At 42.0% G+C, this 72089-nt stretch overlaps 4 protein-coding genes across 5 annotated transcripts; 1 reads left to right on the top strand and 3 right to left on the bottom strand.

Annotated features, from left to right (window-relative positions):
- Positions 1–4078: 4078 nt before the first annotated feature.
- Positions 4079–16410, bottom strand: LOC103186826 (carbohydrate sulfotransferase 12). Of its 2 annotated transcripts, none has more exons than XM_007906062.2 (2): positions 16380–16410; positions 4079–8814 (listed from the first exon to the last, which is right to left on the bottom strand). In XM_007906062.2, exon 2 carries the CDS (start codon positions 8775–8777, stop codon positions 7443–7445), a length of 1335 nt encoding a protein of 444 aa, XP_007904253.1. In that variant the 5' UTR covers positions 8778–8814; positions 16380–16410; the 3' UTR covers positions 4079–7442. The 2 variants fall into 2 exon arrangements, with proteins under 2 accessions (XP_007904253.1, XP_007904254.1); XM_007906063.2 differs by lacking the exon at positions 16380–16410 and adding an exon at positions 12314–12405.
- A 19137-nt stretch (positions 16411–35547) lies between these two features.
- Positions 35548–36505, top strand: med9 (mediator complex subunit 9). Its single transcript, XM_042341124.1, has 2 exons — positions 35548–35705; positions 36166–36505. Exons 1-2 carry the CDS (start codon positions 35557–35559, stop codon positions 36380–36382), a joined length of 366 nt encoding a protein of 121 aa, XP_042197058.1. The 5' UTR covers positions 35548–35556; the 3' UTR covers positions 36383–36505.
- Positions 36506–40695: 4190 nt separating this feature from the next.
- On the bottom strand, positions 40696–42437 carry rasd1 (RAS, dexamethasone-induced 1). Its single transcript, XM_042341104.1, has 2 exons — positions 42040–42437; positions 40696–41306 (listed from the first exon to the last, which is right to left on the bottom strand). Exons 1-2 carry the CDS (start codon positions 42308–42310, stop codon positions 40780–40782), a joined length of 798 nt encoding a protein of 265 aa, XP_042197038.1. The 5' UTR covers positions 42311–42437; the 3' UTR covers positions 40696–40779.
- Positions 42438–58026: 15589 nt separating this feature from the next.
- On the bottom strand, positions 58027–70071 carry pemt (phosphatidylethanolamine N-methyltransferase; the record flags this gene model as incomplete). Its single annotated transcript, XM_042341255.1, is given in 5 exon segments — positions 58027–59293; positions 59594–59668; positions 62286–62397; positions 65458–65603; positions 69956–70071. Coding segments are annotated over 5 exon segments (504 nt in total), but the record flags the coding sequence as incomplete, so codon positions are not given.
- Between the last annotated feature and the right edge of the window lie 2018 nt (positions 70072–72089).

Genomic DNA, 72089 nt, shown 5'->3' with positions numbered 1-72089 from the left:
AAGGCAACAATTTTCCAAATAATCAATCATGGGAGCAAGCAGAAACGAACTTCAGGCAAAATTCCACAGCGGCCGTGAATGAGAGTCGCAACCCACGACTTAAAGAGGTCGACAGACTGTAGGTGGAAAGAATGTGCTGCTTAGAAAGGATTAAATTCTTTTAGATACGTACTTATTTCTTAAATGATATTTCTTCATTGAAGCCAAGACTATGAAACCAAACAAAATCAGGAGTAAACCTCCATTCACAAACACGGACTGAGACTGTAAACTTGGAACAGTTAATAATAATAATAGTAACCCTTGCATTTGATATAGCGTCTCACCACGTCTCAACGCGCTTCACAGACTATACTATGAAGTGGAGTGACTGTATTTTGTGGTGGAAATCTGTTGTGGTGATACCTGATCCAAATCTAGTTTAGCCTTTAAATGTTCTTTACCAGGTTGCAGCTTATTGACCGGCTATTAGCTTCGGAGTGCCACAGAACCACTGATGATCCGAAACCTTTCAATCGTTTCACCGGCTTCCCTTGTGTTCGTGTCTTGTGCTCTCGTGGTGAGTTGAAGCACCATTTGTCAAGGAGCTGTGCCTGTGTTCTGCTTTTGCAAGGGAGAGAGAGAGAGAGAGAGGCCTTTTATTTCTTGAACAACTTTGGAAACTAGATTACTGAATGGCTGTACACTGTGCATTGGTCCCCATCTGGTGGTGCATTTGTGGAACAGACACTTTGAGCTCAAGAGGTCTTACAGTTTAGGTTCAGGAAAGGATGTGCCACACATTTTCACCAAATCCCTATAAAAAAAACATTGTGATCCCAGCCTGGCAAGTGCTCCATTTCGAAATGCATTAAAATATTGTTTTTCCAAAGTACTGATAACAATACAATAAGTAACAATAATAATCCTTATATTTGATACAGCACCTTATCACGTCTTCACAGTATGTATTGTAAGGTGGATTGACTGTGCATTTTGTAGGCGAAATGCAGCTGCTAATTGCGCACAGCAGTGTTCCACAAGCAGACATGGATTGACTGACCAAATTATTATTTATTTATTTATTTTGGAAGGGATTATTATCCCCGGAAAAGCGATCGACCAACCAACTAACAACCGGGTTCCTACTTACTGCTCGGTAAACAGAGGCGCGTGGAGTAAGGAAACTTGCCCAACATTTCGCCCTGCCCGGGAATGGAACCCAAGTCCTCTCGCTTGCGAGGCCAGTGCTCTTACCACATTGTTGCTGATGCTATTCAGCTGTAATCTAATACTGGAATCTATTTCCTATTCATTCAAGGAAACCACACCCTTCGTGCTGCAGCCACTTCCCGAGAAGCAGACACCAAACGGCTAGTCAATCCTTCCTGACGCCCACCAGTCACTAATTTCCTCTTCCAATTTCCCCCCACCCCTCCTTTTATCTACTGCCTGTTACTTCTTCTGTCAAGGTTCACGGAAAGGAAATAATTGACGCATACTTGGTCCAGAAAGAAAATGCTTTATGAAATTGTTTTTAAATAATTGTGCATTTCTGCTTTGTGGTTGTTAAATTTCAGAATGCCCAACAATCGAAGCAAACACGACTGTTAGGAGAGGAGCAAAAGCTATGACCGTGAAGGAAAGCAGGTGATGAGGAGGTACAAGTGGTTTGAGATTCTGCAAGAAATTTAACTTGCCAGTTTATGCCGGCAAGTCTCTACCCGTCTCTAAAATGTCAGAAGGAATAAATGCAGCTCTTAGGATAGATCACCTTTGAGCAGATTTCAATTTGTATATATAATAATCCTTGCATTTTGATACTTCCCTTCCATGTCCAAACATCCCAAAACATTCAGTTTTCTGTAAAGTGGACGGATGGCATTTGTGGGTGAATCTGGGAGCCAAACACCCCACAAAGCCATGAAGTTTAGCCAACAAAATACACTTTCACTCCACTTTACAATATATCCTGTGAAGCGCTCTGAGATGTCTCGACGAGATAAGGCACTATAGAGCAAACGCAAACTTATTAATGAAGTGACTGAACGATTCTCTTTTTAAGATTTATGGGATCGTGGACCAGAAGAATGGGAGAAACTCCCTCGTCCTTCCAAGTGACGTCAAGGAATCTTTAACATTTAATGTAGTCAGAATCAACTGTTAAATTAAGAAAACTGCAGATTTTATACGGATATAGATTTTATACGTATATATATATATATAAACAATTATGTTTTTGTAAACATCTTATCCTGAAACAATTGGTAGTTTAGCACCTTCATGTGGTTAGGATATGCACTACACTGAATGGCGTGTTCATGTACCACAGAACCGGTTGGCTGGAGGCGATTCAGTAAAATTATAATTGATGTGCAGTGGAGTTCAACTAATGATGGTTTCACACAACAGCATATTCAACCAGAGGCTTTTTTTGGCCATGTATGAAGAACTGGTACCAAGTCAATTAAATATCAAAATGTACAAGAACTTTATAAACGCAGGCTGGTGCAGTTACATATAATGCCCGTTTGAAAGTATATTACCTCAAGATACGACATTTAGGTTCTCGCGTTTCCTGCGACACGCGGAAGTGTAGCTGCTCTCTCTCTCTCTCTCTCTCTTTCTCGTGGTGTGTTCTAGCAGATGGCAGTGAATAGGCATTAGGAACGAGACCTCTGGCTAATTTTAGTTCTTACTTCGCCAAGGAAAGAACTACCAAAGCAGGTTTAGAAATAAAATTTCTAAATTTTAAAATTTAAATTTAAATTCCTAATTTGGAAGCTGTTTTCCTGGAGTTTTTTTTAAACAGAACCAGTTTCCAAATGAAGTCAAACAATGTAATGCTTCTTCACATCTTAAAATGGGAGACAAAATAGCCTTATTTGCTAAGACTAAATGCAATTTCGGGGAGGTAATCGGAACCAAAAAGATGAGACAAGTTTAGTGTTGCCCCTGCTCTTTCCTGCCACGACATGGAGCAGCAATATCTCCGTACACATGTTCAGAGCAGCAATGCTTTCTCAATTCTTCTTCTGTTGCTTCGAAGGACTCGAATCTTGGGCATTTTGTGCTGATATTTCACATTAGCAACTCAACCTGTTTTTCCTCTTTGGAACCAATTCCAGAGCACCCAATGACGCAGGAGGTAAATGAACCTCCACGCATTGTTGCAGACACATATAGAACATGTGTCCCACGAGGTACTGCATCTGGTTTCAGCTGGGACAGGAGATTTGGTTTCACTGTCTCTGGGTTGGGGGAAGTCAACCATTGTGACAGGAGTGGATTCAACAAAAACTTGGGATTTATATAGTGCCCTCCACGCCGGACGGCGTCTCAGAGCGCTTCACAATAACGGATCCCGGGGGAGGGGGGGGCGGAAGGCGACCAAAGACGCGGTCAAAAAGAAAGGTCTTCAGCCGAGACCTGAAAATAGAGAGGGCGAGGCGAAGGGAGTGAGGAAGGGAGTCCCAGAGCCTCGGGGCGTAGCGGCTGAAGGCACGGCCGCCGAGGGTGGAGTGGAGGACTCGGGGGACGAGGAGGAGGCCAGACCCGGTGGCGCGAAGGCAACGGGTACTGTTGTGAGGAGAGAGGAGGTCAGAGAGGTCGGGAGGTGCAGAGGAGTGGAGGGAATTGAAGACAAGAGCGAGGATCTTGAAGTGGATCCTCTCTGGGCCAGGCAGCAGTGCGGTCTGGCGAGGACTGGGGGGGATCGGGGAGCGGAGTTTGATACGGGGATTCAGGAAGTGAATTCAAGCTATTTTTAAGTCTCCAGTTTGTGGGCATATAGGTTTTGCAATAAATGTCATTAGTCTCCGTCTTTATTTAACCAACCAAATACTGGGAGGGGAAAGCACTAGGGGTCAAATATCCCTCGACTGCAGTAAAGATAATATATTCATATGCTCTAATGTATTTAATGGGTGAAAAATTGTTCCAAGTATGTGTGTGGATTTATACAGAACAATTTGCAAACTAAAGTGAAGTGAAGAATCTCTGGTTATCATAATGTTGCAAATTTTCCCATTACTTACACAAGACATCTTAACCGACTCACTCAATCAACCACATCCACCAAAATGAAGAGTTCATTTTATATCAATAAGCCTGAGAAGATTTATTGCACAATTCATTTGCTACAAAAAACATCAGCAAATCTGTTTTTTAAAAAAAACATTTGTATAAAACTGCTAAAGCAAAGCAAACTTCACCTTTTGTCAGCTTTTTTTTTAGTAAAGCAAAACTCTCAACAAAATATTTGTACCAGCAGTTTTGGTATTTTAAGTAAAAAGCTGAAGGAGATAATAAATTCCTAGTCTAAACTACCATACCTAGAAAACTTCTACCAGATCACAACTTAATGTAGCCTACACCCTTTGGTTCCAAAAGCTTATTTGAATTGCTGCTTAATCCTTTTCCAGACATTCACCCAGCTGTCGCTCTCAGTTTGGGGAATGGGATTAGGTCTGAATAAATATATGGGACCAGAATAAGCAGAGTTCCCTTACAGCATCCTGGTTTCTGACAAACAGCGCACATTAACAGTTGGCAGTCTTAAAAACATTCCCATGAAGTTTAAGTTTTAGAAATGTCAACAACTTTTTTTTTTTTTAGTTCTTAAGTAGAGGATCTGCTGCTTTCAAATCCAAATATTTTCAGTCAAACCTAGTTCCAAAAAGGATGACAAAAATCTTGCGAAAATGATTCAAAAGTGTCAGAAGATTCATACGAGAAGGCAAGTCGAATTAGAATTAAAAATCCAAGCACACAGAAATTATTCGGCTTTGTTCTCGAGTTTCACAAGCACACTTGACACTTACGTGGGGGCAGGGAGAGGAAAGCAGATTTGTTTTACAAAATAATGGCACTGCCAGGGGCCTGGGAGAAAATTGCCTGGCCATCTTTTAATTTGGAGAAGACGGACAAGGAGAGAAATCTTAAACCAAATAACCCGACTGATGCTCAGGTATCACCTCTAAAGAAGCTGTCAGACAATCACTACCCACAACACATTTGTGGAGCTGTTCATAAGCTCAATGCTCCCTCCCTTCTGAAGGAAGTGTGGATGTGGAAGATAGTTATAAAGCTGTGAATGATACTATCAAAACTATAATTATAAAACGGAAGGAAAGGGTGGAGGGAAAAGAAGAATTTTCTGTCCAACCAGCTTTCCTCTGCACCCTATTTTTTTTATATCCTATTTTTAATGGTTGTTTGCACATCTCTACCAGATGAATAACCCAGATAGTTTTGTTGGTTGAGCACAGACTTGGAAGCAAGTGGGGCCCATTCAGCTCTTTTGCAATTGATACAAGTACAATTTCTAAACAATATACTGGGGAATGTAAGTGGAAAATGCAGAAATATCTTGAGTCGTGAATCAAAGTCTTAAATGGTTACGACCATCCTATACTGTGGTGTGTTATTACACTGAATAGTCTACTAAATAACCCTGTTTTAAACAAACTAGTTTATGGGATGATGTATACTTTCTAGAATGCCTTCATTGATCTTAATTTGGTGCTATCCAGCCTCCAGGCCAGGCCAAAGTGCCTGCTCCAATTATGACCCAAGGTTTCCATGCCATAGGTTATTGGAGGTCAGAGAAGATAGCAAAGATCTAAAATGGTACAAGGGATGTAAATACATAAAAATGAGGATCGTTACTGGGTAGTTTCCTTTTTTAAAAAAAATGTATTTTTTAAAAACAAATGTTTACACTCTTATGTCTTAGTATAATACACAGTACATAATGGATTACAGTACATAATGCATGGAAGATACATATATTATGGGTTTAGCAGAGCTCTGTACAGTAGGCCATTTCGATCCACTGGAATGGCTGTGACCATTTCTTGGGTGATTGGCTATAATAGCAGAGTGTTTTGCCATGGGCGGGGAAGAGGAATAAAGGAAAAAGAATTTATTAATGATATAAATGAAATGACAAGTCTTTTCTTCTTTAACTATAGCCGCTTAAAGTAAACTCTATGAAACGCCCTCAGTCAAACCTAATTCCAAATAAAATCTATAAGTACAGTATCGTAATTGAACCCCCACTGAAATTCAGCACTGTCTGAATTCAGTAAGAACATAATTATTCCAGTGGGATGATATGAGGCACACAACTTTTCTTCCACCATTCATAGATACTATTTAAAGCAGAAAATAAATAAAACAAAAGCCACCATTTTCCGGTAATAATAGCTATCTATACAATTAAAATATTGCACGATTAGCAGTATGTTTAGAGAAATTTTCATTTGAGTACAAGATTTTTGTAGATGACTTGCATTGTCACCAGAGAGATTCTACCAGATTGTGCATCAATAATCACAAGATGGGCAGTATTCGGCTACTTATAAAATCAAAATCTGACGATTCACAAGTGTCAAAGCCAAGCCTTTCTGCTATTATCATCTCTGATGTGGATCCAAATAGCCTAGTACCATATTTAACAATCCGTTTTGAATTTTTAAAAATTAAAGAGGAAGGAAAAATATTATGGGATGCTCTGTGTTCAACATACTCCTCTAGTTATACAAGAAATTAATGCAATCATTCATTAATTTTTTTAGCATCACTGGTGAAATATCCTTGACTATTGAAAATCGGCACAACCTGCCTCACCCTTAGTGATGTCAATTGTAAGGAGAACCACAACCATTCCACCTACTTCACCTCGGGGTCTAGTACTTTGAAATGAGTATAAGTTAAGTTGGAGATGCTAAACTCAATACCAGATAATAATCAAGTCTCCAGTTTCTAAGGCATTTTCTTAAGATTAGTTCCTAGATGAAACCAAAGTAGCCTTTATTAACGTGAAGAGTGACATGGATGCCAGGCTTTTCATCCTCTAACAGTTCTTTAGGTACTAGTTGAACAAGAGGTGTATTTTGTCAATGTTTAATAGTCAATGATATTTTACCATAGGAAAAAAAATAGAACACAGTTTGAGGAGTACTTTGAACCAAAAATAATCCCTTGAATTTTTTTCCCCTTCAAGTAAAATTGTTCTACATTTTCACATATTGCAGCATGCTACTCAAATATTGTCAGCTCCCAGTATGGCACTCTGACAACAGCACACCGCTCAATTAAAGGAATTAAATGTCATAGCTTTGTTCTCACAACACAATATGGAATTATCAGCAGTTTCAACATGGAACAAAAAAAGGACATAACCATGCAGATTTCCAGATATATGTCAGTACATCCACTTAGAAAGTTGTATCCTGATAACGCTTCTGGCTGGCCAACTAATTATTGTGGTTTACTATCACTATGTAGGGGAAGGAGAGAACAGTGTTTTACACATTGTGACGTAATCAGTACATTATAATTCTGTGCCATCTCTACTTTTTAATGACAAGGTGAACAGAGTCCATCAAGTTCTTGTGCACAATGTATCCACTGCAGACCCATATTTCTTAAGGCTTGAAGCAAATTGTTTGTTCTGATCAGTCAAGTAATAAATTTGTTGGTTTGGGGTACCCAAACAGAGCAAAGTCAGGCTTATAGAGTTCAAACAGTTTCCTCCTCCAAATTTTTGGAATTTCTGAAAACCAGTTTCTTTCCCAGCTGCTAACTGTCCGGTTTCGGAAACTAGGTGGAAATTGAACAAGCTTCTCCACATTTAACAAACTAAGTAAATATTTGGCATCCTGCTCCAAACTCTCTAATTTCCCAATAAAATCATAATTTATTTGACAAGGGTGACAGAGTCTATATACTTGTCGCCAGTGTTCATTGAAAGGCATAATCATCTCAGTCCGCAAGTCCAACAAATATTGAATGAAATTAGAAAAGGTAGGTTTGATTCCTGCAGAGAAAGCTTTACTAACAGAAGGTGGAGGCTGAGAGCAATTAGCGTACAATTGAAGCATCGGAATAGCAAAGCGCTTGTAAAAGTCTTCATTCTGAATTTCAAACTTGCTGCGAAATGCAGAAATCAGTCTTACAAAAGGATCACGCACAAAGAGAAACTTGGTGTACTTTTTTAGCTTGACCTTCATGAGGTGTTTGGAGAATTTCCCATAGCGCTTCCAAAACTTGTTGAAGGTGACATGACTGCTGGAGTTGTGCACAAGGTCCCTGGGGATCTCCAGTGGATCATGGTATGGAGTGCCTTGATTCACAAGACTTTCACTCAACAAGATCATGATTCGTTTCCAGTTAGTGCAAGCCACTTTGGGAACGTAGCAGTAGATTATACCATGCCGATCATCCACAATCAGGTGGTCCAATTCTTTATTTGGAATATCCTCAAAAGCTCGATTTTTCCCTGAGAACGTGAAGCTGGAGTCTGCACAAAGATCACGGATGGTTTGTTTCCTCTTTAACTGTTCTAATTTAATGTTAGGTTCCTCAGTATTGGTTCCCCAGTCAACGTCCTGCAGATGCTCTTTAGAATTAGCTACAGGTTTGCTGTCCACATTTTCCCCCTCAACAACAGAGGCCCCTTCCCCTTGATGTCCCGTTTCTCCATGTGTCAGTTCAAGATTAATAAAGGAAGTAGCCGTTTCCGAACTGAGCATTTTCTTTTCAGTTCCCTTTGCATGTTCGTGTGCTACAGACACGCTTGTAGGAAGATGCGTGGATTGGATTTTTGTGAAGGCGGTGTGCAGGTAGAAATGAGCTGTTCCTACATCATCCCAATAAAATATTATCAGTAAAATCATAAAAATAGAGAGCATGATGCCACACATCTGGAAGATTCGAGATTTACTCATTTTGCGAAGGTGCATTCCTGCCCCTGCCTCAGGCGTCATGTCAGGGCTCTTTTGGGTGCTCATCTACGTAGAATCATATTGAAACAAGTGTTGAAGGATCCTGAAACAAAGAGCAGAAAACTATTCTTAATGAGTTAAGTATTAAATCTATTTATTAAAGAGACTTAAGAGTTCGCATAAATTAGATTTTTTCCCTCTAAAATTAAAACAAATTATTGTCACCAATTCCAGTTTAAGCACCAAATTAAATTTCAGGAAACCTACCTAAACCCTGATGTCATGAATCTCCAATAACTTTTTTGCTGGTCTCCATAGTGCATTGTTATGTTATAAAGGTCCTATGGAAATAGATTTGGGCAATGCCAACTTTATTTCAATTAGGGGGTTTCAATTCTATAAACAAGAATCTGCCCAAACTTGCAACCTAAGAGACAAATGCTATTATGACTCTGTTTTTAAAAAACTAATACATGCTATTTTAAGTTATGTCAGCTCACTGAAGCACAGTAAAAGGTGCAGTAGTGTGTATTCAGCATTCAGAATTAAAAAGGTGCATTCAATTATTTATATCAACATTCTTGATTCTGTCAACTCCAAAAACGCTCATTTAATGCAGAGTAGAAGCCAACCCAAATTACAATATTAAGTTTGCAGTACTCTACATTAAGCTTTCAAGTAAATTTACAGAAAAAAATCCAGTCAAGCCTCACAGAACTGTTTGACTTATAAATGAGGCAATTTATAATGTTTAAAACCAAATGTCTGACAACAAAAGCCTACTGTATATATTAAACCAAAATTGAATCGGAAGATAAAGTGAACATTAATAGGGCAACAACTAGAATAATTTATCAAAAAAAGTAATTTTTTGATAAACAGTAACTGCACCCTAGTGCGATTTACTACATAAAAGATATGCTCAAAATATTAGAGCCTGTGCTATACTGGACTTCAACTTAAAACAGCTAAACTTGCAGACGGTTGTCAGCAAATACAGACTCATTCCACTGCCAAAATTATTCAGGAGGTGTTTTTGTTAGGAACAAATGTGTCACTTTCAGCCTGCCAACTATTCCACATTGCATATCTTCCACATAGTCACAACCTGAATACATGCCCAAAGTGAAATAAAAGTAAATGGAAGCTTTGGATATCGCATTACATATTTAACGCATCAGCAACATTTCTGCATTAAATAAATACATACTCTATTGCAATGGTGGCCAACCTTTTGCTAAGGTGTGCCACAGTGTGAGCTCAAGACTTATCATCATACTACTAAAAAAATGATAACATTAAGAAGAAAAATATTGGAAAATAATAATTATTATTGGACCACACATACATATTTGGAACCGTCAGTCTGGTTTGGATAATCGTAAGCATGACAATAATAATAATCCTTGCATTTGATATAGTGCCTTATCACATCTCAAAGCGCTACACAGAATATACTGTAAAGTGAATTGACTGTGTATTTTGTGAGCGAAATTGGATGTCCCAGTAAAACCCTCAGATCCAAAGGTTAGTGTGGAACCACCAAGTGGCAGACGAACATCTGATGTTGATCCAACCTGCTGTGGATTTTGAACATCTGCAGCACGTTCTTCCTAAACTTTTACTGAGGGAACCCAACTAGAGATTTGAAGACAACCCAAGTGTTTCCCTTTAAAACCAAAACTTTAAAGTGAGCAAACTCTACCCACTCACATGACTAATCTCAGCAGAGCGACTTGCAATTCCATATAAGGATCAAAGATTCAAGTAATCTTGGTTTATCTTTTTTGTTGTTGATCGATTTAATGTGACTTTACTTTGATTCGACCAACTGCTGCATTGGGAGACACCTAATTGTACCATGGCCTCCACTGCTCTATTGAACATTTGACCAATCATAATCAAACATAATCTGCAGATCTTTTGACAGACAGCCCTACACATTGGTAGTTACATGATTGCAAATACTTAAAATGACTTGATTTTAGAATTCGCTTTGTGGTTTCGAAGCACTTTTTTAAAAATCGTGCAAGCTGGAAAACCAAATCTTTAAAAACTTTAATTTGAAAAAGTATACAGCATTTTTAATTCACAGTACCTTTGAAACCAAACAAAAATTTCAACCAGGATAGATTCATATTCTAAGGAAGTGAACATTATCAAGGTCTAATGATCATTCACAAAAGTAAAAAAAAATGCATTTAAAAAACTAAATGGTTGGCAGCTTCTAGTGGCATTTCCAAATTCCAAGGATTATACACTGCCACAGAATACATACAGGATATCTCAGCAGGAAACAGTGAATAATGGTGATCTTTCATCAAGACCCACCTCTTGAATACCACACGTGCAAAGCAAGTTAAACAGAGTCTTTCAGACAAACGAAAGAAGAACAGTATTTGGTTTTCCCTATTTAACATTTTTTTATTAGTTTATTTTTGAAATCTTACCATGGATGACAATAAAGAAACACATAAATATAAGAGAATGTGCTTCGTTTTCCTTTCAGTGGCACAACTTCTCTTAACGTCCAATTTCATCACACTACTTCACTTTTTAAATACTTTTTTAAAAGTATTATTCCATTAGTTTCCCTCTCTTTGCTCTCATCTTACAGAAAGAAATGTTTTCTAAAACTGAAGTTTCAGAAGCAGAGAGTGGATTATAAAATGTTGAGAATTCAAAGGCAGGAACAAACAGTTCATCATATTTACCCAAGTCCCAATCGACTAACAACCAGGTTCCTACTTACTGTTAGGTAAACAGAGGTGTGTGGAGTAAGGAAATGTTTCGTCCAGGAATCAAACCCAGATTCGCTCATTTGTGAGGGGAGATCTCTAACCAATATGTTACAGGATTCCACGAAAGTCCTCTCTAAGACTGTAGTGTATCGAAGGAGTACGAGCTAACCTGTTGTCTTGAATATAGGACAAAATGAACTCAGGACACTACAATGATCAGCCCAAAACAATGAACAACAGATGTTCAAGCCATCTTAAAGACCATAGCATGATCCACACATCTTGAACTGATATTTATTCTTCCATTGAATTTTCTTTGGCTAAATTTCAAACTGATCAAAATCCCATCTGGATAGCACATGGTTTTATTCCAACAGATAAAAAAAATCTCTAATCCAGAAATACAGTATTTACATTGATGTAACAGCTTTCTAGCTGGCATTTAACCACTGACTTAAAGGATTCTCATATCTAAACAGTGGAAAGAAAGTCTGCACAGAAGTGAAGTCAGGAAACTATAGTCTATTGCTGCACTGTCAACTGTACTCCCTTCCTTGAGTTGACAGTACTGCGTTTGGCTACAAAATCCACATTCACTACACTTTAGAATATATCCAATGCAGCACTTTGAGGGGTCCTCCCGACACAAAAGGTGGTATGTCAAACAAAGATCATTGTTAGCTTAAAGTTCTTTTGCATAATTATGCAAATGCCATAATCATTTTGTGTGTGTGGCACAAGGTTTTGTTCCAATGTTTATAAAGTCTGGAAATTAGAGGTCATTTTAGGGAACTGGTTAAATGAACTCCAAGCCACTAGAAATTGGACTTTTAAAACAGCTGTGCTTCTTTAGATACTTACACATATTAGGGAACCTTGCCATCTCTCCAGGGGTTACACTGAACCCTCATATCCCTGATGTTCACACATTCTCTTTATATTGTTTAGTCAATGTTTTCTGCAATACCATTTTGTACAGGTTATACAGAAAAGTGTGTTACTGTACAAGGGAAAAAAAAATTATTTCAAGGAATGTGTTAGGGAATAGTTTTTTTGCCTTTCACGTCAATATTACATACAGTATTTGAGCATGCATGTCTTTAAGCTGAGATTTACAAAATCTGAAAATTATCCAAATGTAATAAGAATACTGTGAAAATAATGTGAAACAGAACAGGTTCATCTGGAAAATATTTACAGCTGTAGGATTTCACCTCTTCACCACATAATAAATATTTAAAGAACAGATTTACAGAATATTTGAATGATGCAACCTTCATGGAAGGAAGGAATGTATAAACACTTAGAAAAAGAAACATTATTAGAGGAATGAAAGGAGAATTTTAAAAAAAATTACTGTAGGAATGACGTGGGGGGNCAGAGGCGTATAAAAAGTATCAGCCACTTTAGAGGCATTACAGGGTATGGAAAACAGTGGGAAGGACTGTCCCAATCCCAAAGTGCTTCACAGGATATACTGTAAAGTTGAGTTACTGTGCGTCTTGTGGGCAAACGCAAAAGCCAATTTGTGCACTACAATGTCCCACAAACAGCTATGAAGTGAATGACAATTTTGTTTAATCTTGGAAGGTTGTTGGCCAGGACATCAGAAACGCCCTTCTTTTTTCGACTAGTGCCATAGTATCTTTAATGTACCAAAGTACATTAGTGGAGTCCTGTAGCTCAGTGGTTAGAGCACTCGCTTTGCAAGTGAGAGACCTGAGTTCAATTCCAGGCAGAGGGCGAAACCTTGGGCAAGTTTCCTTACTCCACACAGAGCCTAATAATAATCCTCCAAAACCAAAAACAATAATAAATTGGTCATTTTCAATCTACGACTGTTTGTGGGACCTTGCTGTGCGCCATTGGCTGCCGCGTTTCGCCCACAAATATACAGTCAATTTACTTTACAGTGTGTTCTGTGAAGCGCTTTGGGATGTCCTCCCGACGTGAAAAGCGCTATATCAAATGCAAGGATTATTATTATTAAAGTAGTCATAAAAGATGTTTTCTCCATCAATGGTTTATTTTAAGTTCACTCCAGAGTAGCCTATTAACATTCCAGTAAAATTTAACTGCCCAATACAAAATGAGGTCAGCAGCCATGGATTTAGTTTCAGGATGGAACCATTAAATAAAAATACTTCATAGAGACTTTTTTCTGACAATATATAAGGAACTACTTGCACCTTTTGATGTCTCAGATTGTTTTAATATAAACAAGTTATTTTCCAGTGCCTACAGCAAATAATGATCATTTTCAAGCACAGTAAAACATTCTAAAACAAATCTTTATTCTATTGGTTATCAATATATTGCAGTGAATTGCCTTGAGCAGAAAGGGAAAGTAAACAACTTGCAAAAGATCTTTGACTAATTCTGATAATGGCACTATTTCACAAAAACATATCAGTTTCTGTCCCGATACTGGAAAATGCTCACAGACCACACTTTATTAGGATTTTCAATGAATTCTTTGCTTTATTAGCAACACTGCAGCATTGCTACCTCTTGTAATTTCGTTCTCCCCTCTTAAGAAAATAAGGAATTTTTTACTCAGCAAGTCCTTTTTCTGGCAACTATGCAGCAAAGAGGAGTCATGTCATAATTATGGTCAATTATCCTCAGATGTCATTGCCCAATTATCCGCAATGATATCTGAGGAGGACGTGGTCATAAAGAAAATCAAACTCCAAAAGCTCATGGTTCACCACCAAAATATGTGAGCTTGAATACCAATTTTCCGCACCAACTCCCTATCAATGTTTTCTGTGCATCCATGCAGAAAATGTAGCTACTGTTGTTCTTGTAATTTGTACTTAATAATCTTTGCATCGGATATTGCGCCCATCACGTCGGGACGACATCTAGTCCATGTTTCACAAAAGGTATAAATGAATATGCACTGAAAATTGAATATCAGGTCCACACCCTCACCTATAAATCCATTCACACTTCAATACCTCCCTAACGCTCTTACCTTCTCCTACCCCACTACTCTGCACCCACCCTCAGTTAACTGGTCCTTCTTCGCGTTCCTTGCCCCCATTGTGTCACCATCATTGACTGACTCTTCGGTTAGTACACCTTTATCCTCTGGAACTGTGCAGTGAGGGTAATGCTTCATGCAAATTGGTATATTTGAGCAAATATATATATATACACACACACACAATCATTATAGACATTTTCAGGTACAGTATTATTTGTATAACATTTGTTTACGTTGCAGCCAACCAGTGGTATCTTAAATGGCCCTTACGGCCAGATGAGTTGATATTCCTGTCCTATATGAAGAGTGCTATACAAGTGCAAGCTGTTGGTAGTTCATACATAGAATCATAGAGTCGTACAGCACAAAAAGAGGCCATTCAGCCCATAATCTTCCTCTGGTTCAAATTGGACAAAAATGAATGCTTGCTGCCCAGATTTCTGGTGAAGGAAGACTGGGAGCCAAAAACTCACCAATAAATGTCTACATTGTAAGAAGGAACTTCTTTTTGAAAAAAACCAAGTGCAGCTTTCCATTTAGAATAAAAAAATTGCATCTCAAACTTTTTTTAAAAAACATTTGTGGGATTTTTTCCCCTCTCCTAAACACACCTATGGTGAAGTTTACAGATATTGCAACCCAAGTTCAAAGAAACTACCTTTTTTTTCCACAAATAAAAAATTTGAAAATGTCAACTGTGGAAGTACTGTACTGTTTCGTAATGTCCTTTCCAGCTTTTACATTTGCCACTGGCCACAAAGTGAGATAAAGTCAAGCGAAAAGTTTCCTGCAATTATATCTTGCATTTGATATAGTGCCTAATCGTGTTTTAGAGATGTCGCAAAGCACTTTCTTCACAGGATACACTATAAAGTGAATGGACTGTACATTCTGTGGGCGAAAATAATTGTAGGAGAGAGAGACAAACTTCCTTTTTTTCTACATTGGTGCCAAGAGGAACTGCCTTTTTTTTTTGTTGTTTCCACTTTAAAATCTTTTCAGAACGGTTCAAATCTGAGGGTTAAGGTTAATGAGCTTGGAAACAATGTCATGGTATCTCAAAAGTTTGAACTAAAAACCCTCCAAATGCACCCACTTTCTCTCTTCCCCTCCCCTCTCAGGGAGATCCTTGTTCACAATGTCTCACTTCATCTCCTAGTTCGCCTGCCCTACTTTAAAATTTTCCATTGCGCTAACTCACTCCCTCCTTCTCCCTCACAAACTCCCTCCCTCCCTCCCAAACACACTCCCTCCCAAACTCCCTCCCTCCCAAACACACTCCCTCCCAAACACACTCACTCCAAAACACACTCACTCTCACGAACGCACTCACTCACTCTCAAACACACTCACTCCCAAACACACTCATTCACTCCCAAACACTCACTCACAAACACATTCACTCACTCACTCACTCCCAAACACACTCACTCACTCATTCACAAACACATTCACTCACTCATTCACAAACACACTCACTCCCTCACTCCCAAACACACTCACTCACTCCCAAACACTCACTCACTCCCAAACACACTCACTCACTCCCAAACACACTCACTCACTCCCAAACACACTCACTCACTCCCAAACACACTCACTCACTCCCAAACACTCACTCACTCCCAAACACTCACTCACTCCCAAACACTCACTCACTCCCAAACACACTCACCTCTCACAAACACTCACTCACAAACTCACTCCCAGACACAGTCACTCACTCCCAAACACTCACCCTCTCACAAACACACTCAATCACTCTCTCACAAACACACTCACCTCTCACAAACACTCACTCACAAACTCACTCACTCACACACTCATTCACTCACTCCCAAACACACTCACTCACTCACTCACAAACCAACTAATTCACAAACTCACTCACTAAAGTCACTCAGTAACGATGCCCTCCGCCCCTCACAGACTCACCTCCTTCCTTTTACTCCGGGGGGGGGGTGAAGCCTCTTGTGTTTTGGCGCCTCCCCTCCACTCCCTCCCCTCCGGCCCGGGGTGGCTTCAGCCTCCGCCCTCGGGGCTTCTCTCCCTCTCTGAGGAGGGGCTTTACTTCGGGTACCTTCAAGTAACAGGAAGGCAGAGAGAGAGGAGAGAGGAAGGAGTGAGAGAGAGAAAGTGGGGGAGGGAGGGAGGGAGGGAGGGAGAGAGGGGGGGTAGAGGGAGGTCTGGAGGGAGGGAGTGTGAGGAAAAGAGGGAGTGAGGGAGGAGAGAGAGAGAGGGAGGGCTGGAGGGAGGGAGTGTGAGGAAAAGAGGGAGTGAGGGAGGAGAGAGGGAGGGAGGGCTGGAGGGAGGGAGTGTGAGGAAAGGAGGGAGTGAGGGAGGAGAGAGAGAGGAGAGGAGGGAGGGAGGGAGGGAGTGTGAGGAAAGGAGGGAGTGAGGGAGGAGAGAGAGGGAGGGAGGAAGAGACAGATTCGTTGGGCGGTGCTGATGTCGATATGAATGTCGGTGGAGAGATGGATGGATGGAGAGAGAGAGAGACAGAGGGGGGGGAGGGAGAGAGTGAGTGAGTGAGGAGTGAGGAGAGAGTGAGTGAGTGAGTGAGGAGAGAGTGAGTGAGTGAGGAGGAGGAGGAGGGGGGGAGAGAGATGAGTGAGTGAATGAGAGAGGGAGAGAGAGAGGAGGGGGGGTGGAGGGGGGGGGGAACCGGCGAGAGAGTGTGAGGTAAATGAGGGGAGGGAGAGGGGGAGAGGGGGGGGGGAAGGACCAGCCTTAACCGCCGCCGCGCCTCGTGCCCATGTTCACAGCCACTCGACTGCCGCTCGAGCCGCCGCCACCGCCGCCGCTGGTGCTGCCGTCCGGGCAACGGTGCCACATCGCCGCCGCGCTGCTCGCCGCGCGCAACCTCCCCCCTCCCCCCCTCCCTCCCTCACACACACACACACACACACACACAGACAGACGGACAACACAGAGCGAGCGCGAGGGGCGGGACACCACACGTCACGTCACCAGACGCCCTCGCGAGGGCTCGGCGGGACCCGTTGAGCGAGTGAGTGAGTGAGTGAGTGACGGTTGGTTGCGGGGGCGTGTCCTTCGTGGTCGTCGTCGTCGTCGTCGTCACCGCCCCGCCCCGCCCCGCCCGACGTGGGCGGGCTCGGGCGGGTTTCGGGTAACCCGATCGGGCGCGACGTCAGAGAGAGGAAAAAATCAGAGGAGGAAGAGGGAGGAGGGGGAGGGGGAGGAGGAGGGGAGGAGGGGGGGATGGAATCCCCGCGTCCCCGACCGCGGCTTCGAGACGCTTCAAGGCGCAGCCTCCGTCCGAGCGGCATTGGCTCGTCTGGGTTTTGCGGCCCGTTGCGCGCAGCGGCGACCCATCGCCCGCCCCCCCCCCCGTGCCAACCGCCAACAGCCAACTGCCAACCGCCAACCACCAACCGCCAACCCCCAACTGCCAACCCCCAACTGCCAACCGCCAACAGCCAACCACCAACCGCCAACTGCCAACCGCCAACCCCCAACCGCCAACCCCCAACCGCCAACCCCCAACCGCCAACCCCCAACCGCCAACCCCCAACCGCCAACTACCAACCGCCAACCACCAACCGCCAACCCCCAACTGCCAACCCCCAACTGCCAACCCCAACTGCCAACCCCCAACGCCAACCCCCAAGTGCCAACCCCCAACTGCCAACCCCCAACTGCCAACCCCAACTGCCAACCCCCAACCGCCAAGTGCCAACCCCCAACTGCCAACCCCAACTGCCAACCCCAACGCCAACCGCCAAGTGCCAACCCCAACTGCCAACCCCCAACTGCCAACCCCCAACCGCCAACCCCAACTGCCAACCCAACCGCCAAGTGCCAACCCCCAACTGCCAACCCCAACTGCCAACCCCAACCGCCAACCCCAACCGCCAACCCCCACCGCCAACTCCAACCGCCAACCACCAACCGCCAACCCCAACTGCCAACCCCCAACCGCCAACTACCAACCGCCAACCGCCAACCGCCAACCCCCAACTGCCAACCCCCAACTGCCAACCCCCAACTGCCAACCCCCAACCGCCAACCGCCAACTGCCAACCCCCAACTGCCAACCCCCAACTGCCAACCCCCAACTGCCAACCCCCAACTGCCAACCCCCAACCGCCAAGTGCCAACCCCCAACTGCCAACCCCAACTGCCAACCCCAACCGCCAACCGCCAAGTGCCAACCGCCAAGTGCCAACCCCCAACTGCCAACCCCAACCGCCAACTGCCAACCCCCAACTGCCAACCCCCAACCGCCAAGTGCCAACCCCCAACCGCCAATTGCCAACAGCCAACCGCCAACCTCCAACCGCCAACCGCCAACAGCCAACCGCCAACCTCCAACCACCAACCGCCAATTGCCAACCTCCAACCGCCAACAGCCAACCGCCAACCTCCAACCGCCAATTGCCAACAGCCAACCACCAAGTGCCAACCTCCAACCGCCAACCGCCAACAGCCAACCGCCAACCTCCAACCGCCAATTGCAACCCCCAACCGCCAACTGCCAACCGCTAACCTCCAACCGCCGCGGATTGAAGCGACCCCTGATGATGATGATGATTATTATTATTATTGGATACTAATCATTGTTATTGATTATCCTCATGTGTTTTTATTGATTTGCGTTATTCATTATTATTGTTCACCATGATTATTTATTTATTTATTGTTGTTATTGTTCATTTATTATTGTTATTTGTTCATCGTTATTATTAACTACCATTATTATTAATTGTTGTTTTTATTTATTTGTTGTTGTTGTTGTTTGTTGTTAATTATTATTTATTACCCCCCGGGAAAAGCTCTCGGGGCCAATCGACCTTCACCCCGGATACCGAACTTCCTGCTTGGCAAACAGAGGCGAGCGGAGTCAGGACGTTTGCGCAACGTTTCGCCCTGACCCGGATATGTACCGGGTACGCGAATAAAAAGGCTTAAAACCTGTACATCGTGATTAGCTGCCACGACTGTCCACAAAATACACACAGTTACGTCACATTACGGCATATCCCGTGAAGCGCTTTGAGGATGTGACGGGCCATAACAAATAATAATAATAATAATCCTGTCACAGCGTCTCAAAGCGCTTCACAGAATGGACTGTGGAGTGAATTGACTGTATATTTGTGGGCGAAACTCGGCAGCCAATTGCGCACAGCACCGTCCCCACAAACAGCCGTGGATTGAAATGGCCAATTTTTTATTATGCAATGCAAAGGATTATCATGATCTGATCTCAAATGCGGAACCATCATTTTTATTTTCAGAGTAATAGCATCAGGAATGTTTCTAAACACGGAATTATGAATGGCTTGTTGTAAGTCATCATTTTGTCATTTATTCGAGAGATTAAGATGTCATAAAAAGCATGAAAGGAAAGCTCAACTGGTTTACAGTCAACCTCTGTGCCCACAGAAAGCATCAGAGATTCATGACTTATTCTCCCAACCATTCAAAGTTTTATATAGAGTTCTCTCATAGTGCCTGGAGTATGACAATTACGAAGCCCTTACTGTAATTTACCAAATATAGTAGCAAAATCGTTACAAATTGTCGGCTTTATTTTGGGACTAAATACTAGCAAATTATACTTATATTGCTGCACAGAGCAATGACGTTAAGAATTGTCTCGATTATCAACAGATTTTAACTTTAGACATGCTAAATCCTTTGTACTTCATGTCTATACTTTAACAATAAGTTACTAAATGTACCATTATAGGTCCCATGCTGTTAAACAGAACCACAATAAAATCCGGTCCTCTGAACAAGACAGAATTAATTCTGCAGCTATTTATACATTTAAAATGAAACTCTTGCTCATTCGAGCTGAAATAGTAGGCACATATTTGGGAATAAATGTTTCCCTCACTTGAATGAATTGCCTCGGGCTGCATGTCCGGGCATTTAATCAACGTGGAAACCAGTTAATGCTTCATGGACACTGGACAAATATTATTGCTCAAATAAGATTAGTTCTTTATTCAAGAAATTTTGCCAAGATGACAAAACTAGTTAACTATATAACATCTTTAAAAAATCTTACACAGGAATAGGAAGTTATGGAATGACAATGATATCATCCTGACTCAGTTAGTAGCTCCCTGATCCCCGAGTCAGAAGATTTCTGCGCAGCAAATATAATAGCCTAAACCAAAATGATAATAGAAAATATGAGCACCCAAAATAATATTAACAATAATAATGTGGTCATTCAATCCACGACTGTTTGTGGGACGCTGCTGTGCGCAATTGGCTGCCGTGTTTCGCCCACAAAAACAGTCACTGCACTTTACAATATATTCTGTGAAGCACTTTGAGCCGTCTCAATGACGGGATGAGGCGCTCTATCAAATGCAAGGATCATAATATTATTATTATATTTTTTGTTATTACACACACAGGCATAAGTATTTAATCTTAAAAAGAAAGCCTCCAAATTGCAAATGCAGATCGTGCAGGCAGGATATGACTAAAAATAGGTGTCATCAGGAAACCGACGTTTCACATTTCCTGCCTAAATTAAGTTGATCAAAACGGGAAAGTAATAAAATTCTGACTTAGAAAGTTCTGCGGTTTGATCCCTTAAAACATCTGGTTCACATTCCACCTGTGGAAACTGCAACTAATCAGCTCATCCTGCTAGTGGACAGCTGCTATTTTGCCTGATTTCTGTGCGCAGCGACTGCGTGGTTAACATCAGAGCTGAAACAGCATCTGCTGTCTCTGTTTGCACAGCGTTTCTCACGCATTACGTTTTTTTTTTAAAAAATGGTTCGCTGTGGAGAACAGATAGTGGGCGTAACAGCACATCAAAAACCTAATAAGCAGAGCGTTCGATCTATGGGCCCCCCATGCTGCTGCGCAAGATTAAAACGTGCAACTCCAAACTACTTCTGTAGCTGTTGGATAAGGCTCATGTTTAATAGATACTCCTGTAAATCTGAATGCTAGAGGGCAGACGCATAACGTGACAACTCCCTACTTGCTCTGCTGTTCCCTCATAAACTTTGCATTTGATACGGCGCCTTATCACGTCTTCAGGACGTCTCGAAGCGCTTCACAGGAGACAACCGTCAAGTGAATTGACTGTATGTTTTGCGGGCGAAACGCGGGTGAAACTCATAGCACGACTTAACCTCGTTCTGGGTATACTGTGATATGTGACGTGAGAAGCGAAGTGGGGGGGGGAAGAGAAACAAAAATGCTGTATTCCTCTCAGCCTTCCTTTAAATAATTTATCTTTAAATAGGATTGGGGATATATTCATTTCAGAAGGTCATCTAGTGGTTGAAATTCGTAATTCAGATTGAGCTGCTCTTAACCATTTGCATAAAATGCTCTTAACCATTTGCATAAAACAAATATCCAACTGTCCCGTTCATGTAAGATCTAGTCTTATAATTGAAAAAAAAAAAAAATTCACAACTTCTAGATACGGCATCTAGAAATATTAGAATTCCACATTTTAAAGATTGGGTTTTTTTGGAAGGAAATGCAGAGAAATTCATACATATTTAATAGATAGGCCAGGTGATAGTTATGATGCCAATGCCAAATACAAAACATCAGTGAATATTCCCTCGGGTCAGGATATTGATTGCATCAGCCATTCAGCCATAACATACTTTGCTTCACTGGATTCAATGCATAACTTGAACTCAATGAGGTCAGCTCAATGTCTCCTCATTAACAAGAACAACGAGCCCAACTTTTCTTGTAACCGAATCCTTAATACCCTGAATTATTCGGCTCCTGCTTCTCCGAGAAATTAAACGACTGATCTGTGCTGATCTACAGGCACGTTTCCAGCAACATACTTGACCATGTTAGTGCAGTACTTTCACTTCGCTCACCTAAGAACATACAAGTTTGCTGGCGAAAGAAGACTAAGGTCCATCTAGTTCACCTTCCACCATCCTGGCCGTCTCTTGACGTGTCGTATCCCCAAACTGTACACCGTATATCCCCCGAGATATTATTTTGTAGCAGAAATCTTATCTAATTTGTTCTTGAAGCAAATGAGGTTTTCAGCTTCCACCGTCTGTCTCCCTCGGGAGCCTGTTCCATAAGTTTATTACTCGCTGACTGAAGTAGTGTTTCTGCAGATTTGTTCTGAATTGACCCCCCACTCAAAATACCAAACTGGAAGAGTAATTAATTACTTGGAAAGCTTTTCCTTTGTAACAATGATCTAAGTAAGCGATGAAAAAAATCACTTAGCAGGAATTCACATTGAAATATTAGAGGCTGTGAAAAGTGCAAAAGTATCACAATTCAATGGCTATAAAACATTTGTGTTTGCAATATTGTTTTATACTGTGATTTATAAAAAAAACAGGATGGATTTATTCAGCGATCTTGAATATATTATTCTCCATTCAGGAGCTAGCTGGAATTTGGGCTATAAATAGGAATGCAATTAGCTTAGATTAAAGCAGTTTTGGTAATCTAATTAATACACATTGTGTGTTTCTTTCTGTAAGACAACTGCATCGTCATTTGTCGTATAGATTTAAAAGCGAATTGGATAGACAATTGCAGAATAAAAACAAAATTGTAAACCTCTGTGGTCTGGTTTGATTCTGTGATCTACACATTACTCACATTGCCCAGAGGAGGTCACTGTAAGACTCAAGTAGAGCTACTAGATTTCAAAGTTTGGCAATTGTCAGTGGTTCAGTTTAACGGTCTTCGCGTTTATAAATATTAAATTATATAATGTTGTGTAACTTTAAACATGGTATCGTCTTTGAAGTAGAAATTCAAAAGCATTGCACCTCTCAAGAGCTTGCAAAGTCTTCAATGTGCACTACACGGCATTATTATAAAGATTATTATTATTCATATTATTATTATTTATTTAACAGTGAATCTACGGTCATACAAATACATTTCTGATGTACCTAAAATTAGTGTCACATTCCAGTTGGATAACGAAATGTTATGCCTTTGTGCCTCATATAAAAGTCAAGTTAGAGGTAATGTTTTGACCACCTATTGTGCAATAACTTGCATTGTTATAATGCCATTCACATAAAAGACTTTTTAAAAAGTGCTTCACAAAATGAAGTGGATTTTGTTATGTAGAGAAATGCTAATTTCACAACTAATTTGTGCCAACATTTGTGCCAATTATTCCGATTTTCATTGAAGAAGGATTGATTTAGAAATCTTTGAATATTGACGGACATCAAGAGAAACATCCGCAAGTCTTTCAAACCACAGGGCCTAATATATTGATGTTAAGCACAAATGACTAATTTGGTTTTATTTTGTATTGTCAATACAATTTATATGGTCAATAAAAAAAAGCAAAAAAAACATTTTCTCAATTGAGTGCAATGATTATTGTTCTGAACAAACACTTTGCTTTCAATATATTGTGCCTGAGGTGCTCCACAGCAAACCGTGCTTAGAATTATGGAAATACTAGAAAATTGTAAATGTTCAAAGGTATTCACCCCCTTAACAACAACAACAACAAAATTACATTTGTTTAGCGCCTCTCACGTCGGGAGGACGTCCCAATAAATGTACAGTATTTAATTAGTAGATTCAATTATTTTAATTGTTAGTTATTGTGATACCAGTAAACTACAGACAGTTTATCAGGAGTCTGAAAAAAGTCATGTTACTCTGACCTCTTAGCTTTTATAACTAATCCTTTTGCTTTTAATTCATTGTAAAATCAGCAACACATTGAAACAATTCAATTGGAGCACTTAAAATTAACCTTCACTTGATTTTCATTGTTACAGTTCCATTAGGACACAAATACTGAAAGGCGTCACTTATTTTGAGACTCTTCTTATCTCGTTTATTGCTACACAGAAAGCAAACGCTGCACTGAAATAATAATAGTGGTGGCTGTCAGAGAGCTTTGTGTTATTGTACAGCGTTTAGTGTCCTTTGAGAAAATAAATCAGATGTTTGGTCAGTTTATTTCCAATGGATTATGGTAAACAGTGCCAAATAACCACACAGCTTTTAATATTAATAATAGTAGCATTTGCTCAGAAAGATGTCTTAAAGCGCTTCACAGGAATTATAGTGAAGTGAAGTGACTGTGGATTTGTAGGCAAATGCAACATCACAATGGCGCACAACAGTGTTCCACAAACAGCCACGAAACGACCCGGAGGAACGGAGGCAACGGGTACTGTTTCGAGGAGAGAGGAGGTCCGAGAGGTCGGGGGGTGCAGAGAAGTGTAGGGATTTGAAGACAAGGGTGAGGATCTTGAAGTGGATCCTCTCTGGGACAGGAGCCAGTGCAGTCTGGCCAGGACTGGGGGGGGGTCGGGGAGAGGATTTGGGGGTGGGGGGGGTGGGAGGGCCAGGACTGAGGGGGTCGGGGAGAGGGGTTTGGTGTGGGTGAGAATGCGGGCGGCAGAGTTTTGAATAATCTGGATTTTGTGGATGGTGGTGGAGGGGAGGCCGGCGAGGAGGGCGTTAGAGTAGTCCACCCGAGCGGTGACAAAGGCCTGGACCAGGGTTTCAGCGGCTTTCAGAGAGAGGTATTGGCAGAGACGGGCGCTGCATCGGAGGTGGAAGGAAGCGGTGCTGGTGAGCGACCGGATGAAGCAGGTGAATGAATTTATTGTCACGGTTTATCACAAACTTTGGGGAAATAAAATAGGCAAATTTTTAGTTCTTTGGTACTTTCGGTTCTTATGTAAAATGCAGATACATTGAACCAACATAAACATTCATGTGCAAGTGAATGGTACCTTATAATAGGATTTGCATATAATTGTTACCTTCATGAATACAGTAGGAATCTTTTTGCAATTTAACAGATATAAATGAGAGCTAGGGACAAAGCATAACAGCACAGTGACTATATATATATATATATTACTTCTATCAGTTTATAGCTTTTTAAAAAAAATTATTGATGTAAAACAAGTGCAAAGATAACTGTGAGCGTACAAAGACAAACTGTAATTTTGTTTAAGTACATGAAGTCTGGAGAGAACAGAGAGTTCGATATTTCGCTGAAGGATAAAATGCAAAACAGAAATGCTGATCCAGTTTGACAATGAACAAGTCACAGGAGGCAGTGGAGGTAAAGGTAAATTTATGTATTCCCTGCCGGGGAGAGGACGAGGAAAACTATGCACACGATGGCTACTGTTTGTAGTCTCTGGGCTGTGATAAGACATTGTAATGTATCAGGTAGATTAAACTGCTCTTTACATCTACTCTCTTTACATCTGCCTCTGGTAGATGTACGACGAGAAGACCTGGGTTCGATTCCTGGGCAGTGCGAAACGTTGGTCAAGTTTCCTTATTCCACATGTCTCTGTTTACCCAGCAGTAAGTAGGAACCCGGTTGTTAGTTGATTGACGGATCGCTTTTCCAGGCGTAATAATCCCTTCAAGAATAAATGACTGAAACATAATAATAATTTGGTCACTCAATCCACGACTGTTTGTGGGGACGCTGCTGTGCGCAATTGGCTGCTGCGTTTTGCCCACAAACTATACAGTCAATTCACTTTAAAGTATATTCTGTGAAGCGCTTTGAGATGTCTCGAAGATGCGATAAAGCGCTGTATCAAATGCAAGGTTTATTATTATTATTTTGTAAACAGAACTACTACAGATTCCAAAGTAAAAACCCATAAGCAAAACAATGGATTAGAACAATATTTTTCCCCAGAAGTAGGGGATCCAAGAAGGAGAGCCAACAAATGATCCATTGATAACTTTGTGCTCAGGAGAGTGAAATAGGTATAAATCTAGATGAACAAATACTGCAATAAAATACAATGTTTTCTGTGCTACTGGGCTGAGGGTGGGGGAGCGAAATATTGCCTACGCAGGGAGGGAGGCTTTGTGCCAATGGGTTACATCTTGGAGACACCATCCACCTCAGATGAAGCTACCACCGGTGTTTGAATAGCTAAAGCAGCCTGTGTCACAAGTGAAAAGACCAACCGAAACGTAACGAAACTTGCATATGAGTTGGCATTATTCTTTCCAGCATTGTTTCAGCTCCACTGAACTGTACAATTTAGTCCTATATCTTCAAAGGAAAGAAACCAATTAACTTTCCATATTTAACTGGTGCCCACACACACACACACACACACACTCACACACAAATAATTTGATTCGTCAACTTTTGAGAGAAAAGAAGAGATCATGAGATCATGTTCATGCACATGTATGTGAAGTGACATTCAGGCATGATATGGGAGTGAAGGAACCTTTCCAGCTTGGCAACAGAAAGAGGGTTAATTTCCATTTAAAATGATATAGTATTACTCCAGGACTACAATGAAATATGGCCCGTAAAAGAATTACTGCTCAGTTTCGAAATAAGAACGTTGCAGTTTGGCGTCCCAAAGGCATTTGTTCCTATGCTATGTTCACATGCAGACACAAAGACGACATTGTGTAATTATAGTATGTTTGGAGATGTTTTTAATTGCATTTCAACGTATCTTTTGAATATATTTTATGTAGAACTGCTAAAAGTTTTGTTTCCGTGCAGTATTGTGGATTTGATCCATGACTCAGCTGCTTCCATTTCAAGTACTTATATAAAAAAAAGTGACAAATAACTACGGTTTGTACTTCTGACGAACATCAGCGTCCATCAGTGAACACTCACATTGAAGTTTAACAATGAGAACAAGGCACAGAGTGGACAAGAGTAAATATTCCAAACATCTCCAGTCTATTGAGAAGGTTTTCTGGTGTTGCAAGAGAGCATTCCCCGTAGTGGCATAATTTCTATAGAATAGTTAGTGAGCTGTTACAGGTTATTGTAACCTGGGTTACTTGGTAGGTTGTAGGGTTCAAGAATAACCCAGAACACAAGAGCTGGCTGCTCCTCGAAGTTTGCTCGCGCAAGTGAGGGAAGTGTTAGCTTTGGAGCAGGGCAAGTGCTTTCAAACATAACCAAGTGAGTAATGGACTTGAAGTCCATCGAAGTGTTTTTAATACAGTATAGAATCAAGCCATTTGGCCCATCGTGTCCAGATGCAGAGAACATACAAGTTTTAACACAGCCTTTGTTCAAGATGCTGCTCTGTCCCATCTCCTGCTCAGCGGAAACATTCAGATATACTAATATATTATTATTATTATCCACACACAAAGCTTACGTTCTCTTGAAACTCCCCATGTTAATAATAACAATCCCTGCATTTGATGCAGCACCTTATCACGTCTTCGAGACGTCTCAAAGCGCTTCACAGACTATACTGTAAAGTGGAATCGACTATATATTTTGTGGGCGAAACATGTTAATACTGTGCTCATGGCAGAAGATGCACCAATCCAAAGTGAAACAACATTGTTTTGAATACATAGTCTCTGGTTTTGACCAGCACTGTTGTGAATTTTTGTTAACCTGCGTTGTGTCTTCTGTTATTTTCCTCTGCTCCCTGTGTGTGATTACAAACGACAGCAGGACAGACCCACGCAGCAATTCCTGCAGGGACTAAAAGAACAGAAATAAAGGAAGTAAACAAAAAATATTCGGGAACTATTCGGAATGAACCAGACAATATCTTGTTTTCTGTACTGAAACTTCTCTCGTTGTTTAGAGACAGCAGGTGGGGGGGCCAAAGGAACACAACTGAAGTGAGCCATTCACAGCCATGACTACGGCTGATAAAATGGAACGGCTTACGTCACTGCGATTTACAAGAAACGGTTAACATAAATATTTTGCCCACATGCTCCACTTCCCTGGCATCTACTGTTCTTTGAGTTCTCAGGCAAGGTTAGGGCTGTTACAGTGTGTTCTTACAGGAGAAAGGAAAGTTTTTTTTTGTTCAGCCGGACATCTGACACACGCAGAGATCCATCACTGCGCTCGAGAGCATCCAAACCCAAATCAGAATGCCACCTACACACAGGAGAAGGGAATAGATGGGGGATGAGATCAGGAATTAGGAGTGGTGGAGTATAAACACCAACACGGACTAGTTGGGTTGAATGGCTTGGTTTTGTGATGCCACATTGTATGTAAATTATACAGCATATTGGAGGTCTACAGTGACATTTTGTAGTATCCCCTTACCCCACTGTGTTCCCAATTATGAAATAATCTCCCTAAACATTGTTGTATAGTGTACTTTAGATGAGCAATATGGTAGCATTCAATAATTGGATTCCCCCACATATCTTGGTCTCTCATAGATTCAGGGAGAAAAGATTGGTGGTCACTTAATCCACGACTGTTTGTGGGACACTGCTGGGCGCAATTAGCTGCCACGTTTCGCCTTCAAAGCATACAGTCAATTCACTTTACAGTCTATTCTCCGAAGCGTTTAAGAGGTCTCGAAGACATGATAAGGCGCTGTATCAATGCAAGGATTTTTATAATTCACAGAATTGTCAGATGTGGAAACAAGACAAATACACATCCACGGAGCGGTGTGACTCATACCATGAAAGATGGTCACATAAACCTCGCTGGAACTGGCATTTATGAGAGTAATAAAACGCAGAACGATCCTGTCAGTGGCAGTGAGTCGAACTCAGTTCATTTACAAAACACTTACAACATTGTTGAAAGTAAGATGCTGGACTTTGCGGGCAAATTTGTGCACCTTTACAAGTTTTTGTAGTTGTAATTATGCCCCAAAAGAGTTGTATTCCCCCCCCCCCCCCCACACACACACACCTCCCACTGTCTTCTCTGATCCTACTCCTGAAAGAGTTTGACTCTTTTATTACTTCTGCTCGGGTATAGTTCCCCTGGCACTTGTTCCCTCCAGTAGCTTGTACAAGTGCATATTCACATATAAGGCTCAACAGTGAATGTTGGCCTATTCAACTATATAATATATATATATATATAATAATAATCCTTGCATTTTATATTTCACGTATCTTTTGTGTGGTGAAAGGCTTATGGAGGCCATCAAAGTAAGTCTTGATCCTAGCCTCATCAAATCACAAGAGTGGAGGTTTCTGGATAGCAATTGTAAGCTGATATCCTCTTCGGCCCCAGATCATTATGGTTGCGAGTGAATCAGAGTAAAGTGTTTATTAATGCTGCTCATGAGCTTGTAATTGGTTTTCCATGATACAGATGCAGTAGTTTGTGACAAGCTCACTTTGTGATTTAGGCTTGCTCGTTCCTGTCTGCAAAACATTGTAGAAGTTACTGGCACTGTTTCAGACAAACAGCTCAGTGGCCTTTTAAGAACTTGGTTTAGTCAAATAAAATCACAAACAAGTCCTTTTTTTCACATACGCAAGAATACTTCACTACCGTTCTTATAAGGAATTTCACTAACTGACCCAGTGTAAGAATAAGTTATGCTGCGTCAATTGCCCTAAAGCTGCTCAATTTTTTAAGTTTAGTATTTCTAATTTAACAAAAGGTGTTAGGATAAAGGAAAAATCATCCTATTTATGCATACTTCCTCAGTGCATGAATTTTCCTGTCGATACTTTGTTTTTGGAGATGAATTGTGCCCATTGAGTGTTTTTAATATATAGAATGATATTTACATGTATTGAATAACCCAGGTCTTGGGCCCATTGAAGCAGGAAATGAAGTTTCTAAACTATATGGTCTTTTTCGGCAGCTGCATGTTATGAAGAGGAAAGTACAAGTTTGGCTTGACAGCAGACGTCAGCTTTCTCAGAGACAGCTTTAGGAACAAAGATGAGATTGGAGGTGATAGCGAGGCCAAGGACGTCAATACACAGAGGGGAACTCGGTGGAGCCACCAAAAGGTTAGAGGTTGGTAGCTGTTGGCTGGACTTGCAAAAGAAATGAGTATGTAACTTGCATATCCTGTTTCAGGAAGAGAGGAGCTTTAGAAGAGAATGTCAACAAATCCTGGCTGTAATAACATGTGAAAGAATGCTTCATTAAAAGAAAATATCTTGTACTGGGTACAAGAGTATAATTTGGTAAATTAAAATGTTGTATGAAGGATAATGTTTTCACATTGTTTGTGAAATTTGGCCGCTAAATCCACGACTGTTTGTGGGACGCTGCTGTGTTTCACCCACAAAATATACAGCCAATTAACTTTACAGTATATTCTGTGAAGCGCTTTGAGATGCCTCGAAGACATGATTAGGCGCTATGTCAAATGCAAGGATTATTATTATATTGTTTTGGAAAAAAAACTTGCCAAGTGGTCAACAGCTAATTTGGTAGAATACATTTTTACTGTCCATTAAATAATAGGTTTGAGGTTTAGCAACACAAACTCAACATATCGAAACTATTTTGACAAATCTACCAAATCTACCAAAGTGAAGTCAACCCAAAAGGATTTATTATTAACAGCGGAGAATGTATCACTGGTTGCGAAAACCAAAACTCATTACCTTTTCCTATGCGGTTTATGTTGGAAGTAAAATATTACAAAGCAATTACAATTGATCACCAAAACACTCATTTAGTAGCCAATGGTTCTGTAGTGAAGTGCAGAGTTCTTAAAGAACTTGCCTGGCGTAAAAATACAGCAGTTTATTAACTATGACAGCGAGAGGGGAAATGAACCACACTGACAGGTATCAAATCTTTCCCCTCTGGAAACTGAGCTGTTGAAAGTATAACCTATATTTCAGGATTTCAATCAGCGCATTCATTATAATGTTAATATGGTGGATAAGACGTAAAGCATTTCATATTCAGAAAGAATTGTGAAATCTTCTGTTCATATCGAAGTACGGATTGCTGAAACTAGATCATTAATCGAATGCTGGTGCACGAAGTAATTACCGTGTCTCTGTTACTATTCAGTAGCAACTTGCTTGGAGATTTGGTATCCAAGTCTGGGGGATTGCTTGCATTTCTAGAGTGAAATTGGGTGGCCAGGTCCCTTATGCAAGATTTAACTGTGTGCTTTGAAGCATTTCCTGTGGCAGCCCACGCAGTCCTGAGTGAGTGAGATACATAACGAGCCATGGTTTTAATTCTGATTGTGAAAGTCTTTTTCGATATTTAATTTGATTTTCATCTGCGCCAATTGCTTATAATTATAATAATAATCCTTGCATTTTGATATAGCGCTTTTCACGTCGGGAGGACGTCCCTTCTCTTCTCTCTTTAGAATCAGCTAAATAGGTAGCAAAGTAGAGCTTATGGTTCTAGAATTATTTTAAATAAAGAAAATTCCGAATGAAAAATGAAAAATCATATTTCAAAACTCTTAACTCTTAGAAGTTCAAATGGACTGGTTCTTAACCGATCCTGTCGATTGTTTTACATTAGTTTCACTTTGAGACAAAGTTGACAAGGTACGTTTTATCCTAGAAATATCACATCACAGAGGCAGTCTTTGATTTTCCAAAAGGTAACAATTATTGCTGACGTGGAACTGGAGATGGTTAGGATAAGTCTGGGACAAAATCCAAGCTTTTCCAGACTTGAGGGGCTCGGTTGATCTAAGCCAACGCGAGTTTTAATGCGTTGGAGTTCTGCTAACCTCAAAATACTTTCTCAATGGCAGAATGGAAAATCTGAGCTGAACTACAATTTTAACCCATTTTTTAGGTTGAGGAATGAGATCATATCCAGTTGATATGTTGCTCTAGTTTGACAGGCTCCAGCTGGTGAGACAGTAAGCTTCCTGATGTATTCATTTGCACTAGGACGTGGGTGAATTTACAATTCCCTAAAATCTGTTTTTATGTGCTTACTTTCTGGCAAATACTCTTAGAATTATTAATGTTTCTTCTTCTTCTTCTTCTTCTTCACAGTGAGGTGCTGAGTAAATCACAGAATTATATTGTAATGTGAATTGCATGTGGGTTTTTTGTACCAGCCGATGAGTCAGACAGACAGACAGACAAACACAGGATTTCTCAAAGTTGAATTCATGTTGCAGCAATTTAGCTAGTGGGAAGATAATCAACTTGAACTTGGAATCTGAACAGCTATTTACATTGTCTGGGACATCTCACAAATAATAATAATGTTATATAATGCAGACTTTTTGGAATGAGACCACTGAATTGGGCCATGATGTGGAACCTTGAGAAAGATCTTGTAACAGCTGTGTTCCTGACACACGTCAAGAAGATCCAATCAACCCTTAACTTTGGTCCTAATCTTGGAGACGGGTGACAACCTTAACTTGTTGGACAGTCATGTAACAAACATGTTACATTCATTCAGATCCACTGATCCACAGGGCTTTCCATTTCACTGGGTTTTTGTTTAATGTCAGCGTTAACAATAGGAAACTTGATGTTCCCACGTGTGTGAGTTGATCCAAGTGCATTCTCCGAGCCACAAGGACAGAAGAATCTTTGGGAATAATCCCACCCTGTCACAACACAGGATCACCATCAGCTACACGGCCATTCATTTCTTATAACATGTGACTGATTGGAGACTGAGAACACGTTCTACATGGATCAGTCACACACACGTGCACACACACACGCGAGGGTACAGTTGGTGCCTGGAGACATGGTGCTGCCATGTGATGGATGCACGTGGGGAGGATTAAGTAGATAGACTCCAGTTACTGCGGTCTGGAGTGTTGAAACTTTAAAGCGCAGTTACAAAGGTGGAGAAAGATTCCTTTGAGTTCATATAATCCCCCAAGTATTGAACGTGATTTAGCGTAGGGCACTGCCGTTTTGGAATTAGAAACACAAGATAAACCTCACCATTAAATTGGGGCTATTCCCTTCCTTCTACCCTACAGCACAAACACTGCTTTTGCTTTTGTCAAAGGGACAACTTGGGCAACAACCTCAAACTGACCAACATGTAGTTCAGCCTCCCAGCACCTCGCAGGGGTGGAAGTCCCCTTAAATAACTTCCCCTCAGTTCAGCTGCTGTCTTTAGTTATTGCATTGGCTGCTCAATCAGTGCCAGTTTAGGCTATTGTATCCTCCAACTCCAGTTTCCTTTAAAGGCAACATTGACCTCCTGCTACAGGGTGACAAATTGGGAAGATATTTTCCCCTTTCACAGCAGTGGACAGCCCACATCTGATCAGTTCCGAGATTGTCTAACGTTGATGCTACAGTAGTTTCAACAACATCATCAACTTGCATTTATATAGCACCCCTCATGCAGGGTAGCGTCCCAGAGCACTCGATAGTGGCAGAGCACTACCCAAGCCAGGGGGAGGGAGAATATATATACACACATACACACATATTGGTTATTTTATATATATCTCTGTGTGCAATTGGCTGTCGCATTTCACCCACAAAATATACGGTCAATTCACTTTACAGTACATTCTGTGAAGCGCGTTGAGACGTCTCGAAGATGTGATGAGGCACTATGTCAAATGCGATGATTATTATTATTGTTTATCTAATAAATAATAATATGTGGTATTTGTTCTCAAGATTCCATTCTATCGTGTTATGTAAATACTATGTTATGAACCCAAAACTACCGCAGCTGGCAGTAAATTACCAACTGACTGAGAACATTCTGTTTGATCAGGCTTTAGTGTTCAGTGAAGGTACAAACCTCACAAAAGGAGAATTAGCACAATCAAGTGAATTAATGAATACCTAACGCCTCCCATGACGCTCTCAGTTCGAACATTCAAGGTACAATTTGCAGTGAAGCAAAAAACACAGAACAGTGCAAAAAGTAGAGTGTATCTCAGAGGCTTATGTTGTCGTTCAGCAGCTGTCTTTCACTTAATGAGATCGCAGTATGAATGCCTTATTTATTTATCTTTCTCCAGATCATAGCTGTTATTCTAATTATAAATACATCGCCACGCATCTGTTGGTATATTCTGAGAAGAAATTAATGAAAAAGACAGAAAATAACACAAAGCATTAAAGAATATTAAAAAAAAGAAAAATTAATGGGTGTATGCACTGCAATGTGATAATAACCTTTAAAGTGCAGCTACAAAGACCTTCGCCTTCTGTATTCCCAGCCCCACCTTCCCCCCTTCTATCCAGAGCCAACTGAAATCCCACTCCATCTGACCTTACTTATGGTACAGTATATCCTTCCTGCTGAAGTTCTGGCACCATCGTTAACAGCGATCTGAGACATTACTTAATGTGAAGTTTGCTACATACAGTACATGAAAGTTGGAGTTCTTTCCCTTCGCCCCCCCCCCCCCGAAAAAAGGTCTATATAAAATCTATAAAAAGTAAGTTCACCCACAAAATACACAGTCAATTCACTTCAATGTATAATTTTGTATTTGTATTCTGTGAAGCGGTTCAAGACGTCTCGATGTCATGATTTATCAAATGGAAGGATTATTGGCGTTAGAGAGGAACTGGGTTTGATTCCCGGGCAGAGCGAAACCTTAGGTCAGTTTTCTTACTCCACACGCCTCAGTCGGTAAGAACCCGGTTCTTAATCGATTGGTGGATCTCTTTTCCGGGGGTAATAATCCCTTCAAATAAAATTAATAAATAATAATAATTTGGTCACTTCAATCCGCGACTGTTTGTGGGGACATCGCTGTGCGCAATTGGCTGCCGCGTTTCGCTCACCAAAAAACAGTCACTATACTTTACAGTATATTCTGTGAAGTGCTTTTGAGACTGAAGGGGTTTTATCTTTCTTTCTTTCTTTCTTTCTTTCTTTCTTTCTTTCTTTCTTTCTTTCTTTCTTTCTTTCTTTCTTTCTTTCTTTCCTTTTTATCTTTCTTATCTTTAAAGGTTATTATCAAAATGCAAAGAATATGATTACGATTATGATCATTATGATTATTATGATTAGGATTATTATATCTGTTATTCTAATTATTATGATTATTAAGATGATGATTATTCTAATTATTATTATGATTATTGTTATAATTATTATTATGATTGTTGCTATTATTATTATGATTATTGTTATTATTATTGTTATTATTATTATGATTAGTGTTATTATTATTATGGTTATAATTATTATTATGACTATTTTTATTATAATTATTATTATGATTGTTGTTGTTATAATTATTATTATGATGATTGTTATTATGATTATTACGATGATTGTTATTATGATTATTATGATGGTTGTTATTATGATTATTATTGTGCTGCTGGTGTGGTGTTGGAGGCTGTGGGGATCAGGTCAGTGTGAGACTGAAGGGTTAATGAAGTGGGCGGGGCGGGGAGAGGGGTGGTTTCGGAAGTGACGTATATCCCGTGACGTCACACCGAAAGCGGTCTATCTGCTGCTATGGGTGACGAGGCGGCACTTCCGGCCGCGGGGAAGATGGCGGCGGCTCCTCAGAGCCAGACCCAGAGCCAGGGTCAGAGTCAGGGCCAGAAGCCGGCGAAAGATGGCGACTGGTCCTTCCTGCCCCTTGTCCACGACATCATTAAGTGGTAAAGCCCCTCAGCCCCCCTCCCCCCCAGCCCCCCTCCCCCCCCCCAGTCCCCCCTCCCCCCCCAGTCCCCCCCCAGCCCCCCCACCCTCCAGCCCCCTCCCCAGCCCCCTCCCGCCCAGCCCCCACCCTCCAGCCCCCCACCCTCCAGCCCCCCTCCCCCCCAGCCCCCCACCCTCCAGCCCCCTCCCCCCCAGCCCCCCTCCCCCCAGTCCCCCCCCAGCCCCCCCCTCCAGCCCCCCAGCCCCCCTCCCCCCCAGCCCCCCACCCTCCAGCCCCCCTCCCCCCCAGCCCCCCACCCCCCCTCCCCCCCAGCCCCCCACCCCCCCAGTCCCCCTCCCCCCTCCCCCCCCAGCCCCCCACCTTCCAGCCCCCTCCCCCCAGCCCCCCTCCCCCCCAACACTGTTTAAAACGTTGGCCCAACATTTAATGACTGCCCCTGTTTTTGTTGTTGAATGCAGCATGGACAAAGACAGTCAGGACGTGCATCAGGAGCTCAGTAAGTTGAAGATCAAGTTCCAGGAGACCCGGGACACGATTTCTTCAATGCCTGGGATTGATGTCAGTCCTGAACAGCAGCAGCAACAGCTTCAAAATTTGCAAGATCAAGTTCGCATCAAGAAAGAACTTCTGCAGAAATATAAGAGTCTTTGCATATTTGACATTCCCAAACAATAAGACACGGACATTGCTGTATTGTGCCAATAAGGAGATTCCATTCTGAGTCCACACTTTTGTTGCTCAATGTATAACTTGTGGAGTCCTGTAGCTCAGTGGTTAGAGCACTCGCTTTGCAAGTGAGAGACCTGAGTTCAATTCCAGGCAGAGGGCCAAACCTCGGGCAAGTTTCCTTACTCCACACAGAGCCTAATAATAATCCCTCCAAAACCAAAAACAATAATAAATTGGTCATTTTTAATCTACGACTGTTTGTGGGACATTGCTGTGCGCAATTGGCTGCCGCGTTCGCCCACAAATATACAGTCAATTCACTTTACAGTGTGTTCTGTGAAGCGCTTTGGGACGTCCTCCCGACGTGAAAAGCGCTATATCAAATGCAAGGATTATTATTATTATTATTATTATTATTATAACTGTCGAAATACATGTTTGTGTGTTTGGAAAATGGTTTGCTAAGATCTTTCTGTCTGCGCTAGTCTGCGCTACTATAGCCCAAACAGACACGGAATAGGAGAGGATAGTTTACTGGTAATGTATAGTCAGGTTTAATACTGACCTTTGAGCATAAATGATAACTTTCCATTTAATTACTGTTTAACTAATATGCCCAACTTTACGAGAACGGTTTGAGATGCGAATTTCCAATAGGATTTTCATCAGTTCAGACTTGCATTCACATCTGTTTGTCAAATCCAGTTCCTTGGCTCACATGCTGTGTTTACGTAAGAACATAAGAATTAGGAGCAGCAGTAGGCCATTCAGCCCCTCGAGCCTAAAAGGATGCAATTCATGATCTGAATTGGCTTTTCTGTAGCCTTGATAAAGAATCATTGTGATTTTTAAAGTTGCCAACAGTCAAATGCCCCACCTATAAACTGTTACTGGCAGCAGGAAAAAAAGGCAGCAAATCTGTGAACCGAACAGTTGCCTATATCAGATCCCTCATTATTTCTAAAGCACAACTATGGAAGATGGAGCTGTTTTGAAGCTTCAAAGCTGACGGGAAGTAACTTGTGTTACCGTTGAAGTGGCCAACAAGGGGTATCGCTAATGAGAGAGATCACAGATGGATTTGTTTGGGGCAGGGGAGATCTTGTAACATAAAATAATAATAATAATCCTTCCATTTGATATAGCTCCTTCACATTGGGAGGAGGTTTCATAATGCTTCACAGGATAACTTGGGTTATGTATTAAAATTTCATTACAGCGCTATTGATGTTTCCCACCTCCATAAATTAAGACCTTTCACTATGAATTATGGCTTTTTGGGTCTTATTCACAATTCAATGCATTCTCATGGTTAAGATATAAAATTAAGAGAATTCTGATAATGAGAGAAGCACTTTGTTTAATGTGTGGAATCAGAAAGTGCCATCGGTGGTAAAATATAGAATATGTAAAGTATATTTGAAAGGTGGATGTGCATTTTGGGTTAACTATGATCTTGTGTGTTGGCCACAGTTAGGTAGGCACAAAATGTTTATGTTTCTATTTATGAAGAATTTTTTTACATTGTTTTCAAGAAATTAAATTGTATAATTTTCTAAAAATGGTGTTTTGTTCACTCATTCAAGTAGCAGCTTTAGCAATTTGAACAAACGTGGCCTTTCAGCCCACGCAGGCTCTCTAACGTGTCTTATTTGCTAGTTCAACGTGTATGAATATACAGTGTGAAGCACTTGCTGAAGGCGAGCGCTGCTTTTTTGCAGCGAGATCGATCTGGCTGATTGGAAAACCCAGCAAGACAGACTGTCATTTTGTATTAAAGTCTTGGTACTTTTCTCAAAACAGCGTGGAACAATCACGTTCAGACCACTTGTAGCCACATTTGCAGCCAAAGTTACTGCAAATACTTTGCAATAGTATATAGGAATGACAAAAAAATCTTGAGTTACATGTACTATATAAATAAAAGCTTTAAAAGTTCGGGACTTCGGGAACTTCCCAACATGAAGAAAGGCGCTATATAAATGCAATTTGTTGTTAGTAACATTATTGTTAATAACAATAATAATCTTTTCATTTGACATGTGTTGTGAAGGTGAGCCTTCCTGATAAACACAATAAGAGAAGTTCCCAAGACCATTCTCACTCAAGTAATAAACCAGGATAATATAATAAGATAATGTAGTAAAATAATGCCACAACAATAATGCAAATGCAACGAAACCTGCGGGTTAGCACAACCCCTCGGCACGTTTAACCCTCTCAAAGCGATTCACGCAAAGAGTTAATTTCGTTGACTTTAACCCAAGGATTGGCTTCATAACTTGAATTGAGAATGGCTTATTGTGTGGTGTGTGTGTGTGTGTGTGGGGGGGGGGGTGATGGGGTGGGGAGGGGGGCTGTTGTGGTGGGCTGCAGAATGAATGGAGTTGTCTCTTGCAGTTTAAACCGAGCCAAGACTTGCTGTAAGATCTGGATCTTCCTTGATGTGGTTGTTCACGATGGGACTCTACAATTCCAGTCCCATTGCCAGGCGCACATCAACACATCACCGAGGGGATGAAATGATAGCAGTAAGGACTTGCGAGAAAGCTGGGGGTAGGGGGGGCGTTTGAGGAGAGGAGAGGTGCGATTTTACACTCAAACGTGTTATATTGACCATTATTCTGTGGGGCGGGGGGTGGGGGGACCTCTTTGCTATGAAGGTTGCCTTGACAAGGTGTCGATTAACCTCTGGAAGTCTCCTGGCAGTCCAGAGCTCGCATTTTCGGGGCGTTTTCTTGTGGGCGATTGAAAGTGACACCAAAATAATCGTGGATTTGGGCAGAGAAACATTCATTCACTGTGTACCCCCTCTATTGAGGTGCCAAGTGGATAGACAGCGGAGTGGGTCTGAGCGTGAGGTTACAGTTGTCGGTTTTAAGTTGAAAAGAACGTTTATTTTAAAAGCTTTCTTGTGAAGTTCAAAGGTTTTTTTTCGGTGGGGGTGAAGGGGAGGTAACTTGTGTTGAATTGAAAGAATTTGGAATATTATGGATTGGGGTGAAATCATTGCAACCTTCACCGCCTGTTCTTGGGATATATAATGAATGAATATGTGATATTTATTACACAGAATATAATGTTTAAAAAGTGACTTTTGTTTGGGGGGGGAATAGGGTGAGAGAATCCCAAGATTTGTTTTTTTTGCCATAGTCAACGAGTTTATAGAACAATTACCCTATTATAATATTATAACATAATATTATAGTATTATAATAGTATTACTATTACTGTAATGATTGTATTACCAAGTGTCTGGACTGACTGTGCAAATAATAGTCACCACATCAGAAAGCAAACATCGTTTCAAAAACATTTATTTTTTTCATATAGATTTTTTTTTTTAAAAAACGCGTTGTTCATATTTTCAAGTGTTTCTTGTGGTGACAATTGCGCACTGACCGCTGTAAAACAGTCTGTGTTTGTGGGTGTGGGTGTTTGGCTGTGTTTGTGGGTGTTTGGGTGTGTTTGTGGGTGTTTGGGTGTGTTTGTGCGTTTGTGTTTGTGGGTGTGTTTGGGTGTGTGTTTGGGTGTGTGTTTGGGTGTGTGTTTGGGTGTGTTTGGGGTTGTGTTTAGGTGTGTGTTTGGGTGTGTGTTTGGGTGTGTTTGGGTGTGTGTTTGGGTGTGTGTTTGGGGTTGTGTTTGGGTGTGTTTGGGGGTGTGTTTGGGGTTGTGTTTAGGTGTGTGTTTAGGTGTGTGTTTGTGGGTGTGTTTGGGTGTGTGTTTGGGTGTGTGTTTGGGGTGTGTTTGGGGTTGTGTTTAGGTGTGTGTAGGCATTTTGTCAACGACAGTTTACAGCTGTTTGCACACGCGGATCATGTTGGAGTCGATACATGTTCCCCTTATACTGTACGTGAAAACAAATTCTAGAAAACCCGACACACGCGGCACAGTGTGTGGGTGACCCACATAACTGTTTGCAGTGGAGACTCCCCCACACCCACACACCCACCAGACACACCTGTCCTCGCTCCCCCACATCAAACACCCCCCAGTGCTCTGTGGTGTATCCATCAGTCTCTAACGCCTCACTGGGAGCCAACGACCTGCCAGAGGTGCTTTCGGAGATGGATAAACTACTCCCCCTCCCACCCCCCCAACCCCCAGACCCCCCCCAACCCCGTTGAACGCCATCCACACAGCACATTGAACGGTTTCCCAGTCAGAAAACCAACCACCCGCCTCTCCCCCGACCTCCTTGTCTATCTCTGGCACGTTTGGGCGGATGGAGCTTCTGAACCCAACTAAGGCTCCATTACTTTCCTTTCCATTTTCCCCTTCTCTCTCTTTCTCTCTCTCTGTCTCCTCTCTCTCTCTCTGTGTCTCCTCTCTCTTTCTCTCTCTCTCTGTGTCTCCTTTTTCCTAAGCAAAAAAATAACTTCCATAACGTGGTCCACTGGGGCTTAGCTGATGGCACACCTCTCCTTGTCTCTGCTGTGAGAGCCGCCGATGGCTTTCTCTTTGATGTACATCAAGTCACTGTGGACGCTGGGTCTCCGGGCAAAGGGGGCCACCACCCCGTAAGCGTCCTCATCTTTCAGCTTCCTGCTCCTGAAGCTCTTGCGATGCAGAATGTCACAGTACTGGACCGACACCTTCCTGTGCAGGTCGGGGCTCATCTCGCTGGGCAGCTTGGCCATGGTGAACAGGGCCTGGAACATCTCGTCCAGGCTGGTGTTCCTCTTGGCAGAGATTTCGAAGTAGGCGCATTTTTTGTCGCCCTCCACCAGCTGCTGGACCTCCTCTCTCTGCACCTCCCGGTAAAAGTCCCTGTCGCCCTTGTTGCCGCAGATGACTATGGGCACGTCGATGTTCTCCTTGGTCTTGTTCTTCAAACACGACTTGGTCTCCATGATCTGCTGCTTCAGCCGCTGCACCTCTTCGAATGAGTCTCGGTTGTCGAGGCTGAACACAAGGATGAAGACATCGCCTGTAATGGAGGGAAGAACATCCGACATCAGCACAAAGGCTGTTTCTGAATCAACCTCAGCATCTCCTCGTCTGCCCCCACACCCCCCTCCCTCTCTCTCTCTCTGGTGTCCCTTTTCCAAGCAAAAATGACCATCTGCCCCCCCCCCCCCCCACGCCCCCCCCTCACACACACACAATATACAGTCAATTCAGTATATAATGTGAAGCGCTTTGAGATGTCTCGGAGACGCGAATAAGGCATTACATCAAATGCAACGGTTACTTATCATTATTATTGTTGTTTTAGACATTAAAAAAGTGCAGTAGAAAGTTTCCCCCTTTCTCCCCCCCCCCCCCCCCCCCCCGCCCCAACCACCCCCCCCCCCCCGCCCCAACCAACCCCCGCCCCCCCTCCAGCCCGAAACAAGTGATTGTAAAAATCTTCCCCTCTTTCCACCCCCTAAATATTGGTCAGACCACTGCAGGGTTGTCTCAACCACCCCCCCCCCCACCACCCCCACCCATCCTCACCCCCACCACCCACACCAACACCCCCACCCATCCTCACCCCCACCCCCCACCTCACCCCACCCACCCATCCTCACCCCCACCCCCATACCCCCACCATCCTCACCCCCACCCACCCATCCTCACCCCCACCCCCATACCCCCACCCATCCTCACCCCCACCCCCCATACCCCCACCCATCCTCACCCCCCCCCCCCCCCCCCGCGGTGTGAGGTGTCTGTACCTGTGAGGATTGACAGGCGCCTCATGGCCGGGAAGGGATGGTTCCCAGACGTGTCCAGGATGTCCAGTTGATAGACATCCCCGCGGATGCTGTAGAACTTGCGGTGGAAGTCCTCGATGGTCGGTGTGTACTGCTCCTCGAACTTGCCGTTGAGGAAGCGCGACACGATGGCCGTCTTACCCACTTTGGAGGAGCCCAGGATGACCATACGGTAGCAGTTCTTGGCGGGGATGTTCAGCTCAGGGTCGCAACAAGACGTCTTCTTGATCATCGCGACTTGGACGGAGGCTTCGGTTTGGGTGGGATTGGGAGGAGATGGAGGCGAGAGGGTCGGCACCGCCAGACAAGTGGTACCCCCACAGCGAAGGCTGAGGCTGAGCTGAGGCTGAGCTGAGGCTGAGCTGAGACTGGAGCTGAGACTGGAGCTGAGACTGAGCTGAGACTGAGCTGAGACTGAGCTGAGCTGAGACTGAGCTGAGACTGGAGCTGAGACTGAGCTGAGGTTGAGCTGAGCTGAGACTGAGCTGAGACTGGAGCTGAGCTGAGACTGAGCTGAGACTGGAGCTGAGCTGAGACTGAGCTGAGACTGGAGCTGAGACTGAGCTGAGGTTGAGCTGAGCTGAGACTGGAGCTGAGCTGAGACTGAGCTGAGGTTGAGCTGAGCTGAGACTGGAGCTGAGCTGAGACTGAGCTGAGCTGAGACTGAGCTGAGGTTGAGCTGAGCTGAGACTGGAGCTGAGCTGAGACTGAGCTGAGCTGAGACTGAGCTGAGGTTGGAGCTGAGGCTGAGCTGAGACTGTCCCCCTCTGCGCTGCGGTGTGTGGCTGACGGTGCAGTGGCCACTCACTGCCTTTATAGCTGTGGGAACCCGAGCGCTCAGCGCGTCACCAGAGACGCAGCGCCGGACTCACTCCATGTAAACACCGGGACAGTCTGAGCCCCACTGTGTCCGCCCTGCGTCAGTCCCCATCCCCACCCCCACACCAGCCCCACACCAGCCCCCACCGCAACACCACCCCATCCCCACCCCACACCAGCCCCACCCCAACACCACCCCACACCACCCCACCCCCACCCCACACCACCCCAACACCCACCCCCAACACCACCCCCAACACCACCCCCACCCCATCCCCACCCCACCCCAACACCACCCCCCACCCCAACACCACCCCCACCCCAACACCACCCCACCCCACCCCATCCCCACCCCCCAACACCACCCCATCCCCACCCCAACACCACCCCATCCCCAACACCACCCCAACACCACCCCAACACCACCCCAACACCACCCCAACACCACCACCACCACCACCCCAACACCACCCCATCCCCACCCCAACACCACCCCATCCCCAACACCACCCCAACACCACCCCCACCCCAACACCACCCCAACACCACCCCCATCCCCACCCCAACACCACCCCAACACCACCCCCACCCCAACACCATCCCCACCCCCACACCAGCCCCCACTCCAACACCACCCCATCCCCACCCAACACCACCCCCATCCCCACTCCAACACCACCCCCATCCCCACCCAACACCACCCCCACCCCAACACCATCCCCAACACCACCCCCATCCCAACACCATCCCTCACCCCAACACCATCCCCATCCCCACCCCAACACCAACAGCACTCAGCCCCCACTAACTGGTCTGAAGGGAAGGGAGGGAGGGGTGTGTGTGGGTGTGGGTGTGGGTGTGTGTGTGTGGGGAGAGTGTGTGTGTGTGGGGGTGTGTGTGTGGGGGGAGTGTGTGTGTGTGTGGGGGGGGGGGGTGTGGGGGTAGTGTGGGTGTGTGTGTGTGGGGGGGTGTGTGGGTGTGGGTGGGGGGGGAGTGTGGGGGTGTGTGTGTGGGGGTAAGAGTCAACAGGTCAGTGGAGAAATCAATCAAACCAAAGAGTATGGAGTTTGATATTCAATGACCCCCTTTTTTTCCCGTTTCAAACACATTAAAATACAACACAAACCTCTACAGTCACTCCTCAACCAAACGTGGAGCTGAACCCCTGCAATCACCTGTACACCAGAGAGACAGTGCCACAGCAATGGCAGCTCTGGCACTGAGGCAGATTGGATCAATCAATCAATCAATCAATCAATTCATTATTGATAATAATAATTATTATTAATCAATCAATTCATTGTGTGGGATAAGAAAGATGTGAAACAAGAGACAACTGTAATCAGGTCCTGGGCCAAGAAAAAGACTTTTTTTTTAATGTGTGTGAAAGAAACCAAGTGGATATCAGATGACTTTTTTTATTTCCCCCCTTCCCCCCCACCCCCTCCACCCTTCCCCCCACATCCCCTCCCCCCCCATCTCCACCCCCTCCCCCCCACCCCCTCCCCCCATCCCCACCCCCTCCCCCCACCCCCTCCCCCCATCTCCACCCCCTCCCCCCCACCCCCTCCCCCCATCCCCCCTCCCCCCACCCCCTCCCCCATCCCCCACCCCCATCCCCACCCCCTCCCCATCCCCAAGAAAAAATGCAAGAACCAGAGAGCAGGAGGTACCCGGGGAATCCCGGGGGAACCCGAGGTTTCCAGTTGAGTGAGTTTTTTTTTAATAAAGGAGTTTTGAAGCAAAATAAAAAAAAAATGCGAATGAAAAAGAGTTCAAACTATGGGCAAAGTTTTCCCCCCAATTTGGATGGGAATCGGTTGGGGTTTGAGTTTCGGTGCAGTTGTGGTGCGGTGATGGGTTTTGACTGATGTGGAGAAGCTTCAAACACAGAACAACCTGTGTTTTTAACTCATTGTTTTTTCTCTCCTCCTTTCGATAGTCGTCGCAAAAGAAACCGAACAGAACAGAACAGAACACCCGGAGAGTCACTTTAACCACAGAGATCACAGTGGGTACAACTACTACTGACTTCGCCCTAAGGGAGAAATGATCATTGTCCCTCTCCCCCTCTGGTGATGGTGATGGTGATGGTGGACCATATGACCGAAGTCTGTCTCTTCGGGTAATTCATAATAATATTATTCGTTTGGGGAAAAAAAATCATTACATGGGGGGGTGGGAGGGGAGAGGGTGGGAGGGGGAGAGGGTGGGGGGGAGAGGGTGGGGGGGGAGAGGGGGGGGGAGAGGGTGGGGGGGGGAGGGGAGGGGTGGGGGGGGAGAGGAGGGGGAGAGGGTGGGGGGGAGAGGAGGGGGTGGGAGGGGGGGGAGGGGAGAGGGGGGGGGGAGGGGAGGGGAGAGGTGGGGGGGGAGAGGAGGGGGAGAGGGGGGGGGGGGAGGGGGGGAGAGGGGGGGAGAGGAGGGGGGTTTGGAGAGGAGTGGGGAGGGGGAGAGGAGGGGGGGGAGGGGGGGGAGAGGAGGGGGGAGGGGAGAGGGTGGGGGGGGGGGATGGCTGGGGGGGGAAGGGGATGATAGGTCGTTCAATTGGAGCGAGTTCCCCTCTCTCCCCAGCAGGGGGCACTCCAGAGTAACCAGCGCCACATCAGCACCAACTGATGGATGTTCCCAGAGTTGGGCAACTTGAGGTCAGTTGTCACATCCAAACACCTTCTCGGGTGAAATAAACTCACTCGGCCCAGACTACACATAGAACTTGGGACCGCATAAATATATATATGTATATGTGTGTGTTTTAGCTCCTGAGCACTGCATTTTCAAGGGAGAGCTTTTTATTAAGAACGGCGGAGAGTCGAGAACGCAGGGACTCATTCAAATAATAATTAATAATAATAATAATAGTAATCCTTGCATTTGATATAGCGCTTTATCATGTCTTCAAGACGTCTCAAAAATAAACTCGGTGCTGTGATGGGAGGGGGACACTGCACTGGTGAACGATGAGGTCAAATGGACCGATCTCTCGCGATCTTGTCTGATATTTATTTTGCGTGCGATTTGTTTTTTTTAATCTCTTTAGTCGAAGCCCCATCTCAAAGCAGTTTAGGGCGAGGCGAGGCGAGCAGCCCGGTGAAAAGGAAACAAACAAAAGTTTTTGTTCAGTGTGTGTTTTTGTTGCAAACTGTATCATCACCAAAAAAAACGATCACGACCGAGCACTTTGTGATCGAGACCAAACTCCGACTTTGCTTTCAATAAACAACGTTGTCGTGAACAAAAACAGACGCGTAGAACGTTGGCTGATTCACACTCAAAAGTATTAAACCCAGCATTCGCCAAGTGCGTGTTGCATAAATCTTTGTAAAATTCTTTGCTGTATTTAATGTAGATCTGTGTAAAAAAAAAAAAATCGAATTCACTGCAGTTAGGGAATTTATCCGCGGCTTCCAAATATGTGCCGTTACACACAGAGCGGGCGCAAAAAACATTCACACATTGAATTGTGGGATTAGGGGCCGGGATCTGGAATACCACAGCATTATCCTGAGTGAATCCCAGTTCACGTGACTCCCAGATTGAAGTTATTTCAGTGAGTTCCTGCTCACTATCCCATCTGTTTGCGCCAGGAACTTACTTCGGAGGCTGTTAAGACCCCGTTCACTTGGAGCAACCACTATCTAATTGTACTTATTCATTGTTTTAATTATTTACTGATTAGCTGATGATTTATTTGTGTGGGAGTAACCGAAGTGCACAACAACATCGTGCATTTATAGAGCGGGATATGTGGATTTCACCTGAATCCCTGATCCACGGAATTCCTTTTGAGAAGCACTGTTCTGCTGTGAATCGTGAGAGCTTTTAAAGGAATCGGTTGTTGTTTTTTATCGAGATCGTTTTTTTTTTGTTGTGATCCACTCGTGGAAAACAACGACGTGAAGGCAACAGGGTCTCTCTCTCGCGGGTGTCGCAAAGGCAATTCGTAGAAGTGACTGGCAGCTCGTTTCAATGAAGCGGCGATTTTTTTTTCTTAAATTGTGTGGTTCGTGACGAATCCACATCACGAGCAAAGCTACATTCAATTACTTTGTTCAGGAGAGCAAGAGAGACTTGCTTAATTCTTAACACGGTAGGCGACCTAAAACATATGCTTGCTGAGCAGAATCCTACCACAATTTTACACTTAGCTGTAAGATATTTTCCAGGTATTTTTAAGACAGCTCTCACATTTTCTACTCTTTCTCCACGTGAAATGTTGCACTTTGGCAAGGTATTGGAGGCAGTCCGCTCACAGATTTACACAGTGAACTCCCTGTGTAGTGCTTTGATACCTCCTGCTTTCCTGAAAGGGGCTCTTATCAAATGCAAGGATTATTATTTATTATTATAATCCACTGGACTACACTGAGTTTATTCTATAGTTGTGTCTATGCTACGGCATCTCAGCGCCTCGGGACATCCTTTTGACGTGAAAGGTGCTTCAGTAAACCTCACATCAGTCATATCAGTTAGGACCATACATTTAACATGACTTATGCAAAGTCATATTAAATGTATGGCAAACTTTAATAGAATATAAAATCTCGAACGGCACTCGGGACGGTTATACGATTTACACAGATCTATGCGATTTATGCGAGTTTTACTGTATAGAAATGCAATTTGCTGTTGTTGTTGTTGTTGCTGGTAATGCCCTCTGACTTGCATTATCTCACATAACACTCCACTGGCAACTGCTGTCAAGAGCAGTCAAACACGGGTTTGTTTTGTGGACAAACATGACAGGCATTAATTCGCCTCAGCAAGTCCCATAAACAGCCATAAGGTGAATGCAGCGTCTTTCTTCCTTCTTAAATATACCGTAACGTACAATTCTCAAATTAGAATACCACAGCCCTGTTTAGCGTTTGTGCCTTGTCCCAGTTATCCTGAATAAGATTCATCCCCCCACCCCCACTCCCACCCCCTCCCCCCCACCCCCCTACTCATAAGGATAAGTCTTAGGCAGAAGAGGGAAGAGAGTGAGTGGATCAGTTAGTATTCAGACCTGATAACTTGTGGTCGTAAGTCTAATGCACATCTGACTGAACTGTCATAATAATAGTAATAATAATCCTTGCCTGGGTTTCTGACACCATGGCACAAGATGTTTTCCCTGAAAGCTGTGTAACAGTATTAGCCTAACAAGATGGAGACATGACCGCACTGTGATCCTTATTTGTCTGCGGGCAATGTATTTTGAGGAATGTGGTTGTAAGTGAGGCCATTCATCGTGTTTGTTACTTTCCGAAGAGCTTGCAGTCTTTCCCCCTCCCTGAAGGTTTAATTTCCGCTTCGCAACAACAATCGGGTCTGCGGCTGGGAGTGCGTCTGACTGACTGACCACTGTTCCGCGACCTCCTGAACCTCAGCAACTTGTGGGATCTGTTCTCATCTTTGCGCTGCCATCGTTCCCCTTTACAAAATGTAAATCAATGATAATAATAATAATAAATAGTAATGACAATAGTTGCATATTTGATATTGCGCCTCATCACGTCGTTGAGACATTTCAAAGCGCTTCGCAGAATATACTGTAAAGTGGAGTGACTGTGTATATTGTGGGCGAAACGTGGAGGCCAACTGCGCACAGCAGTGTCCTTTAATGTACCTAACAGTGATTCCTTCATTTAATATATCGATTGTATTGTGTATAATGTCAACACGTCTTGAGTTCACGAGTAATTGCTGTCAAGCGCAATTGACTATTTATTGGTTGGAAAAACGCAGCCGCCATTTTGCATGTAGCAAAGTCCCAGAAACAGCCATGAAGTGAATGCTCAAATTCCGTGCAGGAGTTTTGGCCGGGATAGCAGTGGAAACCCCCGACCCCCCCACCCCACCCCACTTCTCTTTTCAAATAGTATCACAGGATTTTTAACAGTGACTTGGACAGGCAGACAGGACCTCGGTTTAACATTTCATCCAAAGGTCATTGGCATTAAACCAAGGTCCCGTTCCCTTTGATTTCGTGCCCTAATTGTTGATCACGATCACTCTGTCTGCAGGTTGCAAAATGTCACCAACGGGAAACAAAAATAGGTCACAGTTCACAGGTAAAAATGCCCCTGTGTTTTGCCTGATGGCTTGTCCAGTCAGCAGCTTTGCGGATGGACAAAACTAATCTCATGTGACAAAGCGTTAATGATTAGGACGTTAAACGCAAACAAACAGAATGTAACAATTAACAGTAAATCCCCCACTAAGTTAAAGGAGAGGCAGAAACCTCGATTTCGAAGCAGGGCAATTTCAGGCACACCGACCGCACAGAAGTTTGTGCTGTTTCATGGCAGGATTTTTTTTTTAAAATAAGGGGTCACACAAATTGGGACTCCTTCCTGCAACCGGAAGAACTCTACCCTCGTGAGATCTGCTCCTTGAGGGCGTCCCTCTCCCAGGGAGTCGACAAGAATGCTCATGGAAAACGAGAGCCCCGTTATCTGTGGCTTTCAGTGTTAGCGCACAAGATCGGATCAGAAGAATGCCCTCATCTCGACCCTCTTGAAAACCCATCCTACCATTCTCCCAACACAGCCCCCAGCAAGCTGCTTTTTAACTGGGTCAAGTGTCCTGGCTTGAACCTCCCTTCCTGGCAATACATTCCAGTCGTTAATTACATGCTGAGTAAAGACAAAATTCCTCTTATCTCTCCTGAAATTGTGCTTTGCGACTCTTCACACCTACGGTTTCTCGGGTCTACTGCGTTGGTGCGTCCTGAAGTATTGTTCTGGGTTTACATTTTCAATCCCTTTTGAAATGGTGTACAACTCTTTGAGGTTCTTCCCAGGAGTCATCTGTTCAGACTGAAGAGCCCCAGCGTGTCTAATCGTTGCACATAGTTCTTTCCTCTGACACTGGTGGGTGGGGGGGAACATCCTAGTTGTCCTCCTCTGACCTACCTTTAGGGCTTGGGCAGCGCCTCGGGTTACAGTGACCGGTACGGTGTGTGCTGTTCTCCAGATGCAATCTGACCTGAGGATGACGTGTGGGGATGATTTTGTGACGTAGCCCAGCAACCTGAAATAGTGGTGGAGGCAGGTTCGACGATAGCTTTCAAAAGGGCATTAGACAGGAACTTAAAAGGAAAGGATAAGCCCGCTATTGGGTAAGAGCGGTGTTGTGGGACATGTTGGATAGCTCTTTCAAAGAGCCGGCACAGGCTCGATGGGCTGAATGGCCTCCTTCAGTGCTGTAAGATCCTATCGTTCTATCATAACCTATTTGTCTTGTTCATTGCTGCCTCACACTGTTTTCACACAGTCAAGTCGCAGCCCTACATTTGTTCCCGTTTTCCACTTGGGAAGTTCTTCCCCATCCATGGAGCATTTGTTTTCCAGTTATAAATCCATCACTACATATGATTCGTGAATGTAAACTGCAGGTTTCTTGAGCAGATTCATGTAGAACCCCATTGGTTACTGGCCCCAGACGAGAGCCTTATCAGGCTCTATCTGCTGTCTATTGCCGTTTGTGGTCTATTGTTTCCAATCCAGCAGTTAACTCATTCTATGTGCACTTATTGACTGTATTCAACCCTCGTGACGTGCAAACCAGTTCTGCAGATGGCACAAAAGAAAATCGGTGGATATTTTGCAAAGAATATAAACCGCGGAAACATGGCAATCGACCGAACCGGTCGATGCCGGTGTTTTATCCTCGACTCCCTTCCAAACCCTTCTCTTCCCTTCGCCCTCGGGTGCAGGTTGAAAGCTGAAGAAGGGCGTATCAGTGAATATTTAGTGTATTTGTCTTAAGGATAAATAGACTCAAAGCATTCCATGTGACAGATAGCGCAGAGTGATGATGAGATACATGGGTTAGAGCTTACAACTCAAGACACAATGCATTGCCAATCTCAGTTGGGTAGTCAATGGAAAATACTAAGGGGATGTAAAACACATTCATCAAGATATGATTAGTAAGTAAATAGCATTCTAATGAGGATTCTGCGTCAGCCTGCGAATATATCAGACTTTCTGATCTATAATATGTGGACTATTCTGATGAATGAATGCTTTCTAAGAAGGTCAAGGATTCATAGTGTCCTGTAAGCAAAAATAACTTCCACATCTGAAACAGTTAGGTAATATAATTTCAGGATGAACAAAGATAGGACATCAGTTCCGAGATGAAATCACACATTACAATGTGCTTTGAGCAGAACAGAAACAGTTGAAGAAATAATTTGTTTTCTGTCATTAAATGCACAGACACAGTACAGCGATAATTACAACCTTATGCACTGTAATAAGACAACATCACGTTTGCATGGTATGATTTTAATATGTGCAAAATAAGTGCTATTCAAACTTGTTCTGAACAGTTGATTAAAACAAACAAGAGGTTATTAATCCAAAGGGTACACATAATTGTGTCTTGAAGATAATTGTCACACCAGCACTAAAGTAAAGAATAAAATGATTATCAACTTTGCATGTGAAACAGTAGAGGCATATAACAGCATGTAACAGCAATACGAACCTTGCTATTTGCATTTAAATAGGAATAAATTGGAATAAATTCGGATAGTTAAAGAGTTCTGATTTCAGTAACTAATGAAACAAAAAGTCCAAGTTGCCCCTCGGAGTTTAATGAATTACCAGATATAAATTACTGAGTGACCCATCTCCTTGACGTAACTTGTTTTTCCTCCGACTCATTTCAGCTTCGGTCATTCAACAACTTGTATTTACAAAGCACTCTTCATCTAGGATTCCGTCTCAGAGCACTTCACAAAGATGGAATCAGGTTGCCAAGCAAGCAAGCGAGCGGTCGTGGTGGGGGGGGAAGGCAGGAGGGTGGTGACTGTATGTGCCGTTGAAGAGGTAGATATTTAAGAGGGATTCAGGTAGGTATTTAAAGACAGATATGGAGGGGCAGAGGGCAGAAGTTCTCTTGATGTGAAAGACATTACACAAATGTGTTATTTATTCCTGGCGTGTTTCAATTGGGCTTGGTATCTTTTGCTGTGTTTATTGCAGATTCCCTCTGGTGCCACTTCAATAATAGTCTGTCTTCAGTTTTATTTACCCTACGTCTCCGGCTTGTTAGTGCTCTGACTCCCCTCGTGTTGGTCTGATGTTTGGTCAAACATTGCTTTGCTGCCTTTCGTCTGTTTTTAATTGGCTGCTTTCCCACTTCAGATAGAGTTCTGAGGGCCTGATGGGCGTCCAGAATGCAGCGCAAAAGCTTAGTCACGTTGTGTGTATTAATGTTTGGAGTGAATGTCTGGGGCCGACTTCTCCTGTTTGTTTTATGTATTTTGTAATGTTAACCGTCAATCAGTTCATTGGCAGTTCTTTTTGGAGCCGCTCGAGCTATTGCTATTAAGGTTTTTCACACAGGACAGGAAATGATCATTGCAGTTCACCTGGCTGGTCTCAAAGTAAAATAAATCTTATCGCTCCCCTAACTTCTTTGCCAAATAACTATCTAATTCCCTCTTAAATCCGCTGCCTCAACATGTCGATCCCACAAATTCACCTACTCTCTGTGAAGAATGACACTCGGGCCGACAATAGTAAACCTTTGCTTTGATCAAGTCTTCAAGAGCTGTCAAAGCGCTTCACAAGAATTTACTGTGAAGAGTGGTGACTGCGTATTTGTAGGCGAAATTGCAATCTTCTCAAAATGGATTTGTTGGAGCTCAGCTGTGACTTTTGCTTCCCTCCCTTTTTCCAAATAGTGTCTCGGTTTCTTTAACATTGACCTGAACACAGACTGATCCTTGGTTTAATCTCTCATCACAAGATGACAAGGAGAGCTTCGGATGAAGTAAGCCCTTTGCCCCCCCCCCTCCCCCCCCCCACCCCACCCCACCAGCAACTGAGCAAGTCTGACGCATTCTCTCATTTTAAGACGACATTGACATCAAAATGTGAATGATCTTAGTGTTGCAAGCGTCTCTCAGTGCAGGCAGTGAGGGAGGTTCCTACGTGCAGCATATTGGTTTAATGGAAAGTATAAATTATAATAATAATAACCCTTGCATTTGATACAGCGCCTCATCACTTCGAGACGTCTCAAAGCGCTTCACAGAATATACTGTGAAGTAAATTAACTGTACATTTGTGGGCGAAACGCGGCAGCCATTTGTGCACAGCTGCGTCCCCACAAACAGTCGTGGATTGAATGACCAATTCATTATTGTTTTTTCTTTCTTGAGGGATTATTATCAGGCGAGCGTGCGGAGTAAGGAAACTTGCCCAAGGTTTTGCCCTGACCTGCCGGGAATCGAACCCGGGTCTCTCGCTTGCCAGGCGAGTGTTCGAACCACTGAGGTACAGCACATTGTAGTCCAATTGCTAAGGTGGAATGTTTTCAGGTGCAGAATGACCCAGATGCTCAATTAGAAACTTGTAGCTGTGTTGCATCATACTTTTGCTACCATGTGTTTTCATTTTGTTCGATTTTTTTTCAAAAAAGCAAGTTCCTGTATAATCTAACTTGTCGAATCTGGAAAGACGCTCATATGGTTTGTTTGTGGGGTAGCAGCGTCTTGAGAGATGGATGGTGTGTTCTGGATGAGAGGTCTGTTGGCAAGCCACGCTGTTTCTCATCAGTGATGTCGTTTGGGTTGAATTTGCGTAGTCGGAGTGTTGTAAGTCTGGTGGAATCAGCGTTCGGAATATCCATTTGTTCTGCAATACGTAAAACATCTTGTGGGAGAGCTTCTCTTTGTGTCGCTTAACGTTTTGTTTTAGGTCAACTTAATTTTCAGCCTGTCAAGATGATCGTCAATTTGAACATGCAAATACCAGTTCCTAACCTCCCCAGGTTGATATTATGTTGGAAAAATTTGCATTCCTTTCTCTTTGTCATTTTTCAGTGGAGGTTTGAGGCGTGTGCGAGGTACAGCACTCGTTTTGTTTGCTGGTTGTCTGCTGATGTTGCTATGGTGCTGGGAACCATGAGAATGCCTCTGTTCATTGTTTGTGAGTGACACGAGGGAGGACAGTTTCAAATGCCGCAGTCACTCTGCGTGTTCATTTGCAGGAGGATGAGGACACGGCAGGTAAATGGGACTGAATGGATTGTCGCTTCAAAGAGAAGGCACAGATATGATGAGCAGTGTGATCTTTTGTGCAGTCAAGTTGTATGGTTCTACGGTCCTATCCCTTGCAGTGTCGTGTGAAGTTTGAAAGCAATGGCTGGATTCAGAAAGATACATTCCAAATAATCTATCTGTATTCAAGAGTCCGACCAACTGAGTCAAGCTGACACCAGTAAGCATCGAAGAGAAATTAGGAACAATAATAGATATTGTTCCCAATTTCTATTCAATGGGCTTTAGAGCCTAGGCAGCCCCCTCATGTTACGGCGTTACTTTAGGGGCGACCTGACCAAAGCGTTATATAACTTGAATAGTTCATCTGGAGATCTAAAGCAGTGAGTTGTCCGAACAGCACAAAGGATTGAACTGGTGACAATCAGATGTTTGTCACAGGATATCTAGAGATTCTGGCATGAACAGTACAGATAACAATTAGGGCAAGGACACCGTTATGTAACTAGAGTAAGGAGTGGATTAGATTTATCCTGTGTGTACGCCACATCTCCTTGACAATACTGAGCTGGTATCATATCCACCTTTGTAACTCGCTACCTTATTCTTGTCACAGGCATCCAATTATATAACAGGCAGCATTCAATTACCGAGGAGCAAGCAGTCGGCTTGTCCAGCTAGGTCCACCCTACTCTACCCTACCCATTAGGGCTTTGGGTTAACAGGAGCTGAGTCAGAGGATTCCCCACTCCCAATGACTGATCTGCCTTTCCAGGTCCTGCCGATGAGCCAGGCTGGGCTGTGCTGTCATCAGTAGGGCCCTGGAGTACTGTGGACCCGCCTGGCTCAGGAACAGGACTACCGAGAGGGTTGGCTCAATTCCGACATTCCATTGCCAAACATGTAACCTTGGAGCCAGTTCAGCTCCAAGACCTGCTTACCGCCCCCCACCCCCCCCCTCCCACCGGGGGATAATCATTAGTTGGTCGTTCGACATCCGACAAGCGCGGGTTTGAGCCCTCACTGGTGGATAGTAGGTACCAGGAACTCCCTGCGAGCTTCCCGGTAGGCAACAGCTCAACGTGAAATGCGTAAGAGCATTGCCACCAATGTCTGCAGTTCGGGAGCACATCCCTTCCCATTGAGCGATGGTTTCACCAGTTGGAGGTGTGGAGTTTAAGCAGCAGCTGGTGGCCTCTCCGCAAGCCAATCAAGGGGGAATCCCAGGTGTCGGATGTAGATTACTGGATTAATGGATATCAACTCCTGATATTACATTCTTGAATTGTAATGTTCCTGATTAACAGAAGCAGCACCAGATAACTGGGCCTGAAATTCCACCCGGATCCTGACTTCCAGGATTTTCTTAGCATTTCAAAACCGCCAGAATTTAGCAAGTTCATGAATTCAGTCTTAATTATGAAGCAGATTTTTCCATATTTCGTAGAACTTCTTCAGAATTGGCTACCTAAATGTAAGGATTTCCCCAGATCAGTACGTCCTGAAATGCTGAGAAAATCATGTTATTGACCCAGTTGTAGCTTCTCCTCACTGAGAACCTGACACGTTAGATTGGACAACTGCATCATCCCAGTGAAATAATGGGAGTGGGAACAGCAGGAAAATGTCACCATGCCCTTTACTTATTACTTTCTCACACTTCCATTGTTTTCGACAAAATGAAAAAGCCAGAGAGGAAAAATACTGGCCAGGTTTAAATAATGGAAACCTACTTTTTGAAACGTGGGCTTTGCAAAAGATAGGCAAGATGTGGCATCAAAAACCAGCAGGAAAGAAGGCGTGCGAGAGAGCGCTTGTTCAAATGCTACTCCATTTCAGTCTGCTCACTTTTTTACGATTTGATAAGTCACTTTCATGCAAGACTCAAGATAGAAATGCTTATTGTACTCATGATAGAAAAATTGCGGAATTGCAGATAGTAAATTATTTTTTCCATTATTGTCTAGATCCTTGTCAGTGCAGAGATGAAACTCTTCTGTGGTTTATACATCACTGCAAAAATAACAATAAGGGCAGTATATATTATGTAAATGCCAAGAAACGTATAACTCTAGTAAATGTATATATATTGTGGAAATCAGTTGTGTGCAAGAATAACTATTGTAGACAAGAGTAAAGAAGACACGTTCACTTCTTTTAGTTTCAATTATTAGTCCCAGAACCTTAAGTTTATGATTTTTAAATTTGATCTGTAAATAGATAAATATTAAAGACATTTATTATCACAAATTGTACAAACAGTCTGAGGGGGGGGGGAAGTAATTAAAATACACAAATCTGGATAGGAAAAACAACTGTAAATGAAGAAAGCAATAAAGACAATTTACTGTAGCATCTGTTTCACATTCAAATGATATCAAAAAATATATTTTCTAACTCCTCCATAGCCAGCCAGTTGGGGGGCAAGTTCAGGGTCAAAATATGTTTTCCATCCACTCATTTCACATAGATTGTGTTTCATTGAGGGGATGGGTGAGGGGTGGGGGAGAAGGAAAGCTTCCTAATGATTCAGCTCATATCAAATATCACACCCCCCCACCTTCCAGTATTTTTCCAGCAGGGTGTCATGGCCAAGAAACAAGAGTATTTCTTCCAGTTTTATGGAATAGAAAAATAAATGTACTATCTTGGAGTACTCTCCAAGTGGTGGAAACATTAATGGAAAGTCCAACAATTGTGTATCGATTGAGCTGGGTGGCATTGCTCAACTGTCCTGAATACTTTTGATTAATTAGCTTCATCGGAGCTTTTTATTTTACTGTCTCTGATGGAAATATGTTTTTGTGAACGCAACCACTTCGAAAGGGGAACAATTGAAGAATTCTCAGTCAAGTACATTTTTAAAGAGGTTATCATACAGTAAATGTGATCATCCATAATATCTAACACCTATCAGAGACTGAAATTCAACAGCCAACCTGTTGCACCAATCTCTAAAGAAGCTCTAATAATAATAATAATAATCCTTGCATTTGATATAGCGGTTTTCACGTTGGGAGGACGTCCCAAAGTGCTTCACAGAACACACTGTAAAGTGAATTGACTGTATATTTGTGGGCGAACGCGGCAGCCAATTGCGCACAGCAATGTCCCACAAACAGTCATAGATTGAAAATGACCAATTTATTATTGTTTTTGGTTTTTGAAGGGATTATTATTAGGCTCTGTGTGGAGTAAGGAAACTTGCCCAAGGTTTCGCCCTCTGCCTGGAATTGAACTCAGGTCTCTCGCTTGCAAAGCGAATACTCTAACCACTGAGCTACAGGACTCCACAAACACACAGACACACAAGATTTTGGAGCAGATGTGCCGAAAGAGCCTCTTGTTCCACATCATTTCAGTATATCCACTTAAGTTCATTATCATTAAGTTCAAATGCAAGGATTATTATTAAGTTGACAGTGAAAGAAATGACAAACGTTCAGCGGAGGAGCTTTGTTGATGGAGATGGTTTTAAATGCTGTATTCATGTAGGTTCTCTCTACACAGCATCCAACACATTGGAAAGTAGATAATTTAAGAGTCAGTAACACAAAATTGCTGGTGTAAAAATCCTTCTTTCTCTCTCCATTCTGTGCAGAACTAAAATAAAAATGTTTTTCTCCATGTTTTGGACGGATTTTGCGTATGCAGGCTATAAATTCTGGTTGCCTCTTCCCTCACAGTGGTTGCTGGATAGATGAGAGCATAACGCAACCTTTTCACAGGAAGTTAACATTTCTTAAGACCTAATTACTGTTGACAAAATAATGCAGTGCGAAAAGTTGATCTCAATTAACAGGATGCCACAGACCTTCATTAGAACTAACAGGGAACACAATGTCTTTCCCTGGTAGAAATACTGTTCTTAAGCAGATACTTATCGGTAATTTTTGATGGGAGTTAATTGACTCAGCACTGAAAGTCTGTTCCACGATGGAGGGAAACATTTCTTCTAATCTCTATTCTTGCTTGAGGCTTGTTTATTTTAAATTAGTTCCACTCTAACTGTTTATTCAAATAGCTTGCTCACTTTTCTCTCATCATTTTACAGCTCTTTAAAGACCTGTATCATGCCGCTTCCAATCTAATTTTCTTTGGTAAAAACAAACGCAATGCTCTTGAGGTGTGATATCAAATTTGATAATTTAATGTTGATTGGAAGCTTTCTATGAACAATGTCAATAACTCTTGTGTCTGTGCAATTGGCTACTGAATTTCATAAGAGTTGTTCACGAGCATTTCACAACTTGATTATTTATACCTTGGCATATGCTCTCATGTACAAGACCACATTCACCTACACCATATCAATACTCTTAGACCAGTCTGAAACAAAATACTGCAGGTTTGCTTCACCTAATAGCACATCATTGATAGTTATAGAGAAATAGCGGGGGAAAGGATAGGAGCAGACAGCTACAGTAGGGGAGCTTGCAGCGGTGTAGACACAACGGTGTCAATGGTATCCCTCTGTGCTGTAAACTTTCAATGATTCCACTTGCAAGTTAAAGATCAAAAGCTCAGCTGCATAAAATATTCAAGCGTCATGTTGTGTTGATTGAAAACAAACGGAGAATGCAGTGGAAATGAAGAAATAAAACCAGAAAACACTGGATACTGTCAGCAGTTGAAACTGCATCAAAGAGGGAAAGGCTCCTTCAAGTTTCGAGTTGGATCTTTCATCAGAACTTTCATCAATTTTTTAGCATCTTTGTTAAACTGAAGCATGGACGCACTGTTAGTGGAATTGGCAAGTAACTGTTCCAAACCAAGGAAAGAACAGGGTAGCCTCAATGCTTTATATTGCCATCAGTTACACAAGCTTCAGGAGGAATCAATAGCAGATCATTAACCTTTGCACCCAGCAAAGATCTTATCAATTTATCAGTGGAATAACAAAATGCAATGACCAATCTTATTGATTTTGTGGCATTTTTGATTCAGTGACCATGTAGGTCTCAGGATAGACTAAAAGCTGGTTCGATCTCTTCTGTAGTTGCAACACAATCACTATTTTTTCAGGAAGCAGGCGGTGTCTACTAAAGTATATTAAAGTCCACATCATCATTTCTGCGACTCATTCAGTTACAAGTTGGAAAATAATTACATGATCAATACTCAAAACAATCAATAGTGTGTTGAATAATGACACAAGTTAACATCTGTATAGAGTAGTGGTAGATACTAAAGCTTATTGTTCCCTGAAAATTAGATCATACATTGTGGAGCATCAAATAGTGTGCAACAAAAAATCAATACCAAATGACAGACGAATACCAAATTGAAGGAAATATAGCAGTCTAGAAAGTGTCCTCTTGTCAATGTCCACTACCCATTCACTTGATCTTCACAGTTTTCTCTTTCTGACGATAGATTTCTTCTGTGAATGGCCTAAAATTCCCAAACAAGTAACAAATGTGTGATTTGGTGGGGGTAACAATTTCATCTCTCACTGAACAAAATGATAAAATGCTTCTTTTCAAAAGTAGGTTAAAACTAAAGATGTGCTTGTGTAAAATGCGCACTCATAAAATGTGCACTTTGAGACGTCTCGAAGGCGTGACAAGGCGCTATATGAAAATGCAAGGATTTTTTTATTATTAGTATCATCATATCAGTAGGTTGCTTATTTAAAACATTTTTGGGGTTAGAAACGAAAATCAGACGCCCTGAATATGCAGCAATACCTACCCTTCAATCATAATAGCAATCTTGTAGACTGCAGCCACCCAAACCGTCAGGACCAATCCAGCAGGACTTGCGTGCCTACCAATTATTTCAGCATAGAGGAAAAGAAACAAATGAGAGATTATTGACAAGATTACTTGCTGTACCATACTAACTGGCGGTGCCTCAAATTAATTACTTTGTCAAATAAATAGCAGAACATTCAACTATACTTAAGTACATCCCAGTGTCCCAGTGATACACTTTTCTAGTACAGTGCCTGTCGATATTATCAGCAAAACGTTATACAGGAACCAACCAGAGCGAGTTCCATGACCTATTTTATTTATCTCCTGCAGTTGGTTCGATAAAATACTGCTTTTTTTTTCCCGTGAACTCAACTGCCAAGGTTATCATATAGGTTTGTAAACCATTGCACAACCACAAGGTTTTATTCATTCCCTTGCCCTTGGAACATCTGCACATCTTTGCTACTTTGGCTGTTGTTTTGTGACTCCACCACTTAAAGCTGACTTTATGTGGGTACATATTGTATGCTCTGCCATCTCACTCTGTCCCAAACACAATTTTGAACCCCACCATTACAAGTGGGCAGGTATGGGCAGCCAGCTCAAACTGGAGAGATTCCCAACCAATAACAATATAATAATAATCCTTGCGTTTGATATAGTGCTTTTCGCGTCTTCTAGACGTCTCAAAGCGCTTCACAGCATATACTGTAAAGTGCAGTGACTGTACATTTGTGGACGAAACGTGGCAGCCAATTGTGCACAGCAGGTATCCCCACAAACAGTCGTGGATTGAGTAACCAAATTATTATCACTTCTTTATTATTTTTCTTCTTGTATGGAGGAACTCGCATTTTAAAATAATGCCTCCAAGCGCCTCGCAATAATAATTATCAATTGTATGATTTGTCGCAAATAAATAAATTGAAACCAAGGATTCAGAGGAGTATTTAGCTGATTTCAGCTGACAGGATTCACCTGTTAGCAACCTCGCTGTGTTTTATTTCTAGTGTCACTCCACTTTTATTATATTGTTTATTTATTAACTAATTAACTTTACTGGTAAAATCCTCTTAGAAAGAGCTCTAGTCGATTGACTTCCCACATAGCAGTAAATATTTGGAAAGGAATGTTGTGCACGCTTAATGCGATTTCTACATGTTTTTAGCTGCTGGTTAAATGCATCTTTGGAACAGATGTTTCAGTATATTGCTACCCTGAGGCGCTGACAATGTTCTGCTCCCTATGACCAGCACCATTTTTGACGTCATTGCAGAAGGAATGTGCCGCCAAATGTTTGTTCTCAACTCGAGAGAGTATTGTGACCAGGCTGGGTAAGGAACACATGTTGCAAACGATGTACGACTAAGACAATGCTTTAAATGAAGATATTAACTTGAGATGAGTCAACATTTAGCAAAGTTGCAGCCCATTTTAACCCTCACAGCGCCAGGAGACAATGCAACATTTCTGACTCTCTTCATTTTGATGAAATGTAGTTCACAGCCGAGGATGGTAAAACAAACAGTGATGTTACAGTAACTAAACTACTCAAACGTCAGGAGTTAGCTTTATTGCTGTAATATTAACCTCATGCTATGCAAAGAACGCAGAGCGAGAGAAAGCAGATACCTGCAATCTTAAATAAATATGGAAATGCTGAAAACCAATGCAGCTCCAACAGCAATAGAAAGAGAACAAACTATTCACGGTTTGGGGAATTACCTGTTCTTCTCTTTGAAACGATCACTCGACAGGCTTTCCCATCAACCTCCTCTGACTTACAGTTAGAACATTCCTTTGTACCTAACCACTTTTTAAACTCATCTTACTTTCACTCCTACACTTGGTGGTTCACTGCGCTACAGCTTTTCACCTAGAATCTCAACAAATGGATTACTGAACTGCTTGGTTTCACTGCAGCAGAGTTATGTATTCATACATATGCCTAACTCACCACTCCCGATAACTCATCCCTGAGCCCTTTTCCCTTGGAGCGTCGACTTATCAGCAGTTTACTGCCTTTCTAAAATAATGTGAGTGAGTACAAGCCAAACAACATTTTACAACTAAGTCATAAATTGTTAAAACATTATACGATAATGCTAACAAATACGCTTTAAACGCAAGCGCATTTTTGGAAGTATGCCACCAAAATTGTTTTATTAACATAAAAGGTTATTGTAACTCATTAAAAGTAAAAGACTAAACATAGCAGAACAGACATGCATATTTGGCTACTAGAAAAGCTTTTGACAACCAGTGGATAAGCAAATCTGAGCATGTTATAGTGGCTTGAATAGGGAAATATCAAATTGTTATTACTACTGTATTGAATATAGAAAATAGGCACATTTACTGTTCACTTCTGAAATAGTACTTTGTTACTTACGACATAGGTCTTCAAGTCTAAAATGGCTCTATGGTCAAATACATAAAAGCTATTGCAAAGTGCATTTCTGTTTTAAATTCAGTGCAGTATTTTATTTTGTACCTGTGAAAGGTAAAAAATAAAACACTGGACTGAATGATCACTTTGACCTGCTTTTGAAATGGAAAGTCACTCAAAGGAAAACACGCTTCAGCAAAGGCAGCTTAAGAAATGTGCTTCTGAGAAAGGGAGAGGTAGGAGAGCAACACTGAAACTGAAGGAATATACAGGATAGTGATTTAATTGATATACATACATGAGAGCCCAGCCGAAGTAGTTTAGTGTGCTCCCCCAATACATCGGGTTTTCCATTATATTAAAAGGAAAAGCTGTTACCTTGGCCTCCATCAAGATCCCAAAATAGTCTCCTGTGAAAAGTATACAGTAATTTAAATTTTTTTGTACAGTACACATTCATTGTTTCTTTAGTTTAGTTGTTTAGATCAAGGAACACAAGGCTCTATATATACTGTATATATGGTTGCACATATAACACATCAATATAGCTAGATATAAAATATATAAAGGTTTTTGCATTTGCTGTTTGCAATGGCTGATCTGATGAAATTACTGGGCATGGGAAGGTGAAATGGATTACACCCCCACCACCCCCCCCCCCCCCATTAACGTTTAAATCTGAAATTCCTACTGGAAAATCCTGCAATTATTATTGGAAGTTTCTCTAGGGTTAGAAAATCAATGCAACGCACAATTATCAATTGCAGTTTCGGACAATTGAGGATGATTCTGATGGTGTCAGCAAAAGGCATGCATTGAGTTAGCTACGACACCCCCTTTCATTGCTAGCTTTGGTTGGTATAACACCAGCGCGAGTCGAGAGATCACATTCGAGGTACATTTGCACCTGTTCTTTTTGAAAAAAGAAACTCCCCCAAAAAGGTCTGCTCGTGAAAAGTTTTGGTGATCTGGCAATTTTGTTTTTGATTTAAATACCAGTTTTTTAGAAGGTGTTACACATATGCCCGAATGTGAATGACTGCATTTGTTTGCAGCCGTCCCAAGCAACAATCTGAGATAATCTTGAGATTGTTGCTAATTGTATATTGTGAACTGCCCTTTATATTCCCAAAACAAGCACAATCCACTAACAATGTCCCAAACCTCCATACAAATTCTCTTGGGGGAAATCTGACCAAATGTGAACACACATATATTGCGTGTTCTTCAGATGCATGCATCACCACGGGCTAATAGTTCTTCCACTATATAAGGGTAGAATTTCACCTTTTTATTTTGTAGCTTCCCAGGTCCACACTGCACAAGCTGCAGACCACACAGAACTCTGCAGCTCGTGTCCTCTTCTGTACCAGGCTCTGCTGGGCCCATCAGAACCATGTTTGCTCGGCTTCACTGGTTCTCCATTGCCCAGCAGATCAAAAATTCAAGATTCTAGTATACGTGCATATGCAAGCCAGATTATACACAACGGAGCAAGGCACAGAAGGGCATGGGAGGGAGTAAGGAGTAGGTAGAAACTCCTGCGACGTATAACCACTGGCATGACTAGTTGGGCCGAATAGCTTGTTTCCATGTTGTACAGTCTATGTAAATGTATGCCCAATTCTGCTCCACACCTCCGAACAAAGGCAGACAATTTAGGGGTAAGCGGGTGAGGGAGAGGTAGAAAACAATCCCTGCCCAATGTCGTTATGGCCTCAATGTACTATTTGCTGATTTCTCAGTTACTCACTTATAGTTTCCAGTCAAGTGAGCAATCTCCTGAAATTGCAAGATCCTATCTGCGCAGTACTTGCTGACGATCTGGCTGCAGGTTGAGGAAGCAGAGGGCAATGTGACGAACGAGGCAGTGATATACCAGAGGGGACACATACCAAATCATGCCACATGGCTAAGCCTATGCAACTGAGCCTCACACCATTTAGCAGGAAAATAATTAAATTTATTTGAATTCAGAGCAACAGCTGCTGGCACTGTTCTGGAGTGCATCAAACATACTGACAATAAGTATACGTAACACAGTGCAGAATAGGGTCAGTATCATTTTGTAATCAGTGGCCTAAACAATTCAGTTAGTCAAGGCTCATAACATTGCACGTAACCTGCCACTGGTCCATGTAACATCTATATAACACATCCAGTAATGACAATCCAGCAAGTGTCTCATGACAAGTCAAAATTCAGAAATGGGAGTTCTAATTTGATCTAAGTGGTTGGTTATTATCCTGTGTTCTGCTTTAATTTGATTCATTCTACGCTTTTCCTGGGACACATTTTCTTCTTCCACATAAGAGAGTGATTTTTCCTCTAAGGATAGTTTTAATATTGCGTCAAGATCACATAGAGAGACTGGAAAGCAGCAGTCAATGGAATATATAAACTCTACATGTAAATTGGGTTTGTGGCTTTGTTGCTGAAGATCCTTGTATCAGTTTCAGGTAGAACAAACCACAGAGGAATTATGCACATAGTTGTTCAAGACTAAAGAATAATGACTGGGGATTTCTAAAGAAAAATAAGATTAACCTATATATTTATAAATTGAACAATCCTAAACAACCTACAAACCTTTACAGAAAAAAATGCTGCTTTACGCTATCTAACTACTATAATTGTAATAATTAGCTACTGGAGACCTCAGGATATATTTTAAAAATCACCAGGGGCTCGATGTACAATGACTTACTTCAAAGCACAGCAGTGTTACTACAATAATTAAGTTACTCTGGTAAATTTAAAAGGAGGCAGAGAACAACATTAGGAGACAGAAATTGAAAGAGATTTAAGAGACACTATTTATAACTGGCAGATTTATCCACTGGGTTATCACACAAGAACTCAGTAATTGGATTCCATAGAAAAGTACTGAATTACAAACGGAAATAATGTTTAACATTGCAATGAGTTCAGTTGTGTTAGGTTTTTTTGCTGTTCAGTCTAAGTCTGTATTATTCTCATTTGGGATACCGTCCATGGTGTAAATTATGTCATTAATGGGCTCATCTTGCAAAGTGAAATTAACTCAGTGACACATTGAAGCTGCTGCAATATTCTACCAAACTCTGTAGCATCTTGAAAGAACACAATATATTTGCTTTAAAAAGTCAGATGATTGATTTTTTGTGGGTGAGAAATATAACTAGTGTCTCATATCAGTCTCGGTGAACCCTTCAGCAACTCATGTCAAGATAGTTGAACACTTTTGGAGCATGGCAGGGATTTTGTACCAAATGTCTGTTCCCAAACTGCCCCTGAACAACCCAAAATTTTAGTTGGTTTACTAGGCTAAAACAAGGATAGGAAATGTGTCTCTTGTCTACAAACATGACACATTATACTTGGCAGTGCATATGTTCATCAAAAACAAATTAATGCTCAATAATTTAATTTTCAGGTTCAGTTCAGGATGATTAATACTGTCACCAATAAGACAAACAGGAGGTTCTCACCTAAAAATGTGCCGAAAAATCCCAATGCAAAAAAGCTGCTTATGACAAAGACAGTGCCGAGAAGCAGGAATCCAAGACCGACATAAAAAGCCCCAGCATTGTCAAGTGCCTCAAGTTTTGGCTGAATCTTCATCGCTTCAGCAAAACTACAAGAAAAGAACAGACAGAACAAATAAAACATTTTTATTTGGTCATAACTTTAAAAAAAGTGAGTCTTCAAGTAGATTTAAAATCATAACAGACTGTAATGAACAAACTAAATATCATATAAAAAAATTAGAATTGCAGCAGTTGTGACAATCAGTTTCCCACAGCAGCCAAACTGTTGGCTGCCAATTTCCTTACAAATAAACAGACACTACACATGTCAGCAATTACCTGTGAAGCACTTTGAGATGTTTTGACACTATAAATGCACCAGGAAGTATTTATTTATTCACAGAATAATTATTAATAATAATATTAATGACTTTAACAGGTTTGCAGGAAGTGATGGGGCCTCCAGTGTTGCATTATGCTAATCATCAGCAACAAAGCAGGAATTGTCACCCGCTGTTGATTTAAAATCAAATACAATACAAATTTACATTTATATAGGGCCTTTCACATCAGGAGGGCATCCCAAAGGTGCTTAACAAGAATGGCTTAGCACTCAAACTAAGGTTGGAAGCCAAGGGAAAGGTGGGTAGCAATAGACCAAAAAACTTCAATACTAAATTACCCTGGAAATTTTGCTTTAAAAACATATGTCTTGCTCAAAATAGCAGCACTCAATTCTGATACTGCTAATTAGGGGGAAAGGTTTATTCAACAAAATTGGATCCAGCTTGTATTTTAGAGTTTACTAGTGCTGCATGTGGGATGTAACAACATATACTACCAGGCCTAAAGCAGTTGGCCAAAATTAGTCTTTTCTACACTCAACAAGGTCTGTGACACAGCACTGGAAAATTACTCCCCAGATGTTTATGGAAAATAACTTTATTAATAAATTACTCTTGTGTAACCAAGCTCACAGTTTGGATCTTTGAACTGAGCTTTTAATTTTTTCCTCAAACCCATGACTGTACAGTGTTTGCATTGGGATAATTGGGGTTTGCGACCGGCTGCCTATCTGTTGACAACTTAAGCTCTTCTGCTTGTAATAATGCAAATGCTGGACAGTATGTTCTCAGTAATTCCATGATTTCCTGCAAAATCCAAGCTTGTAAATGAGAGGAGAAAGTCCAAATCTTCCAGTTCCATTGCTTTACAGCAGCAAAAGGTGAAACAAACTGGTGGAGAGAACAGAGTCCCTCTGTAGTTATTAGAGCTATAGGTTGAGATCGGATAATGCAGTCACTATCACCCATCCACTTCCTCCTCCGAGCCCCCTGGAAAGCCAATAACATAGCTTAGGTGAGAGCCCACCAATTCCCAGGTTGAAGTCCTCTTCAAGGTCACTTTTGTGATTTTATTTAAATGGTTCAATTTTGAGCTGTTAAAGTTGTTCATGGCCACCAAGTGATGGTTTTCTTTCAATGGCTATATCTGTAGCTGTTCAGTGACTTTAAGCTTACAATTGTTAACATGGTGGCTTGTCATCCCATTGACATTACTGTAAAAATAATCTTCTCATTCGAATGACAAGATGAAATCACCACTTTTTTCCTGCTATTTCCTGTTCCCATGTTCCTATAAATAAATAAGTCAGTGTTGTCATGAAGATTCCATTAAGTAAAACAATTGATAGTAAATTTGCAAACATCCTGACATGTTCTTTAATTATCTCAATGCTTTATTTCTATTTTTTTAAAATTGTGTCTATATTATCACTTTTATCAAAATGTTGGACTTTCCAGGGTAAGCGGATAGAGGTTAGTACCTGCATCACCCAATTACATTGTATATATTACATCAAAATGTGTCACCACTGTGAAGAAAATAAACTTGGTGTTCTCACGTTCCGTGTAAAAGTGAAGCATATTTTGATGACTAGAGTGGGCCTTTAACCCAGAGGCTTTAATAATTGGATTATCTCTAGGAGATTACTGGAGAATGTGCAACACAATGAATCACAATCGGCATATTTGGAGAAGCACTTTAGAGAATTCAGAAAAATAACAATCTCTGTGATTTGTACTGTGATTGAATGAGATCGTAAATAAGATCTTGGTTGTAAGTAAAATACAAACTCCCACTATATAAGTGCAATTTGTTATTATAAAGCACTCTAACATGTAGATGAAACCTACAAGAACATAAAGCATTATGAATATTCTCCTTGACACCTATCCTCAACATAACTGAGCAACACTTCAGGATATTAACTGAATCTTAAAACCCATGAGTATTCAATTCTATCAGTTGCATTCAGGAAATGTCATAACCTCCAAGAGCACACAACCAATAGATTATATAGAACATGCCATTACCTATAAGTATCCTTAATATACTTCAATCTAATTCTTAAACTTTTAATTATCTGGCGCTTCCTTTAAAGGAGTTGATCAACTGATTATGAATTACTTTTACTGGCAGTTTTTCTTTCACTCCTTTATTGGGAAATAAAAGCATTTCTTTTAATCTTTTGTGATTTGAGAGTTGTTTATTTTGCACTTTAATCCTGTGGTCACAATCAGAATGAAATCGCTTGATATCTACTATTATCACGCCTTTCAGTATTTTAAAGCAGGTGATCAAATCACATTGGCTATCACTGCAGTTTTTATTAAAGTTACACAATGGTATCTATTTATTCTGAATGTGCTGGTGGGTGTAACAATGATGTGCAATTAATTTCCGAGCCTAAAGAACATTCTGGTTTGCCCAATTTAAATTATTATTATAGCTCAGCAATTTCAGTGGTTGAACTCAGTTTTAATTTGGTAAACGGGAGTCAGTAATTGCCAAACGCACTAATAATGCAAATTAATTTTTTTTAAAATTCTCTTCTTGATTACTGAAAACTCCCTTTTACACGGTCTTTAATATTTCTCCTCAGCATTTCCAGTGTGAATAGAAATTCAAGATTCTTCTCTGAAGGTACTGTTGCCTTAGTGACACATATTGCACAGTGGAGAGATTGAACATTAGGTTATAACCCCACAATTTTCACGAGATGGGGTTACTTTAGCTGGTGCCAAAGTTGATCAGAGAGGAACGGAGAGTTAAGAAGGGGTTTTAACTCATTGGGAAACAGACACACAACAGACACCCCTCAAACACAGACAGAGACACCCACAGACAGAGAGAGAAAGAGAGAGAGAGAGAGAAAGAGAGAGAGAGAGAGGGGAAGCTGGTCATCTGTCCATCTCAGTGGCAGAATGGAGTTTGTTAAACCAATTCAAACAGAGAAGGAAAAGATAGTAAGATAACACAGATGGGAAACAAAATTAATATGTAGCGTTAACCTGGATCTATTATCAGGCATTAAAGATGTCTCACTGTTCTTGGTATTAGTATGTTCTTGATGCAGATAGTAATTAGCATGCAGAATAAAAACCGAGCAAATCAGATTTCCAATTTATTGAAAATGCACTCTAATCTGGGCAAGTCTGAAAAGGAGTAAAAAAAGAGGCAAGCACAGTAGTTCTTACATTGAATTTTAGGAACATATCATTGAAAACTGATTTTGATCAGTTTTAATGAATATAGAAACTACATGGTTGAAATGGGCAGCCTCATTGAAATACCGGCATATCTCAGACACAAAGAATGAAAGGATATTTTGTCTATTCCCTTGGTGCATCTGCATCTAATGAAACATGTTTGTTAAATTAACTTTGAATTTCTGAGTAAACGGTCACTGAAAAGAAAAATTTTGTAAGGTTGATCTTCAGTTCAAACCCTTAATGTAACGCCAATTTATATATTTGGCCTTAACAAGAGATTGAGGCCACATGGTGATAAAGGTGCCTTGAAGTAATCTCTTAATATAATCTTATCATCATTCTGATAAAGGCTCTCAAGTTATTGGCTATGAAATATTTTGTTGTCCTTCATTGGTATGACTCACTGCTGGCACTCAGTTTGTGCATGGTAAAACTGTCATCAATCCTGTACAAGGTTTTGGCTGCACAAACTGATCTATGATTTTCTCAAAATTAAACCCGTGGCTGTGATTGTGGCTTCTAGATCATCTATTTGTTACAAATGGCAGGATGAAAGGATGAATAATAAAATAAATGAGTGGCCAACACAAGTGGATAACTGTTGCCGCACAGGTAAAATAGCAGACATGTAGACATTGAACTTTGATACTCAAAAGACCAAACATAAGAGATTCTGCACAGCATATTTAAGCATCCAATCAAAAGATTAACCAATCCAAATCGTTATTTAGAGCATGCAATTTATGTCATAATACTTGTCTCATGCAACACGATAATAAGAATCATTTTTCTAATCGACTCCATGACATACATGGTCTCAATGAACAATTGGAAGTTCCACCGTAATGTTAACCTGAGAATTTATCCCTGAGCGCTTTCCTACAAACAACTACTCGCGCTCTCACCTATGACTTCTGTACATGTTCAGCAGTAAAATGACAGCTGCCAGACAGCAACATGCAGTGACAGAAGAGCTGAACAGCCTCGACAGAGATCTGGTCCTGTATTCCCACCGAGCTACCTGTCAAATAGAAACGGGCAAGATACACCAGATCAGTCTCGAGTGAAACGCTTTCAGTTGTAGTTGAACAATGCATTCGTAATAACAGAGTCAACAATGGAAACAGAGGCCAACAAGTTTGTCCCCAACCATGTTTCAACTGGGAAATTTTAAAATTGAGTTAAAGATCATCAATCTCCATTCTGAGCATAAGTATCGATAACAGACAGATATTGACAAGTTTACTTATACTATAATTGTTTTTTCTTTCAGTTTCATAAATGAGAGCTGAAAACGGCTCTCGACTAAATTGCCGTTGTTTACCTATCAATGTGTCCTTAAATTATAAAATAACAATGCACCGACAATTCCAGAAGTCTCTTCCAAAGATGCAGAGGCCTGAGTTGCCTTGAATGCCGAATGGGTAAATAAATCAAATCACAGCACTTAACCAGACAGACCAGGAATGTAACACCATCGGTTTTATTGTCCTTCTGCAGCAGCAACCCTGAACTGTGGAATCCTTAAAACTTCCTGTACGTGATACAGATTTCAAATTTTATCAAGAGCCCCAAATTCAAGTATAAAACCTTAATTTGTTCATCGTAATTCTCAGGTCCGAAGCCATAAATGTCTTCTGCAGAGCTATTTAAGCTGCAAGAGTGATGTGATACGTGATGAGATGAGAAATTAAACATACACTTGGGTGCTAAATAAGTTCAAGTTAAGGTGATATATCTGTCATGATTACCCCACGAGACTGCTTGACTTATCTACTTTGTGTGAATGTTAATGAATTCCCTTTATTCCTGTCATGAAAACGTACACATTTGCTATTTCTTCTACATAAGCAAAGCACTCAGAATAAGCTCACATAATCTTTAGCTATTAAACAAAAATGACCTTTACATGTACTACTTGTTAGCTGTCGGTTTCATAATATTAGCAGACGAGCAGGCAAATATGTCTTCTGGTGGAAAAAAAAGCTACCTGTAAAATGTTGATAGTAGATCTTGTGCAAATATGAATGTGATTTATTTCATGGCAGTTTGTGGGACATTGCTGTGTGCAAATTGGCTGCCACATTCACTTAGTCGCATACAGTCACTGCACTTTACAGCACATCCAAATTCTGTGAAGTTTTTTTTATTTGCATACTGCCAGGCTTTAACGATCAGGCTGTGAATATTTATTGGCAAACACATTAGAAACAAAAGTCAATGAGTTTTTTTTAGTACAGCCATTCAATATACAAGCAGAATTCTGGATTTAAACTATTATTAACTGAAAATCTTTCAGTTTTGATAAGCAATGTACTGCTATCTTAAAAGCCAATTTGGCCAATACCATGCGTTACCACTGCTCTATTACCACATGAGCCAAACGTGGCACTTTGCCCACTCCCACATATAACTATCTTTATTGTTAATTTCCTCCCTCGGGGGATCTGGCAGTCTTGGGAAGCAGCTGATGTTGTCAGAAGACAAACTTGTGAAATAGTGACGACAATCTTGACATCAGTTAGGGAAAGGCAATCTTTTCATACAGATGTCACCTGAGGTGAGTCGTCCAGAATAAACTGGGGTAGGAGGCCAACAGTCCACAATGTTACTTGAAATGCACTTCACTCGCATTTTATGTGTCATATTTGGGATAAAGCCCCAGAACAGGGTTGGAAAAAAAAGGGTTGAAATTACTTAACTCCATTTTTTAGAATATGAGTATAAAAAGTGAGTCAAATGTGACATAGCCGAAATGGGCCCTTTGCTGGTGGGGACGTAGGGTGAGGGACTGGGGCCAGGGTGGAACGGTGGGAACGGATAAATATTCTGAAGGATTGCTTCAATGGCATTGCAGATTGCAGTATCTATGAAGAATCTCAGTTTAGTGTGTGATCTGAAGGACAGTACCTACCACCATAAAAATTTACAGCACAAGAGGACAGCCAACCCTTCACGTCAATGCTGGCCTGTGTACCTTCAACAAACCAGTGTTCACCCAATGCTGCACTGAGTGTCAGTTGTAGACTGTGCTAAACG

This window comes from Callorhinchus milii, unplaced genomic scaffold (genome assembly GCF_018977255.1).
Source record: "Callorhinchus milii isolate IMCB2004 unplaced genomic scaffold, IMCB_Cmil_1.0 Scaffold16, whole genome shotgun sequence".
NCBI classification, from domain to species: Eukaryota; Metazoa; Chordata; class Chondrichthyes; order Chimaeriformes; family Callorhinchidae; genus Callorhinchus; species Callorhinchus milii.
The sequence above is the reverse complement of the archived record's forward strand: the minus strand, read 5'-3'. Positions and strand labels throughout refer to the sequence as shown.

What these genes read in the sequence shown, in the direction of transcription:
- med9 (XM_042341124.1), top strand. Translation starts at nt 35,557, where the DNA reads ATGGGTGACGAGGCGGCACTTCCGGCCGCGGGGAAGATGGCGGCGGCT. An exon ending in GTCCACGACATCATTAAGTG is followed by an intron (nt 35,706 to 36,165) that starts GTAAAGCCCCTC and finishes TGTTGAATGCAG; the next exon opens with CATGGACAAAGACAGTCAGG.
- rasd1 (XM_042341104.1), bottom strand. Translation starts at nt 42,310, where the DNA reads ATGATCAAGAAGACGTCTTGTTGCGACCCTGAGCTGAACATCCCCGCC. An exon ending in GCGCCTGTCAATCCTCACAG is followed by an intron (nt 41,307 to 42,039) that starts GTACAGACACCT and finishes CCTCCATTACAG; the next exon opens with GCGATGTCTTCATCCTTGTG.
- LOC103186826 (XM_007906062.2), bottom strand. Translation starts at nt 8,777, where the DNA reads ATGAGCACCCAAAAGAGCCCTGACATGACGCCTGAGGCAGGGGCAGGA.